We start from the raw sequence: 72,089 nt of genomic DNA on the forward strand, positions 1-72,089 counted from the left end.
CTCTGGGACTTCTATATGTGTCTGGAGCCACCCAGATCATGGAGAAAATCTAGCACATATAGGGATTAGTTTTTCCTTTAATCTTAAGGTTGTAGGTTATAAATTTTTTTGGATTTCTTCAATCTTCCTCCACAAGTATTTGGATATACATCCATATAAAATACCAATAGTGACTAGAGTTTCAAAGAGAAACTTTTTTAATCCTAAATCCTAATATTTATCTACTTATAATTATTTTCAAGTCTATACTATCTTTTTTTTTAAAGCTTCGTAGGACTACATCTTCATCATGTCCAATATTTTCACCTCGATCGGGGTGGGGAATTGAACCAATGATTTCACATCAAGCAGTGCCTTAACATAGTAGTGATCGCCATCTATCCAAGAACTCGTGACCAAGTCTCTACCTATTGAAATAGATATGTTTATATAAAAAATATTATTTTTATTAAAATATAAAATAAACTAAAATGAATTACAATGTTAAAATATATATATATATATATATATATATATATATATATTACAAGGATGTAAGAGAAATGAAGAATAGTATTGTTTTCTACCCTAATTTGATTTGATTAGAATAGAATATAAATGTTAATAAATAGGTGAAAATGGATAATATTTAGTATAATAATTGAATATTTTAATAGTAGTTATATGTAAATTTAATTTAAAATTTATATATATGAAAATGTAAAGGTATCATTAATAATTTTGTGAAAATCTGATTAAATTAATGAGCTCCTCATTAACACATTTATATTATTAATTATTTTATGATTTAAAAAAAAACAAACTTTAAAATTTCAGCTATTTCCAATATGTTTTAGAATGTAAATTTTGTTATCTTCAAAATATTTTAATTTAATTAAATTTTAAGCTTTTGAAATTAAAATTCAAAAAAATAAATGTTAATATTTCCATTCATGATAAGGTGTTTTGTTAAGGTACTTTGGGATGTAAAGGTTACTAGTTGGAAACTCAGTGGATAAACATCCAATCATGCTAAGGGATGATGTGGAGAGGACCCCCTCATGATTTTGACAACTTAAAGGTCCCTTAATAATGGCTACTCAAAACCAAATTAAACATGTTAATCATCTCAAGACTCATATAAGTTAAAAAACTATACATATAAATATATAATATTTCAATTTAATATTTATAAAAAAAATTGTTATAGACTTGAAAAAAATTAGATTACACAATTATTAAAATTTTAAAAATTAAATATTTCTAATAAGTTTTTATTTGGATTAAGTTTTTATTATTAATGATTTATTTTCAAATTTAATATAAGGTATGGTATACCCTTCTTACATTTGTGAGATGAAAATCTGTAAATCCAATTTCCATATTTCAAGAAAGGATCAAGGATATTTAGCAAAAATGATGTTCGATGATTCGGAAGGATATTTAACAAGAAATGACATTTGTGTATCCCATTGTTGATTTTACTAATATATCAATCTTGATTTTACTCATATATCCATCCTCTGTATGTTTATATTTATATATGACTTATATATATCCATAATAAGTCAAGTTAGCTTGGATTTTTAATAATGACTGATGACTCTGTATCCATTGCCTTGTATCTCATTGTATGTCCAGATTTATATATGATTGTCTCTAGCCCCTTCAGACCCATGATTCTTCTGTTGCAAAGCCAAAAAAAATGGAAATGACTGTTATTATCACTGGAGTGGCAGCCAATACCGTCAGTAGCGCTTTTTCTGCACTCATCACACAAATAGACGATGTTGTTTAGTTGGATGAGAAACATCGGCTTCTGGAAGGGCAGCTAAATCATATGAAGACTCTCTTACTCTAATGTTAGCTATCAATTTCAAGATCGGTAAAAGACACCCCCTCAATCTCTGCAAAATTATATGCTAAGGATGCAAGACACAGTTCGAAGAGAAAGACAGTTGATCGATTTCTCTCGAAGGCAGCAACAGTATATCAATTGCCTCCTTTGCAAGCCTGAACTCTCTACAAAAAGCCAAAAGTGGAACACAACTTTTGATGAAGGCAAATCTACTACTTCAAGACGAGCCAGACACCGGACTGGTAGGGTTGGAAATTAGACCTACTGAGATACGACTTGAGAGGTGGCTTACAGAGGCTCCCCATGATCAAATATTTGTTGTATATGGGATGGGTGGCATTGGAGAAATAACATTGCTAAGAAAAGTCTACAACAACTACAAGGTAAGTGGTGTTTTTTATCATGTGATTTAGGTCGCAGTTGCTCACTTTTCCATTCTAGAGTTGCAGAGACGTATGGCTTCCGCAATCAATTTAGACCTTAGTACCTATTCTTATGATGATGTTGATTCATGGAAGATGGAGTTGTCTACACATCTCAAGACAAAGAATTTTTTCTAAATATTAGATGATTTGTGGAGCACAGTCACTGCAAAAGAATTGATCGTGGAATTTGGCAAGAAGAAAGGGGGAAAAGTTGTATTCTCTACTCAAAATAGAGGCTTGCTTCCATAAATGAATACAAATTAGTCCATGAAAATACAGCCATTGTCGAGAAAGGAAGCCTGGGAATTGTTTTGCAAAATAGATTTCAAAGATGGGTATGTGCCTGAGGAGATAGAGCATATTTCCAAAGTCGTCGCAGAGGAATGTAAAGGGTTTCCCTTGGATATAAATGTCATAGCCTCAACAATGGTTGGCAATAGGGTTGTAAATGAGTGGAACCTTGTTTTAAGGAAAATTCAGACAGTGGAATCAAATTTTCCAATTACTCATCCTCGAATTGATCGAGATCTGTATCAACGATTGAGATTGAGCTATGATAGTTTACCCCATGCTCATTTGAAAACCTATTTTCTGTATTGTGTGGTTGTTCTGGAGGACTGCTACACTCCGATGCACATTATATCGCACAAGTGGATTGCAGAAGGTATAGTAAAGAGCAAATATGTGGACACCTTAATGGATACTGCACACAACTATGTAAAGTTACTTGCAGATCATTCCTTATTACAGTTGCAAGCAGTTGGTGGATATAGTTATTGGGGCTTCACATTTCGATTTCATGATGATGTTGCATGTGACATGGAAATTTATGTGGCAAAGACGGAGGAAAATTTTGTAACCATGTCAGCTCATCATTTCCCCAACATCGACGCCCTTTTCTCGGACATTGAGACTCGCAATAATTGTAGGAGGCTCTACCCTTTTTGTTGCAATATTACATCTCTACCAAACAAGGAATTGAGATGTCCAATAGTTCTAACACTCAATCTTGAATTAAAAGAGATTATGGAAGCTCGTTTAACCTCCTCTCTCTAAGGTGTTATTGTTGGAGATTCAAATTACAACTACTTGTTAGGTGTCAAAATTGTCCCTCCAAGTGTCCTAGTTCAGTTTCACTTAGTCTAGTTTAAGTTGAGTTTAACTTCAGTCATTTATTACTGATGTTTCCTACTTAATCTTATTTAACTGATTCGTAATACTAAGAAGACCAGTCCTTTGCTCCACGTTTTGTTCTATTCAATTTTTATCATGGTATGAGAGATTAGCCTACGTGAGACTCCTAAGAGTAGTAGAGGAGAAGATATGCTAGTTTGAATAAGACTCCCTGTGAGAGCAGCATCACGAGTGAAGTGAGAGAAGAAGAGGCGAGCTTGTATAACTCTTTGAGAGAGCAATATAAGTTTGAGGAAACCTGCAAAGAAGCAATAGGAGAATGAAGAAGTCGGCTATGGCTAAGCCAGTGAAGGCAAGGACAACACAGATTGAAGAAATTTAAGCTCAAATTCATATATATTTTTATAAATTTTGGGTAGTTGTATTAATGCACCCTACAACCTTGAAGGCCACATTATCAACGTCCACAGAGGGCACCAGAATCACGTTAGTGTTACTAACACTTAACGACATTGCAAGAACATGCCTTAGTTTCATTCACTACATTGTTCTACCTCCAAAGCGGCCTCTGTTAATTACATAGAGCGTTAAGAAAAGAGAAAATAATGGAATTCGATTGGGAGCACGAGTCACAAAAACTCATTTAGAGCACGAGTCACACACAGAATTCAATTGGGAGCACAAGTCACAAAGAACACATGAAGTTTGGTTGGAAGCATGGTCAAAGGCAAAAAAAAAAAATTCAATTACATTGAAAGCACGAGGATATTATTGGGTTTCCTCGTTTATTAAAACATGAATCTCACTTTTTCAAAAAGGGCTTATTAAAAATGAATTTCATTTCGAAAATTTTTAAAGACCCACGAGTCATTCATTATATTAAAATAAAGTTGAGCTCCACTTTGGTCAAGTTTTTGAGAGGCATTATGTGGTACACAACTAAATATGCTTCGTATAAATTTTAAAAAGATTTTTTAAAAAGCACATGTAATCTTTTACAAAAGGAGAAGGTGAAGCATTTAAGTGAAAGTAAAAAAAAAAATTGGTGAAATTGAAAATTTATTGCTCAAAGAAGGAATTTTTTAAGAAAATAAAAAGTTGGAAGTGACAACAGATTAAAGAGAGTTGGACTTGGAGTGTTCACCTATGTGTGAAGACCGTAAAAAAATGTGAAAAACCAAGACGCTTCCCTTGATTTCAAATACCAAGATAGCCAAGGAGGCCTGGGATACCCTTGAGAGAAATTTTGGTGTAAGGTGGTGATCCGAACTTAAACAGGAACGCAACAAATTACAGATATAACCATAAATAAAGAGATGCAGTAGAAATAACACTTCCTTTCATTAATATCAAATAATGAGATATGCTTACAAATAGAATGGAAATGAGACTAGCTCGGGCGATGGTAGCTTATCTCTGAGAAGAGATGTGGTAGCTACATGCCTCTAAACTGAGTTACAATGAGTCTCAAAAGCCTATTAATTATTGAGAAACAATGGAAAATCCTAAACATCCAAAATCCTAACGCTAGGAGATGAAGCACCAAAATTGTGGGCCCCGTTTGGGTAAATTGGTACATCAACTTCCAGTGCCTCGCAAATTTGGTATACGATCTCCATTTGGCTATCATAATACCTCGTTTCGAAGATCTCAAAGAGAAGGTTGAAAAAAATGGCCATGCCAATTTGGAAGACTTTTAGTCTCTCCATTTTCCCTAAAAACATCGTTTAGGGCCTCAAAATGGCTCTAGGAAGTTTAGGACCCGAAAAACTGCCAAAAATAGTAAACTCTGCTACAATTAAGGAAACTGAAAAAATAAAAGAGACAATGTTGGGGGTCCAAGTGGAATGGGTGGGTGGCCACCAATATCCACTTGGATCATTCGTCCCCCCCTTAGGAAGCAATGGTCCCCATTGCGTTGAGTGCCTCCATGAGATGGGGAAACTTCTGCTGAACTTGGTCCCTAGTGAGCCACTTGCCTTCGTGAAGGAGTTGGCCATCTTTGACAACCCGATATAGTTGGATCTTCTGCTGGGGAGTGCTCTTGATCTGTGTGTCCAGGATCCGATTAGTGGTGGCATGTTCCATCCAGTCTGGGTTTATCTCTATTGGTGTGAGTTGTTCTGCAATGTCGGATGTGTCCAGCAATGGTGGGAAGCATGGTCAAGGGCGATCCACATTGAACACTCAGTGCAAGCCAAGGAATGGAGGAATGCTATGCTCTAAAGCATTGTTTCCCACAACCTTGGTAATGGTGTAAGGACCATATCAGTGTGGTCTCAGTTTCCGATGGGCTCTTGTAAGGCATTTTTTCTGCAAATGTAACCAGACTTTGTCGCCCACTTGAAACTTATGTGGCACCTGATGTTGATCATGTCATGTCTTGTACTTGTCATTTTCCATAATGGAGTGGCAATATATCGACCCGTTGGGTAGAGGTGCTCCGGGAGTCAGATCGAACAAATTCTTGATGTGACAGTGCAACGATACCCTTGTGGGTGAGAAGAAGATGTCCTTGTATCCTTTCATGACCGTATCCACCTGATTCTACTGCATGGAGGAACCCTTCCTAAGGGCCATGGATGTGGCTACGATCTTCCCCTTACTTTGAGAGTGAACCAAAAAGAAGATAAATTTCCTAGTCTGGGAGATGATCTTATTGCATTTCTTGGCAGAGATCAAAGAGGTGGTGGTAGGAGGGGCTACCTCTTGTATCCTGTATAACGTATCACCCAAATAAATAATCACAGAGCGAGGTCTAGACTCATATATAGCATGTCACTTCCACAAGTATGGTTTTCCTAATAGTACATCACAAACATCGAGAGGGAAAACATCACACAATACCTCATCTGTGAAGGGCTTGATGCTGTAGGGAAGGCAACACTGCTCGCTGACTTGGAGATCTCGTCCTTGGTGAAGCCACCCAATGTTGTACGGCTGCGGGTGTGGTATTGTGAGTAGAAGCAACCACCTCACGACCTCTGCTAAAATGAGGTTCTTTTGGCTGCCACTATCGATAATGAATTGCAACGGCGAACCGTTCACCCACATTTGCGAGTGGAAAAGAGGCTCCCCGTCCTCTAGATCGTCAGGCTCATTATTCTGGATCTTAGCGGTGGCAACAGTGTCACTGGGATTCACATCAATAATCTGCTTCCCTTTGTCATTCCTCTTGTCGGGTTCTGACTCAGGGTCGGAACATGCATCTGATTCTGAAGCCTTCAACTCGGCCACTAGCGACTACTTGGTCCAACACTCACTTGTGTTGTGAGTGGGGATTTAATGGAAATCACACCACTTTCATGTGTCCTTATTTGACTTCGTGGTGGTGTTATTTTCTTGCAGCTTCAATGGGTTGTCTTCGATAACCCCACCTTGGCTTTGTCCTTTGTTCCTTGGATTCGTAGATCCAAAGTCTCACTTCTTTCGATTAAACTTTTCTCAGTCTTAATAGCTTATCAGTACGTCGTGCCAAGCGAGGAGATGTCCAGGAACTCCATCTCGTCCTGGATGTACTTGTGTAGGAAGCTGCAATATTTGAGTGCCAAATGCCTTTTTGAATCCTTGATACCCAACTTTGTACGAAGGGTATGAAAAATATTGGTAAACTTTGGCATGTCTTGGTCCCTTCCCTGCCGCAGCGTGGTCCACTTTACGTATTTATCCTCATAGCTTCCGACAGGGTAGTACTGCTCCTTGATGGCATCCCGGAATGAATTCGAAGTGGTTGCGACTAAAAGCAATGAGGCCGTACTTTCATCCTTCTCCTTGCAGTAGGTTTCCCACTAGTCGTTGATGTTGGGGGCAGCTTTGAGAAGTGCAAAAGTGATCTTTTCCTGGCTTGAAAAATCATGAACAAAACAATATATTTCTAGCAGATTTAACCATTTATCTACGACATCCACATCTATCTGACCCTCAAATATCGGAATTTCAAAATTAACTTGTACCTTAAAGGGTATGGCGCTTCCAGAGTAGCTGTTGGAAGTAGATTTATTGCCCCTGGGTAGTCGCTAAAGGATATGGGAAAAGTTGTCCATCATCGCATTCCATTGTTGCTCAAGGGCTTCTTCGAGCAAGATTTTGATAGGATCTCCTGCCTCCTCATCTTTCTTTTCATCCGCCATGGGAGGCTGTTGGGATTTGCAAGTCTGATCAAGAAAAGGTTCAACTAGATCGAGCCCTAACTCCTTATATCCCTACCTCGTTGGGGACATGCAAAGAAAAATAGAGAAAGAGCAGACCGCTCTGATACCACTGATCCGAACTTAAACATGAACGTAATAAATTACAGATATAACCATAAATACAGAGATACAACAGAAATAACACTTCCTTTCATTAATATCAAATAATGAGATATGCTTACAAACAGAATGGAAATGAGACTAGCTCGGGCGATGGTAGCTTATCTCTGAGAAGAGATGTGGAAACTACATGTCCCTGAACTGAGTTACAATGAGGCTCAAAGGCCTATTTATTATTGAGAAACAATGAAAAACCCTAAACATCCAAAAAACTAACCCTAGGAGATGAAGCGCCAAAACTATGGGCCCTGTTTGGGTAAATTGGTAGATCAACTTCCTGGGCTCGTAAATTTGGAATACGATCTCTGTTTGGCTATTATAATACCTCGTTTCGAAGATCTCGAAGAGAAGGCCAAAAACAAATGGCCAAGCTAATTTGAAATGATTTTGGTCTCTCTTGTTTCCCTAAAAGCTTCATTTAGGGCCTCAAAACGACTCTGGAAGTTCGAGACCCGAAAAACTGCCAAAAATAATAAACTGTGCTATAATTAAGGAAACCAAAAAACTAAAAGAGACAATGTTGGGTGTCCAATTGGAATAGACGGTGGCCACCAATATCCACTTGGATCATTCGTCCCCCTTAGGAAGCAATGGTCCCCATTGCATTGAGTGCCTCCATGAGATGGGGAAACATTTGCTGAACTTGGTCCCTGGTGAGCCACTTTCCTTTGTGAAGGAGTTGGCCAGCTTTGACAACCCGATATAGTTGGATTTTCTGCTAGGGAGTGCTCTTGATCTGTGTTTCCATGATCCAATCAGTGGTGGCATGTCCCATGTAGTCTGGGTTTATCTCTGTTGGTGTGAGGTGTTCTGCAACGTCTGATTTGTCCACCAATGGTGGAAAGCATGGTTGAGGGCAGTCCACATTGAACACTCGGTGCAAGCCAAGGAATGGAGGAATGTTGTGCTCCAAAGCATTGTTTCCCACAACCTTGGTAATGGTGTAAGGACCATATCGGAGTGGTCTAAGTTTCTGATTGGCTCTTGTAAGGTATTTTTTCTGCAAATGTAACCAGACTTTGTCACCCACCTGAAACTTGTGTGGCACCCGATGTTGATCATGTTGCTGCTTGTACTTGGAATTTTCCACAATGGATTGGCAATATATCGACCCGTTGGGTAGAGGTGCTCTGAGAGTCAGATCGAACGAATGCTTGACCTAACATTGCAATGGTACCCCTATGGGTGAGGAGAAGATGTCCTTGTATCCTTTCATGACCGTATCCACCTACTTCTTCTACGTGGAGGAACCCTTCCTGGGGGCCATGGATGTGGCTATGATCTTCCCCTTACTTTGAGAGTGAACTAGAAAGAAAATAAATTTCCTATTCTGGGATATGATTTTACTGCATTTCTTGACAGAGATCAAATAGGTGGTGGTAGGTGGGGCTACCTCTGGTATCCTGTGTAACGTATCACCTAAATAAATAATCATAGAGCGATGTCTAGACTCATATACAACATGTCACTTCCACAAGTATGGTTGTCCTAATAATACATCACAAACATCGAGAGGAGCAACATCACACAATACCTCATTTGTGAAGCGCTTGATGTTGTAGGGAAGGCGGCACTGCTGTCTGACTCGGAGGTCTCGTCCTTGGTGAAGCCACCCGATGTCATATAGCTGCGGGTGTGGTATAGTTAGTAGGCCCAACTGCTTTAGGACCTCTGCTGAAATGAGGTTCTTTTAGCTGCCACTATTGAGAATAAATTGCAGCGGTGGACCCTTCACCCACATTTGTGAGTGGAAAAGACGCTCCCCCTCCTCTGGATCATCGGACTCATTCTTCTAGATCTTAGCGGTGGCAACATTAGCACTGGGATCCAAATAAATAATTTGCTTCCCTTTGTCATTCCTCTTGTGGGATTCTGAGTCAGGGTCGGAACATGCATCTAATTTTGAAGACTTCAACTTAGCCACGAGCGACTGCTTGGTCCGACACTGACTTGTGTTGTGAGTGGGGCTCTTATGGAACTCACACCACTTTCCTGTGTCCTTCTTTGACTTCGTGGCAGTGTTTTTTTCTTGTAGCTTCGACAGGTTGTCTTCGGCCACCCCGCCTTGGCTTTGTCCTTTATTCTTCAAATTCACAGATCCAAAGTCTCGCTTCATTTGTTTAAACTTTTGCTCGATCTTAATAGCGTATCAGTACGCCATGACAAGTGAGCAGATGTCTAGGAACTCCATCTCGTCCTGGATGTACCTGTGTAGGCAACTGCGGTATTTGAGTGCGAAATTCCGCTCTGAATCCTTGATACTAAACTTTGTGCGAAGGGTATAAAAATTATTGGTAAACTTCGGCATGTCTTGGTCCCTTCCTTGCCTCAGCGTGGTCCACTTTATGTATTTATCCTTATAGCTTCCGACAGGGTAGTACTGCTCCTTGATGGCATCCCGGAATGAATTCCAAGTGGGTGTGGCTAAAAACAGTGAGGTCGTACTTTCATCCTTCTACTCGTAGTAGGTTTCCCATCAGTCCTTGACATGGAGGGTAGTTTTGGGAAGTGCAAAAGTGATCTTTTCCCGGCTGGAAAAATCATGAATAGAAAAATATATTTCTAGCAGATTTAACCATTTATCTACCACATCTGCATCTATCTGACCCTCAAATATGAGAATGTCAAAATTAACTTGTTCCTTAAAGGGCATGGAGCTTCCAGAGTAGCTGCTAGAAGTAGACGCGTTGCCCCTGGGTAGTCGCTAAAGGATCTAGGCAAAGTTGTCCATCATCACGTTCCTTTGTCGCTCGAGGGCTTCTTCAAGCAAGATTTTGATAGGATCTCCTTCCATCTCATCTTTCTTTTCATCCGCCATGGGAGGCCATCGGGATTTTCGAGGCTGATCTTGCAAAGTTTCAACCAAATCGAGCCCTAACTCCTTATATCCTGACCTCATTGGGGACATGCAAAGAAAAACAAAGAAATAACAGACCACTCTGATACCACTGATTCAAACTTAAACATGAACACAACAAATTACAAATATAACCATAAATACAAATATGCAACAAAAATAACACTTCCTTTCATTAATATCAAATAATGAGATATGCTTACAAACATAATGGAAATGAGACTATCTCAAGCGATAGTAGCTTATCTTTTAGAAGAGATGTGGCAGCTACATGCCTTTGAACTGAGTTACATTGAGGCTCAAAGGCCTATTTATTATTGAGAAACAATGGAAAACCCTAAACATCCAAAAACCTAACCTTAGGAGATGAAGCACCAAAACTGTGGGCCCTGTTTGGGTAAATTGGTACATCAATTTCCCGAGCTTGTAACTTTGGCATACGATCTCCGTTTGGCTATCATAATACCTTTTTTCAAAGATCTCAAAGAGAAGGGAGAAATCAAACCTACAAAGTGGTTTGGGATGTTTCAATCTCTCAGTTTTCCATAAAAACATCATTTAGGGAATCAAAACGACTCTGGAAGTTCATGTCCTGAAAAAATTCCAAAAATAGTAAATTGTGCTACAATTAAGGAAACAAAAAAACTGAAAGAGATAGTGTTGGGGGTCCAAGTGGAATAGGTGGGTGGCCACCAATATCCACCTAGATCAGGGGGAGCACTAAAGTTGAAGATGAAGGTGGATCTATAAAATCAGATCTACAACAAGATGAAAAGTTTGTTGAATCCCACTGTGCTCATCCACAAGTGGATGATGTCTGTGAAGAAGTTGCAAAATCAAGAGAGAAAGAGGACATAGATGCTCGTGAACCCCACTATTCACAACCACAAATGGATGAAAGTTTGGTAAATCTAGCAACAAAGCTTGCTGATGAAGATTTGGTAAAACCAGCAACAGAGCTTGCTAATGAAAGTTTGGTAAATCCAACAAGAGAGCTTGTTGATGAAGATTTGGTAAAACAAGAAACAGAGCTTGCTGATTAAAGTTTGGTGAATCTAGCAACAGAGCTTGTTGATGACAATGAAATTTCCATTGGAGCAGTCTATGCTATGGTGAATCGAGCAATTAATATTGTTGATGTAAATTTTGATGAAGAATTATTGGCTAAAGATGAAAGGTTGCAGATGATGCAAAAAAAATCATATTGACATGATGCTATTTGGTGAGAAAATCCCACTTAAATCTGAAAATCAAGTGGAAGAGACAGATATAAATAGAGACAAAGATAAATGCAGAGGCAAAGAAGGAAGCCCACAAAGAGAAAACAGAGACAGAAGAAGAGGCAGAGAAGAAGGAACATAACCAATGTGGTTATGTAAATACTTTTAATTCTAATGTTGATTTTCAATGTGCAAGTACACATAATGATTATGAAGAAGAGTTAAATTTCCTTGAAGCATGGCTTGCAACACCATGTGTAGATGAGGTCTGCATAAAAGCTATAGAAATGAATGTTGAAGACAACATGCATGCTAAAAAAATTAATGAAATTTTCAGGTATTGGAGTCCTAAAGAGATGAAATTTTATTATGGTCTTATGTTGCAACAAATTGATGGTGAAAAGCGCACTACAAAAGATAATATGTGGCAGCAACCCACATACAAGTTGTGTTTTGAAGAAGTCCAGGATATTCTTAGACAACCTGGAAGAATGGAAAATGGGACATCAACAAATGAAGAAACTGAGGTTTGAAGGATGCAACGAAGAGAAAAATTTGAAACAATTTAGAGGCTACAAGATTTGAAAGAAGAGAATAAGAAAAGTAAATGTACTTGAAGTCAATTTTTTTTAATTGTAAGTCTAGCTGAGACATAGACCAACATACATCTTAATTGAATTTTCATGTGGTTGTAATTAAGGGGGAGTGTTGGAAATTCTAATTCCAAACACGTGTTAAGTGTCAAAACTATCCCTCCAAGTGTCATAGTTCAATTTCACTTAGTCTACATTAAATCGAGTTTAGCTCCACTGACTGATTACCGATGTTTCCTATGTAATCTTATTTAACTGATTCGTAATACTGAGAAGAGCAGTCGTTTGCTCCACATTTTGTTCTATTCAATTTTTGTTAGTTATGGTATTTCCAAAATCATTGGGGCAATTGAAACAACTTGAATTTCTTGGTCTGAACTATACTCAAATTGAATATGTGCATTCAGGCATTGGCAATCTTTCAAACCTTCAATTTTTACATCTCAGTGGATTTAAAAGGTTAAATAATTGCCATGTGAAATGAAAGAACTTAGGAATCTGAAATTTCTGGATCTCAGGGGATGTCGTCATTTAGAATCATTGCCATCTGAAATCGCACAACACAAAGCTCTCAAATATCTAAATCTTAAGGGTTGTTGTTTGCAAGTGATTCCTTTTCAGATCAAGATACTTTCAAATTGTATAATAGAAAAATCTAGTCTTTTTTGTGTACGATGAAAATTTCAATATAACGATCATTATTTTTTTCATAAAAATTTACTATGTGAAATAAATTTTCAAAATAATAAAAATTTTCACTCAAATATTTTAATAATTTAATTTAATATAAATTATATTTATTTTTTATTAGTAATTTAGATGGTGTTATATTTATTTAATATACAACGATAGCCCAGACAGGAGGAGAGAGTTGTAATGAAAATCTTTTCCATTGAGGCTATGAAGATCCGAGAAGCAACAAGGCTATTAGATAAACTCTCACGAGAATGTTAGCATAACGTTTTATTGTGAGATACTTGATTCGTAAGTGATGCTACTGTATATATATCGGATCTGTAATTAATGACGGTAGCGAACTTTGCGAAATCATTGTGCGGTATTTATCCATATCTAATTTCATATATATTCTTACATTTTTATTGGTTCACATATAATCTTCCATACATAGAATTTGATACTATTATCTTCAACACATATTATACCCTTTTACTAAAAATAAATTCATATCATAGTTCAAATCTAGGTCTTATAAGGTATTGTGTTATTATTTACAATTTTGATTGTGATATTCATGTATTAACAATATTTTCAATTATAACATGTGATGAATGCTAAAATAAGTTAATTACTTTTGTATGAGAAATTGGATAAAATTAGAGAGTGAGTTTATTGAGCCTTGAGTCAAGTCATGTGATAGATGAATTTAGTGTGGTTGCATGTCAAGTTACTTTAAGCGAGTAAAAAGTTTCATTGTAATAATCAAGTTTTTGTGTGATAAATAGAAGAGTCACTTTTCATTTGTTTTGTGTGTAAAATTTGTATTTATGCTCTTTCGCATTTCTACTAGTATCAGAGCTGAAGATAGATCCCAAAATTCGTGGAGCCCGCAAAAACAATAAATAAAATGAGTAAGTAAAAAAAAAACAGTGATTTTTTTAATTTACAAAATTGTTAAATCATTAGTCAGTAACAAAATAATTACATAATTAAATTTTTTTAATCAACGCCCTTCTCCAACTCTAATAACTTGCGTTGAAGAATGCAAACTTAACAACGAGTTTTTGCAATGCAACGCTTCCGATAGGTGCAGTAGTTGGGTTATTTTGACCCAAGTCGAATAAGGCATATACTATTTATTAAAGTACTTGACTTCAAAAAAATACTCTTCAAGCTCCGCAGATCAAAATCGTTGCAAAGCTTCATTGGGGGACATGTTTTTTTAGGGTCACGTGGGGACCCGTTTAAAAGTCTTTGTTCCAAACCTTTTATGAAACCACGTGGACCACTGATGCAGGGTTACCCCTACTCTACCCACAGTATGCATGTAGACCTAGGCATAAATCGTTTTCCCAGGAATAGATATGATCTACCAGGTCAAAACTTCACTAATAGTGATGGTTAAGGCCCCTTTCTTTAGAATCGATGCGGAAACATATAAATAGACTAACCAAAGTCTAAACCTTCATTATCGAGAATCTAATCACCCCTTAATCTTCATGTATGACTTTATTAAAGCCTTTCCTTCATCCCCTTCCTATCGGGACTGGTTAACCCTTATAAACCTTTATAAATCCTTGTGGCCGCACATATATACAAACCCCCTTTTTAACTTTGGGATATAATTGGAAACCCATTAAAACCCTTTTATCATGCTTTAATCCATTATACCCCCTTTATAATAGATAACACACAAACAATGTAAACCATACCTTTTCCCCGATCCTCGGCATTTGCACAGTTATCAAGAATTTCCTTTATCGCAATCACTCATCGCAGTTACCACGGTCTTACCACATATGTGCCCGTATCGCCCCTCCGACTCTGATATGTGACTATCGGAACAATTAAACCACCCTCTTATATTAAAAGACTCGGCACGATACTTTACCGAATACAAAGGATATACATTAAAATTCCACTGTGCACCATATAAGCCGGACTTCAAAATTTATATAACCGCAACCATAATATTCGTCGGGTCCGTTAATACCAAGCCCTTCTGCCTTGTTGCTCCGATCTCCGAAACACCCGACTTCCAATTAGCGATTATCGCTATCGGCCATCGCACCATCCTTCACCTCCTAACCTTGTGATATGAGATTACATCTCAACTATCTGTTGTATCCTCCGATCCAACGGTTGGGATTACTTCCGATCAATGAAATTAATCGTTCATCCTCCACCGTCCATTTACTTGTGCCAGATCTAATGACTCACAAAGATTTCAGTCGGGCAACGTGCACGAGAATTAACTTCCCAATTAGCATTTTCCTCTCTTCTCCTTGTTGCCACGTGTCAATCGCTTAATAGGATCGGCGGTTCCGCGCTCAATACCACTTACAGTTTTGAGGCTGCCCAAAATCTGCTTTCATTGTTTAAAAAAATCTGTCGATGCAATATTCCTCTGTCTCCTCTGCAATTGGATCCTGGCCATTGATCTTCAAGATCCAACGGTCGTTGGTCATCATTTCTTCACTTCTCGTTTCCCCCTTTATTTATTTTTTACACTATTTCTCAGTGTTTTCTGTGAGTTTTAGTTTTCTTCTGGGATCTTTGACATTCCACTCTGTGACTCCTGAACTTAGCTCTGCAAGTTTCTTTAGTTCATCTTCCTCAAAAACATTAATTGGCTCTTCAAATGGATTCAACGATCCATTCCCTTCCACTGTACTTTTTCTCCTCTGTACATTCGCTTCGACCCCACCTGCATACATATATTATGCAGAATCTCTGATAGACATAATTTATCAATCAACACTCAAATCACACATCTATGCACTCATAATCGAATTCTCTGTGTATAAATACCTAAAAACATTATTACATATTGAGACTCTATCTCTCCTCGACCTGATCTTCTAATAAATGGCCTTTGTTCATCATCTTCCCATAGGCTTACAAACACAACTAAATATCTCTCTCTCTCTCTCTCTCTCTCTCTCTCTCTCTCTAACCTTTGATCATGCCTTTTAGGTTTACATTTATACAAAGGATTTCTAAAACCAATTTCTGGTTTTAGATCCATAAACTCCTCAACAAAATCCTAAAATCTCTTTCTCATCCCTAAGGATTCTCTCAATCCACAAATCATGAACTAATTCCTAATCTAAGGCTTACAATCAATTCTCAAATCCTTCAATTTTCTCAACTATCCTAAATCACTCATATTCTCCTACATTCAAGAATATTTACAATTATGCTTCACCATATTCAATTAAATCCTATTCTAGTTTCTCTCATTAAAATCACTCAAAACCCTTAATAATTACATTAATTCAATACTTAGGAAACCAATTTCCTTGAAACACAAGACCCCCAATGTCTACTAAAATACAATGATAATTTTGAGTTGAATGCTCCTACATCAGACTCCCCAAGTAAGAAAATTTATGACCACCTGGTCATAAGTTTGGATAATTGTTTCCTCCTGGATCCCAGAATTTATTTTGTAACCTGTATTTGCTTGTCAATTGTTCTATTGTTGATGTTGTTTGCTGTTGTTCTCTTGGTCTCCATACCTTATGCTGTAATGCTCCACTTGCCCTACTTTCATAGTCTGTTGCTGTCTTCCTTTTGTTGTTACTCCTCTCTTTTCTTGTTGTTGTCTTTCTCTGAAACACCTTCATCATTAACCTTATTATTAGTTCAATTTCTTTGTCCACTATATCCTCAGTCTGCAGACTATTTTCATCTCTTGATTGCTGAACTCTCATTATTGCTTGTTCTTCACTTATTTTGATCGCCTCCTTTTCATCTTTACCCTCTTCTTTACTGTTATTTTGTACCCTTCCTGCTACTACTATATTGTCTTTCAGAACAATTTCCTACTTCTGTTTCGTGCACCTGTTAACTTCTTCTTGATTATTATTTATGACAACTTATTTTTCATCCTTCATCAGCAATCTGTCCTAAACATTTATCCTCTACTCTTCTAACTTTCTTCTTTGAAAGACTAATTCTCTATATGATTCAATGATTTTATTTGGAGTGAACTTTGGAAATTTTACACAATCTCCCATGTCTTCATTTGTTATAGATCCATCATCGCATGGTCCTTATTCCTCTGCTAAACCTTTCTTAACATCCTTCAGTAGATGTTCTTCCTCTTCTTCTTCCATTTGGCTGTCCACCTCTTCTTTCTTTGGCAACACTATAGTATGTTGCTCTGGTCTCTCTTCTTCTGTTAGCATATCAGTATGCTGATTCAAACTCAAAGAACTCTTGAGACTGTCAGCTAGTCTCTCCTTCTCATCATATGTTTCAATGATGTCTTTCAACACTTGTCCACTGTAGTGAACTATTTCTTTTTCAGTCTCCTTGTCATATTCTGCTTCAAAACTTTTATCTTCTGGAAGGTATTCTTTCATGTTTTTGACAACTTTAAAAGACTACCTATCTTCTTTCGAACCTGCAATCATACACAACTCATTAGTTTTAAAATCACAAGACCTTATGGTCTCATTTGATGCTTCAGTAATCAAGTCTTCCAGCTGTTTTGAATCATTCATATGATCCAACTCCTCTGGCTCTTCATCACTTTCAAAAAGTAATGGTCCACGTTCTGGTTGACATATCGAAACTTTAACATATTCTTCAGCATCTCGCTTTTTCTGTAGCTCCACTCTTTCAAGCTTCTTTGTCTCCAATTTAACATCTTAAATCTGTACAAGTTCCCTGAGCTCCTTTATCAACTGCATATTCACCTGTTGTTTCCTTTGCTCTTGTAGCCTCTGCCACTTCACTTTATTTCTCATGACATAACCATATTTCTGGTCCATCTCATTTCTCTGCAACATTTCCATTAATACTTCAAGCTGAACTGCTATCTTAGCCTTCTCCCTCTCATATTCTTCTTTACTTAACAAACTATGTACACCATTTTCCTTGGCATCTCTCTTCTTCTATCCTTGGCTGTGGTTTCCTTCAGAACCTCTGTTATGGTTGTCACTAGTCATCATCCCCTTCATCTCTATGAGTTCCTCACTCACTCACTATGAGCTGCACTAAAGCCTTTACAATAGCAAGTCTGCCCTGCTGCCACTTACGTCACCAAGATCTCCTCACTAAGTCTTTTGGTAAGCAATTGGTTCTCTCTCTCTGGAACCTCCTTTGAGAAATTTTCTTTGCTCCTTCTAGGCTTCAACTCATCTGCACTTTCAAAGAACACAACTATCCTATTTATCCAATCTCTATTGGAATTCCTCAAGGTTCTACCACATTCTACTTTCACTTAAAAACTCTGACCAGCTTCCTTTATCTCTTAGCAATTTTACCCACATCCTCTGTGGAATTGCCTTTTGCAAGTTACGACATACTTTTACAACATACTTTTTCATTAATGCAATGACTACAAATTTTCAATATTCAAATCCAACGAAAATAAAACCATATCATCTTACCTTCAAGATCTTTGTTTGATCTTGTCTCCCCATTCACATGCACCTTTGAATGGACTGTCCTTTTCACTAGCTTTCAGTTGTATCTTCAAACTCTGTTACTTCAAGAACTTACAAAGTCCCTCTTACAGTTTAATTACTATAATCTTGCTCTAAATATCATTCATTCAATATCTGCTAATCATTAGACAAATTTGCATGCCTTCACCTACCTTCAAGATCTCACCATTCCTGCAAATCTGTTTCAGCAGATATTTATACTTCCACTGCACAAATTCTCAACATTTAGCTATTATCAATCATATTTAGAATCTGATTCTTTTTTTCAGTCTTCCCACTTTAGCTTGGCAAGCGTAACTATTGGAAACAATTTCTCCTTTGCTGAGCTTTCTTCACTCAGAAATCCTTACCAGTTTCTTCATTACTTCTTCTTAAGACTTGATCTCCTTTTGCCGATATACTTCATTAGTTGCACTATCAATCTTCAAAACATCTCTGTAGATTCTGTAATCTCTCCTTAATTCTTAATCATCTGCCTCTAAGAACTTAATTGTTATTCTCCAATCCCAATTTCAAACATTTCACAATTCCAATTATACAGACTCATTGGCCATAAATCACTTGCTCTACTTTCTTAAAATCTGAACATTCTATCAAAATGCAAGAATATCAAGATTAGTATTCCTCTTACCAATCTCCCAGCTTTACTCTGGTTGCTTCACTGTCAGATTAGAATCTAATCTCCCTTGCCTGCATACACAACTTTCCACATATCTATGTTCTGAATTCTTTCAAAAAACTTTCACACATAATATCTTTGTTCAACTCTGATACCAAAATGACGCAGGGTTACCCCTGCTTTACCCACAGTATGCATGTAGACCTAGGCATAAATCATTTTCCCAGGAATAGATATGACCTACCAGGTCAAAAATTCACTAATAGTGATGGTTAAGGCCCCTTTCTTTAGAACTCATATGGAAACATATAAATAGACTAAGCAAAGTCTAAACCTTCATTATTGGGAATCTAATCACCCCTTAATATTCATGTATGACTTTATTAAAGCCTTCCCTTCATCCCCTTCCTATCGGGACTGGTTAACCCTTATAAACCTTTATAAATCCTCGTGGCCGCACATATATACAAACCCCCTTTTTAACTTTGGGATATAATTGGAAACCCATTAAAACCCTTTTATCATTCTTTAATCCATTATACCCCCTTTAAAATAGATAACACACAAACAACGTAAACCACAACTTTTCCCCGATCCTCAGCATTTGCATAGTTATCAAGAATTTCCTTTATCGCAATTGATCATCGCAGTTACCACGGTCTTACCACATATGTGGCCGTATCGCCCATCCAACTCTGATATGCGAATATCGGAACAATTAAACCACCCCCTTATATTAAAAGACTCAGCACAATACTTCACCGAATACAAAGGATATACATTAAAATTCCACTGCGCACCATATAAGCCAAACTTCAAAATTTATATAACCGCAACCATAATATTTGTTCGGTCAGTTAATACCAAGCCCTTCCGCCTTGTTGCTCCGTTCTCCGAAACACCCGACCTCCGATTAGAAATTATCGCTATCGGCCATCGCACCATCCTTCACCTCCTAACCTTGTGATAGGCAATTACATCTCAATCGTCTGTTGTATCCTCCGATCCAACGGCTAGGATTACTTCCGATCAACGAAATTAATTGCTGATCCTCACTGTCCATTTACTCGCACTAGATCTAACGGCTCACAAATATTTCGACCGGGCAACGTGCACGAGGATTAACTGCCCGATAAGCGGTTTCCTCTCTCCTCCTCGCTGCCACGTGTCGATCACTTAATGGGATCGGGGGTTCCACACTCAATACCACTTACGGTTTTGAGGCTTCCCAAAATCTACTTTCACTGTTTAAAAAAAACTGTCGATGCGATATTCCTCCGTCTCCTCGGTGATTGGACCTTGGCCATTGATCTTAAAGATCCAATGGTCGTTGTTCATCATTTCTTCACTTCTCGTTTCTCCCTTTACTTAGTTTTTACACTATTTCTTAGTGTTTTGTGTGGGTTTCAGTTTTCTTCTGGGATCTTCGACATTCCACTCCGCGACTCCTCCTAAACTTAGCTCTGCGAGTTTCTTTAGTTCATGTTCCTCCAAAACATTAATTGGCTCTTCGAATGGATTCAATGATCCATTCCCTTCCACTGTACTTTTTCTCCTCTGTACATTCGCTTCAACCCCGCCTGTATACATATATTATGTAGAATCTCTGATAAACATATAATTGTTGAATTGAGACTTTTGTGATCCATAACAGTTATAAGAAGAGCTTCAGCGTAAATCACATATAGAAAGACCTTAGTCGACGCGTTTCGAACCAACAAGTGTGGCTCATCGTCAGGACAAGTTGAAGAAACAGATCCAGCTTGGCATGTTAAATAGTCTGAGCAGGGCCTCCAACAGCTATCTAGATCAACGGCTAGCTTTGACTAAGGGACAGTCAAAAAGTCAAATTGACTATTTAAAGGAAGATAGTTAATGACCATACCTATATATAAATATATAATTATATAAATGAAATAATTTTATAAGGAGTTTTAGTTAAAAATGTATAATTTAATAATTAAAAAATTTTGTTAAATGGGAATTAGTTAAATTGATTATTTTTATTTTTATTTTCATTTTTTTTTTTTATTTATTTTATCAATTTAACTAATTCCCATTTAACGAAATTTTTTAATTATTAAATTATACATTTTTAACTAAAACTCCTTATAAAATTATTTCATTTATATAATTATATATTTATATATAGATATGGTCATTAACTATCTTCCTTTAAATAGTCAATTTGACTTTTTGACTGTCCCTTAGTCAAAGCTAGCCGTTGATCTAGATAGCCGTTGGAGGCCCTACTCAGACTATTTAACATGCCAAGCTGGATCTGTTTCTTCAACTTGTCCTGACGATGAGCCACACTTGTTGGTTCGAAACGCGTCGACTAAGGTCTTTCTATATGTGATTTACGCCGAAACTCTTCTTATAAACATATAATTTATCAATCAACACTCGAATCACACATCTACGCACTCAGAATCGAATTCTTTGTATATAAATACCTAAACAAATTATTACATATTGAGAATTTGTCTCTCCTCAGCCTGATCTTCTAATTAATGGCCTCTGTTCATCATTTGCCCATATGCTTACAAACACAACTAAATGTCTCTCTCTCTCTCTCTCTCTTTCTATGTCTCTAACCTTTGATCATGCCTTTTAGTCTTACATTTATACAAAGGATTTCTAAAACCAATTTCTGGTTTTATATCCATAAACTCCTCAACAAAATCCTAAAATCTCTTTCTCATCCCTAAGAATTCTCTCAATCCACAAAATCATGAACTAATTCCTAATCTAAGGCTTACAATCAATTCTCAAATCCCTTAGTTTTCTCAACTATCCTAAATCACTCGTATTCTCCTACATTCGAGAATATTTACAATTATGCCTCACCATATTCAATTAAATCCTATTCTAGTTTCTCTCATTAAAACCACTCAAAACATTTAATAATTACATTAATTCAATACTTAGGAAACCAATTTCCTTGAAACACAAGACCCCTTATGTCTACTAAAATACAATGATAATGTTGAGCTGAATGCTCTTGCATCAACCACCTTTTCCTTTTAAGTTATATCAAAACACTCTTATATCCTCACGTCGATTTTTCAAAGGATTGGTATAAATGGATTTCTTGAAAAAATGGATATATAATATAAAAAGTATTTTTAAAAGGGCTTATATGAAGTTTTTTTATATATAATTTTTTTTTATAAAAAAATAATTATATTAAAAAAAATTAATTAAGGGTTTTAGTTCGGTGTGTTTTTTTATAAAGAAATTTTTATAAGGGTTTTTATAAAATTAGAGTTTTGTCAAGTTTTTAAAAGGAGATTTTTGAAGAAAGATGGCTTTCTCAAATTTCAAGCCCCAATTCCCAATATTTACGGGGAAGGATTATGATGTGTGGGGCACTAAGATGGTGACCATGTTGTACGCTCATGATGTTTGGGATTATGTATAGTTTGGGTTTTGAGAACCTGTAGATGAATAAAAAAAACAAGCTCTCACTGATGTAGTGGGATCTATGGAAGAAAGACAAGAATAAGAAAGCACAAGCATTGTAGTTTATTCAGCAAGGAGTGGACCCAGCAGTATTTGAGAAGATTATGATCACATCTTCAGAAAATGAAGCATGGGATGCCTTGGCGACAAGCTATAAAGGTATGGCCAAAGTCAATATTGTTAAGTTGCATAATACTAGGAGAGATTTTGAAAGTCTCTAGATGAAGGAGATAGAGGACATCGATTCTTTCATGAATCGGGTCATGGATGTTGTAAAATAGTTAAAACTTTATGGTGAGGAAATTAAAGATTAAACAGTGCTTGACAAGGTCCTTAGATCTTTGTCTACCAAATTTGTTGTTGTGGTAGCAGCGACATAAGAAGCCAAGGATTTGGCATCACTGACAATTGATGAGTTGATGGGATCAATTCTATCACATGAGGAAATCATAGACAGAAATAAGAATTCCACTTTAGAGACCACTTTCAAAAGTCAGGTTTCTATTTCAAGAGATAGAGGTTGAGGAAGAAGTAGGTCGAGAGGCAGAGGACGAGGCAAAAGACATGGTGGTCAGAGAGATGGTCGAGGAAAGAATGAACATGAAAGTGGAAGCAACTGCAAAAGCTTCAACAATAATGAAAGAGTTGAAAACTCAAAGGTGAAATGTTATTATTGCAATAAATTTAGTCGTTATTCCCGTGATTGCAGGAAGAGGTTAGCCGATTAAGGGAATCAGAGATCTAATGTCACCACAGAGAGTACTAACTCCATGTTCCTAGCTTGCCATACCATGCATGAACCTTCTGATAATGTGTGGCTATTAGATAGTGGTTGGAGTAACCACATGACAAACAACAAGAATTTGGTTGCAAATTTGGATCAATCTATGAAGAAAGAGGTAAAGTTGGGGACTGACAAGGTTGTGGATGTAGATGGCAAAGGAGTGGTCAACATTCTGACCAAGCAGGCAGAGCCGAACACAATCTCAAAGGTATATTATGTCTCTGGTCTCAAACATAATTTGATAAGTGTTGGGCAATTAACACAGAATGGATACCGAGTTATCTTTCAAGGACAAGAACGTGTTATATATGACAAGCCCGAATGTAAGCAATGGAAAACAAAGTTGCATATGACGAGAAACAACCTCTTTCCTATAGTTATGAATAACAATGCTCAAGTCAGTTCTTTTACGGTTGCAAGTTATATTGAGTATTGGTTATGGCACTTTTGATTTGGACACTTGCACTTTTCTGGCTTAATATTGTTGCAACATAAATAGATGGTCAGAGGATTACCTCCCATCAAAGAACCTGCTAGTACTTGTGAGTGTCGCATCTTGGGAAAGAAACACAGTGAAAGTTTTCAAAAGGGAGTTGCATAAAGAGAAAAGAAACCTCTTAAGCTAGTGCATACAGACTTGTGTGGAACGATGATGACACAATCGATTGGTGGAAGTTGTTAGTTCCTCACTTTCATTGATGATTATAGAAGAAAGACTTGGGTTTACTTCTTGAATCAGAACTCTAAAACTTTTGGAAAGTTCAAATAATTCAAAGCCTTAGAAAAGAACCAAAGTGATCGATTGATTAAGGTATTGAGTTCAGATCGTGGTGGAGAATATGATTCAAAGGAATTCCATGAGTACTGCAAACAACATGGAATGAGAAAATAGTTTACAACTAGATACATACCACAACATAATGGTGTAGCAAAGAGAAAGAACAAAACCATTATGAATATGGCAGGGAGCATGTTGAAAGGAATAAAATTTTCTAATGAGTATTAGGTAGAAGCGGTTGCATGTGTTGTTTATGTGATAAACATATATCCTACAAAGAGTGTGATGAACATAATACCAGAATATGCATGATCATGTATGTATTGTAGAATGTCTTATCTCATAGTTTTTGGATGTGTAGCTTATGCAGATGTGCCTAAGAAGTGAAGAACCAAATTAGATGATAAAAGTTAAAAAATCATATTTATAGGTTATAGTGAGCAATCAAAATCTTACAAATTTTATAACCTTGTCACCAAGAATACCATAATTAGCAGAGGTGTTGTGTTCAAAGAATAAGAGTCATGGAATGGTAGTATAGACAAAACAATTGATGCACAAGTTCCACTGATGGAAGTAGACGATATAGCAAAAAAGGAGTAACAAGAATCACAGATGAAGGCACCAAACATAGACACACCAATAAGGACTCCAAGATTTTCTGAGCAGCATGGATATTCAAGCATATCAACAGATCGATATTCTCCTATTAATTAATCAAGTGATGATTCAAGAAATGGTATGAGAAAGATGATAAGTTTGAAAGATATTTATGATGATTTGGATGTTAGTTCGAATTTTTCATTGTTGTCATTCCAACCATCTTCGATTGAAGAAGCAATCGGAGATGAAAATAGGGTGCAAGCCATGGATGAGGAAATTGAAGGTATTGAAAAGAATGATACATGTGATTTGGTTTCTTTACCAAAGGAAAAAAATCTCATTAGTGTGAAGTGGGTGTACAAGAAAAATTTGAATGTGAAAGGTGAAATTGACAGATTTAAAACAATTATAAGAGCAGTTCTGGCCACAACAGCTCAAAACAAGTGGAAAGCATATCAAATGGATGTGAAATCAACCTTCTTGAATGGAATTCTAGAAGAAGAAATTTATGTGTAGCAGCCCCCAGGATATGAAGTTGAAGGTAAAGAAGATAAAGATTACAGGTTGAAGAAAGCACTCTATGGACTGAAGCAAGCGCTTAGAGCTTGGTATAGCAGAATTGATATCTACATGATTAAGAGTGGATTTTGCATACGAAACATTGAGCCTACCTTGTACACAAAGGTAAATGAGTATGGAAATATTTTTATTGTTTACTTATATGTTGATGACATGATTTATACAAGTGACTTTTAATTGGATGAATTTAAAGTAGCCATGATGAAATAGTTTGAGATGACAGATCTTGGTCTCATGAAATATTTTCTTGGCATAGAAGTTGAGCAATCTGAGAAGGGAATTTTTATTTTTCAAAATAAATATGCCAAAGATTTGCTGAAAAGGTTTAGGATAGATAATTGCAAAAGTGTCCCTACACCAATTGCAACATGTGGAAAGTTAAGCAAGGATGATGAAGGATTAGATGTCAATCCAACTATATTGAAAATATTGCTTGGCAACCTCATGTATCTCACATCTACAAGACCAGATATTATGCAAGGAGTGATTTTTATTTCTAGATTTATGGAGACTCCAAACAACACACATTGGAGAGAAGGAAAAATAATTTTGTGATACATAACAGGAACTAGAGATTGTCGCATAATGTATGCAAGTACAAAGAAGAAGGATTTGATTGGATACACAAATAGCGATTTCACAGGTAGTTTGGATGATAGAAAGAGTGCTTATGGTTATGTGTTCCATCTTGGTTTAGGCGTGATATCATGGGCATCTAAGAAGGAGCCTATTGTGACACTTTCGTCAACAGAAGTTGAATATGTAGCAGCAACATCAGCAACATATCGAGCAGTATGGTTAAGAAGAGTATTTGATGGATTCAAGCAGAAACAACAAGGATCAACAACAATATATTGTGACAACACCTTAGTGATTGCATTATCCAAGAATAGTATGTTTCATCAGAAGAGTAAGCATATTGATACTAGATATCACTCTATTAGATAACTTGTGATCAATGGAGAAGTTCACTTGAAACCTTGTAAATCTAGTGATCAACTGGCTGATATATTTACTAAGTCATTAGCAAAGGATGTGTTTGAATTTCATAGAATAAACTTGGGTGTTGTAACCCTAGCTGAGACATAGACCAACAGGCATTTTTGAGTTGTCATGATTCATGTTAGTTTAGTAGTCATAATTAAGGGGGAGCATTAAAATAAGCTAATTATTTCTGCATGAGGAGTTGGATAAAATTAGAGAGTTAGTTAACTGAGTGTTGAGTAAAGTCAATTTAAGTGATATACGAAATTAGTGTGTGGTTGCATGTCAAGTTATTTTAGGTAAGTTTCTAGTCGAAAAGGTTTAAATACCCTTCATCGAGTTCATTGTAATAATCAAGTTTTTGGGTGATCAATAGAATAGCTGCAACTTTTGTGTTTTGTGTGTGAATTTTGTGTTTAAGCTCCTCTGCCTTTCCAAATTTGTGTTTAAGCTCTTCAATTTGATGTTGAAGGATGACGATTTGGGTTTTAGTCATTGAGATCAAATCCATCATGCACGGTATAAATGCTACTAGAGTGAATATAGACCTTCTTTTCATGGTCTTCATTATGGTCCTCTACTGTACATATTATCTCTACCTTGAATCCTTGCATGCTAGTGACCGATTCAAGTCTAACACATTTTACTTATTGGTGGAAAGAGTTGCAAAACATAATAAAATGTTTGGAAAGAAGAAGACAACATCACAACACACTAGAAAACGTGTGTGCATTTCTCAAAAAGATAAGAATCAATCACATGATCCTCCTAAAGAAAATGGAAATAAAAGATGGTGGGGAAAAAGAATTCTGGAGATAGGGGTAAAACAAAATCAAGGAGAAAAACCTGATCTTCATTGTATTTGTTGCAACATAAATGGATATGATACAAAAACATGTGGAATCCTTTAGGGGAAAATTAAAGAGAAACAAAATAAGAAACAAGGCAAAGGTAAAACACTAATCAAACAAAATGTAAAGCACCTAGATTTACTTATGACATAGTTTTTCATTGCAATGTCGAAATAACTGAAGATTTGTTTCATACTTCATTTGATTCTTGGATAGATGAGTGGCTTCTTGACATAGGTGTAACATGTCACAACCTTCCAAAGACACTTTTTTTCATAATTTAGTGACAATATAGATGGTGTAGTGTATTTTGTGAAGTCTTAAACCTTTAGGATTAACACCATCATGCTTAACTTTCCTAGGTTCTTATATTTTCTTCTACATGATGTGCTTTATCTTCCAAAGTTGTGAAGGAACTTGTTGTCCCTTATAAAAATTTAACAACAAGGCCACTCAATTCATATATTTGATGGAAATTTTCAAATAAAAAAGGTTTTTAACAACATGGTTGCCATGACTAGAGTGGAGGATGAAACATTGTTGAAGTTGAAAGTGACATCTACTCATGCACAAAGTTCTGCATATCACTCTCATCAAAATGAATGTACATTGTCATATAATCTTCTATGGCATGATAGATTTGAATATATTAAGTATGACAAACTTTGTTTATTGAAAAATAATAGTGTTTATATTTTGTCTACTATTCTTAGGAAACCAAAGTAATGTAATGTTTCTATCCTTGGAAAGCATACCAAACAACCCTTCAATGAGTCCACTTCCAAAGCACATAGAAAAATTGAACTAATACATTCTAATTTATGTGGCCCCATCCCTATTCCATTTTTTAATGGAAATAAATAGTATCATGTATTTTGTTGATGATTATACCAAGATGTCTTGAGTGTACTTATTGAAATATAAATCTCAATATTTTGAAACTTTTAAAAATTTCCATGTATTGATTCAAAATGAAGGACAATCACATATTTTCTCTCGTCACACTAATAATTGAGGAGAATATACATCTAATGAATTTGAAAACTATGTTTCGCAACATGGGAATCAAAATCAAACCATAATACCATACAATTCTCAACACAATGGTGTAGCTAAAATAATGAACAAGACTATCTTAAATATAGTTTTTTCCATGATGTTTTTCAAAAATGTAAAGTTGATGTTTTTGGATGATGTGGTTCTATGTAAAATATTTATGAAAAAAAGTTTTCCATCTCAAGCTCTTAGAAATAATACTCCATAAGGAATGTGGTATGGCCACATTCCTTCAGTGAGACATCTCAGTGTCTTTGATTTCACTTGTTATGCCTTGATTTTTGAGGAGCAAAGATGTAGGATTTAACCCCATAAAATTAATCATTGCAAAAAAAATATTACAAAGATAAACATATACAATGAAAAACACAAACATAAACACAAACATTTTACCCTAGAAATCGAAGCTAGGAAAAATATAAATATTTTTTAGTATATTCATCTTTATAGTATTACAATACTATATATATATATATATATATATATATATATACAGACATATACATATACATATCGTGGAATCCATAAACTGCCAATCACTTTACCATGGATTAGATGATAGCCATAGTTAATTAAAAAAACTACAAAGTCATGGGCTAAACCTCCATGCACCACAAAATTGTTTAACGTAAAAATTGTGTGCCAAAAACTAAAAAAAAATAGATGCAAAAAACCACCTAAAAAAATCAGGCACATTGCCTCTAAACACCCGCACAAGGTGACTTTTCCACTATTTCACCTGGAACAACATACAAAACATGCAAGTAGTCATGTAAGAAATATAACACATACCCAACATTCTCTCACTTATCATTTTCTTTGCACATAAGGGGTCGTGGGAGTACATGATCAATAATCCATGTCAATAATTCCCATTGTTTCTCTACAGAAAGAGAACTTCTCTATGATCACATATTTTGTTAATGAATATGCAACATTCTTCAAAGTGTCCACATTTTCCAGTAGCACCTTCTTGTCTTCAATCATATCTTACATAAAGTGATATTGAATATCAATATTTTTTGTCTTCGTTGATAATTTGGCCTCTTCAACAGGGAAAATACATTATGAATATCACAATCTATCCTTTCAACTTGTTGCACAAATCCAATACCTAAAAACAATATTTATAGCCATATTTATTCCTTTCTCATCCAATTGATTCCTCCTCCCAACATGATAAATGCATACTCACTTATAGATCTTTTATGATCCATATTTCTAGCCCACTCTTCATAAAAACATATATGCATGTACAACACTTAGTCCAATCCAAGTCTTCCTTGATAGTAAAATCGATTGCCAACAATGCCACACAAATACCTGAAAACCCTCTTTATTGATGTCTAATTCTCCTTCCCTACCTTTGATATATACCTACTTAATACTCCCATTGCATGTGCAATATCCAATCTAGTATAGACCATCACATATATCAAACTTCCAATTGCACTAGCATATGAAACACAAGACATGTTCTCTTCCTTGTAGTATGTCTTGGGACACTAATTTGCAAGTAAATTTAAACCTACATAAATAGAGACATTTATCAGTTTACATTCCTTCGTATTAAAATATTTTCTCAACATACTTTGATTTAAGAAAAGTTTCTTGTTGGATCAATCTCTTTTAATTTCCTTTCCTAAAATTAAATTTGCAGCACCAAGATCCTTCATCTCAAATTTAGAGGACAACTGAGTAAATTCACTTCCTTGATGGATTCCTTGTCATTTCCAATCAACAACATATCATCCACATACAATACCAAATCAATAAAATGATCACCAACTAATTTTAAATATATACAATGATATGCTTTGCTCCTTGTGAAGCCAAGTCCCAATATATAAGTGTCAAATTTTTGATACCACATCGTTAGCGATTCCTTTAACCTATAGAGGGAATTTTTCATCGTGCATATGAACTCTTTCTTTTCCTTCACCACAAGGCGTTCTTACTAATTCATGTATATTTTTTATTATAGATCCCCATGAAGGAATGTTGTCTTCACATCCATATTTTCTACTTCAAAATAAAAAGCAACAACAACAAATAAAATCAATATAATGGAATTTAACATGGAAATAAGAGAAAAAATTTCACCAAAGTCAATTCCCTTTACTTGGGATTAACTGTTTTCCATTTACCAGGATTTTTATTTCTCCACCTTTCATTCCTCATTAAAATTCTTCTTAAACGCCCATTTGCTAGCAATTGGCTTTCTTCTAACTGGAAACTTCACTAGATCTCAAACCTCATTTTTGCCTAATGTTGTCATTTCTTCAACCATGGCATTTTTCTGGAGTTTTCCATCATCCAAATACACCACCTCCCTAATATTTCTAGGATCATCATTAGTAATAATAAAAATAAATTTTGAACAAAAACAAGGTGGAGTATACCTTTATATATTCCTTATTTCCTGAATTTATCTCCTCAATAATGGAGTATGCGGTTCTTATTCTTTCGATTCTTGTTCTTTTTGTAGAGTTTGATTCATCATCCTTAAATTCAAACTCCCTCTTCTTTGATTATTTCTCCCTTGGTAAGACTTATTATTTGAAAATATCTTTTATTTTTCTAAATACCACATCTCTACTATACATAAACGTCATATATTTTGGGTTCCAAAGATTATAACCTTTCAGACCATCTTTACATCCAATAAAGATATGGTTTTGAGCTTCTTATCTAGCTTTCTCTTATTCTCATTTAGAATGTGTACATAAGCATCATATAAAAATACCCTAATATGTTTAAGAGAGGGTTTCTTACTAGTCCATACCTCATATGGAGTCTTTCATCCAATTCTCATGAGGGTGATCTATTTACTAGGTAACACACAATGTCTTTTGCCTCTTTCCCAAAATTCCTAACCTGACTTGGTACCACTAAACATGCTCCTTGCTTTCTCCATTAATGGTATATTCAACTTTTCTACGACTCCATTCCATTAAGGTGTGTATGGAGTAGTATTCTACCTTTCTATACCACACTTCTTACAAAATTATTCGAATTCATTCCCACATAGTTCACCACCATTATCTATCCTCTAAAACTTGATTTTCTTCTTTTTATGATTTTCCACAAGAGCCTTAAATTCTTTGAATTTGACAAAAACTTCAAATTTATTCTAGAGAATATACATCCATGTGCTCCTCAAGAAGTCATCTATAAATGGGACATAGTACGCAAATTTACCTAGTGATGGAACCAACACAAGTCCAAACACATAACTATTCACCAACTGTAATATTCCTAACACTATAGGAGAATCTTACCTAATTCTACTTCCCATATAAACAATGTTTGCAGAAATCAAAATCTAGAGACCAATTATACATACCTTCTACCATACCATTAGTATGCAGTATTCAAACACCCTTTTCTTTGATATTAACCAATATTTGATGCCATTGCGTAGCCTTTTCTATGGACACTATGGGAGTTTCTCCTTCTTTTGGTCCATTTTTATGAACATCAAGTTGTTGCACCCATCACTAATGGTTATTCCTAGTAGCTTATATAGAGTCCCAATCCAAACTCCTCTTAGCAATACTATAGCTCTTGAACCATCTTATAGATATCATTTTCAAACATTGTCTTCACAACTAGATTGATCAAATTTCTTATAGAAATCAAAATTTTTTCCAATATTGGGATGTCAAAAACATTAGGGTGTGTTCTAATCCTTCCACCCATGACCTTCAACTTAAATTTTCCATGTCCTATGATTTTTTCTATCGAGTCATCCCCTAGGAAATTATTACCAACAATATCTCCTTCATACTCGGAAAGCCACTTCTTGGGAAGAATCGTATGAAAGGGTGCCCCTAAATCGATTAATCATGCCTCATGATCTACATGTGCACTTAAATAATCCAAGTACACATCCCTCCTTCATATAAAGAGGCTTTCATCTTATGTAGGAGTATCATTAAATCCCTTTCCTTTCTTCATGATTTTAGATTTATAATCTTTCTTGTAACTCCATTGTTTTCCACATCTCCAACGTACCTTTACAATTTTTTATCGAGATTTAGATATCCCATTTGAGGAATTATTTTTATTTCTATTATGGGAACATCCTCTTATAAACAAGGAATTTGTGTTTTCTTATTTTCCATATTTTTCTATATCATCTCCTTTGATAAGAAGGATGATATTGTGATTCCAAAACTTAAAGTAGTTACATGTTTATGTTTGTATATCAAATAGGTGCTTCTACATATGCCTGAGTGTCTATCATGTAGAAATCACCCAAAATATCCTTACGATACTTGCAAATGTACTGAGCAAGTTTCTATTATAACTTTGCTTAAGTCTAACTTACGTAAAACACATAATTAATTATATTGGTTACTGAACAAAATAAAATTAGAAAAAGTAAAGTATTCGCTTTAGTGATCATATTTTAATCTCAATCGTTGATCTCAAGAAAAGTGAGATCTAATTTTGGCTATCCATACCCTGGGAGATTATGTTAAGGGATTTAACTCAATGAAAAGCTAAAAAAGTAAGATTAGGGAGAGGAGGACACATCCTATAGTGGAATAAGCCATTAAGAAACATTTTTTGTCAAGTGAGGAGTGAGATACTTTAGTTTCCCAAGTCTGAGGAAGGTGCATGAGTATAATATTGAAAATCTAGATCAACCACGTAGATCAAGGATAGATCTAGGACCCAATCATCTATATCAGATCCATGGTATGTTTTATTTGTATATTCCTTAATTGGGCCATTATCTTAAAACACAAACCCAAGCAGGTTCATATTATTCATTTAATGAAGAACTATGTGCCACATGTGATTGAGATTGGTTGAAAATTGTGCTTCCTCTGAATAATCATGTTAACAACATAGTTGTATTTTTGTTTAATTAATCTATAATAATTTTCTAGGAGAAAATTATTATGTTTTAGGTTTAGAATTTAACATGGTATTAGGGCCAAAACTCTAAGAAATTGATCTCAGGGTGCCAAGTTTGTACAATCATAGTTGGATTCAAGTTTGGATCATACGAGGTGCATATTTAAAAAACAATTAGGCCATATGAAGGTCTCATCATATATGGTGGCCAAGGAAAATTATTTTGCAAGAAAAAGATCATGTTGTAAAATGGTTAAGAAAAAAAAGTAATGAAATTAGAAAAATTGAGATAGTTGAGTGGGCCATGAATAGGCCCATCCAAGGTTTTTCAATGGCCCGAGGTTGTCAGGCCTACCACTAGGGCTAATTGGCGTACACAGTTTGTGTGTGAATGGTGGTGCAAGGTTATGTAGTAGGAAAAATTTAGGAAAATAATGCACAAGTAATTTGTGTAGCATGGGATCACATAAATAATGATAAATATATAATAAAATGACTATGAGCATAGACAAAGAATGAAGGGATTCAGGACTAGATGGCGAGAGCATGCATAACGGGAGGTGTTAGCAATAATTAAAAGGTGCAGGGGACATGTCTGGTCAACATCCTGTGGGGCTAAGGATAGATATTAGCTACAAAGAATATATTGAGTATGTTGTTAAGAGAAGATAATAGGCCATTTTGTCTTACATTATAGGAAAATACCATTGAAATGTTTTCAACATGCAAAGGGAGCAATGGGGTATAGTGTAGGTGATGTTGCGGACTAGAGATTGCTATAGAGCTAGTGAAGCCATGTGGGGAGTTGACCATTAGGAGATGCTATGAATGTATTCTCAAAATATTGGGTTGAATAAATCATAGGTAAAGAATAGGGTTAGGATCCGAGGAAACTCAAGAAGGGAAGCCTATTGGGTGGAGAACAAAACCTTGAGTATTGAGTCATTGACAAGATTAATTTGCAAGGGTTGAGAAGCGACACAACAAGATACTAGAAATGAGAGGGTGAAAATTGATGAGAGGAATGAACTATAAGTATACAATAGAGATGGTAGCAGTCGAGAGGAACATCCAATTGAGCTTGTATGGGAGTTATGGGTGCCTAAAGGACTAGGCATATTTTTTTCAATTAAGAATGATAGAAGGACTTAACACATATCTTCAAAAATATCTAATCAAGATGACTATAATAGGTCTTCAATTTGGAGACATGACAGATGCAACCTCAATTTCTCTACCTTGGAAGGGTAGGGTTACCATGGTTCTCAAGGAAAATGATCTCTGAGAGATTATTGAGAATGTGATCTTGGGATTGGAAGATGAAAAGGAGAAAGTTTTCCTATCTAAGAGGGAGATAAGGGCACAAAGGGTACTACTGGATACAATGAAGGACCATTTGATGCCTCACTTCTCTAAGAATAAGTCATCCAAGGAGATATTCAATGCTTTGGTGGGTGTATAGTAGTGAAAGACTGTTAACGAGAAAATGATGTTGAGGGACAAGCTCTGGTCTATGCAAATGAGTAGATATGACATAGTGAAAAGTTACTTGATAAAAATCACAAATATTTATGATCAGATTGCAAGAATGGAGGAAGAGGTGAACGATGTAGAGTTAGTGAATGTGGCAGTGAATGGTTTCCCAGTGATGTTGATCCATTCATCTAAGGAATTTGTGATATAGAGAACTAACACTCATTTGTTAGGATATGGGATGACTTAATCTAGGAGGAAATGAGGGAGAAGCCAAAGGAGAAGGCCAAAAACTAGTATTACATGTCATTTTTTCACATCCAATCAAATGGCCTTGAAACTAAATCAATCAACATCCATTGACACTTTGTATTCATCCCCTGTAAATCCAAGAGCATCCTCTCTCCAAAAGTTAAAAGAATTCTAGATTAAACAACTCAAAACCAAAAATTTTAGCCCCATCACACATAACCTTCATGCAAACTGCATTGTTGAAACTTGTACATAGAGAAACTGCACTAAACAATGCATGTTTCTTTCACTACAAGTGCGATGGCCTCTAGAATTTTGTAAAATAAAAAATAATTTTGAATCTTCTCTTTATAGAAGCTTCCCAAGTGGTTTTAACCATTTACTGTTGGATTAGATCTTGAACTCCTACTGTTGAGGTCTTATCTCTTATCCATATAAATATCCTCCCTCTAATGTGGATCTAAGTCCTAAAATGGTAAATCCCAAACCACCTCTTTTACCCTATAAATTCATTGCTTCCCATAGAGTTTGGGTTGGATTTTGGAGATTCTTTGTTATTCCCTCATGTTGTTGCTTTCTTCCTAGGGATCCATTATCCATCCATGCACTTTAGTTGTGATTAAAGGATTGATTTGTGGCAAAGCAAGGACAATATAGTTGGGAGACATCTAGAAGATCAAGATCTAAAAGGTTTGTATCTTCTCCTACATTCATTAATACAAAAAGTTCTTTTTTTCCTATACTTATGTCTCATTTAATGTGTATGTATAAAAATTCCTTCTTGACTCAATGTTTAGAGATGTTAGTATATGTTATTTTTATATTTTGGTTCTCTTTCTTGTTTTAGTTGTTTTGCAGGTTCCACCTTTAGCATTTGGAGTTGGAGTTGGAGTTTACAAGCAAGGAAAAGAGGAGAGATTGCGTTGGATTCTAGGTAAGTCTTTCTTCCATACTCTAAAATTCTGAGGAAATCATATTCCTTTTTTCTATGTTGTTGTCACTAGATATAGGGATTTTTCTTCTATCCATGGAAGGATCAGTCAAAAAACTTGGCAACTCTGTTGGGGAGTGTGATGTTCCTTTAGTGGTTTCCTTTTCCTAGTATTTTAGGACCCTTGAAAATGAATCAATTTGACTTGTCCAGATAGTTATTAGTCTTAGGAAAGTATAATTATGAGCTTAGTAAGGTTTATTTTTTTATTTTTCGAGCAAATTCAACCCCAACACACTTTCTATTTTGGGGTAGAGTGACTCAACACACTAGTATCTCTCTATAAGTGCGATGAATCAAACTGTTTGTCATATATAGCCATGGGGGCTTCACTCAATGAACCTATGACCTATCACGTGTGTTCATGGCATATTAAAAAATACCCTTAATTTTACTACATATTGGAAAATACCCCTAAAAGTCACATTTTTTAACCCCCTACCAATACAAACCCAATACACCTTCCCAATTTAAAAAACCCATACTTCCACTAGATATTATAGGTATCCATTATTTCATTAAATTTTTTTATACCCCTTTATATTTTTTCATTAACTTTAAGGTCCATTTTTTATACCTACCAATATAAAAATCCTTTACCCCCTATATATCCCCTAATATATGATGCCATATTTTCCTCAATAGATATCCCCCAATATGAACCCACGTGGTATGGTATTGCTCCCCGAATGACACCCCCATGTATGTAGCCTACATTAGTTCTTGTAGAATGAATTTTTTTTCATTTTTATGCCTTGCTCTAAATTATGTTTTCATTGCAATGATTTTTCTTGAGTCTTTGAACTGGTCAATGTATTTGTAAAGCCAACAATTTGTTTAAATTTGAGTGTGAGTGCCTTTTGATGAGAGTTTTCTTGTTTTTGTTTCTTCTTGTCAATTAGGGTTTTTTATCACTTGGCTTGATATTTGATTTGATAAAATAATTTCATATTAAAGTTTTAGTCTGTGTGAATGATTTTGATTTAATAATCTAGTCGCATTTCATTTTTCATTGAATTTGAAAATTGAAAAGGAAAAGAAAAGAAAAGTTTTCATTTTATTCATACTTTAGGGCTTTGAATTAAATTGGAGTAGTACATTTGAAGATCTTAATTAGGAATTTCATATTTATTGCATCATTGTTTATTGCATCATTGATTGCAAATCCTTCCTTCCCTTAGATGTATCTTCATTGAATAGAAAGAATTATTTTAATCATGTTAGTTGCATCATAGGAGTTCAGGGGAATTCGTTTTGTGAGCCTTGAAATTGAATCTTAAATCAAGATAAACTTTAAAATTTATTCAATTAACTTAAGGAGAATTTGGAACATTAATTGTGCACATAATTGTCTAGGCTAGAAGGCATGTTTCGACTTGTTAAACTAGTAGCTACTATTACTTGTTAGCATTACATCACACTGATGGTTGGTTTTCCACATACATTGAAGTATATCGGAACATTTTTCCACGTAGATTTGGGTATATAGGATGATTCTCCACATATATTTGAGTATATCGGAATGCCCCCATCATACGACTATGCATTAGACAACACTACTACGGACTGTGCTTCCACATACCTCCAAGTATATTTTGGAAGTCCCCACTAGGTTACAATCTTGCCATAGGTAACTGAGTCAATCACCTTGTTAATTTTGATACAACAAACACAACATTCCGGGAGATTTCCTGGACATACCGGAAACAATATATTGTAGTTAACAGTGACTTGGTAAACCCTTTTTCCTAGTTACCCATTTTTATTTTATTTGTGTTTTTAATTTCTAAAATTAATTAATCCATTGTGGAAGAACACCTTGAACAACCCCTTCGTTTACGTAGAATGCATAGATTTCGTCCTCTACCTCCATAAACAACACTTGGTCATCGTAAGAACAATAAAACATAACCTATTAAACCTGGTACATCAGAAGTTAGCCCTTCTGGAACCACATTCGAATTTAATCAACCAAAATAATCACTTCCCATTAGTACTGAACTTCAAGTTATCTCTTTGGAAACAGGTGGGTTTGAAGCAGCTGAAACTAGAACTCTTGAAACATTAGAACCTAAAGTCATAGGACTTGAATTTATAGATTCAGACACTTTAAAACCTATGGAACCACATAATAACTGAACCGAATACTACAAGAACTTATTATTCTTTTTCTCTTCCTTTATCTCAACCACAATCTGTGTTTTTGTGTCTTGACGGAGAACAAGTTCCACTTGGTATTTTGAACATAGAAGACATTACTGAAGAGGGTTATCCTAGCCCTAAAACTCCTATTTCAATACCATTATAATAGGATTTTTCTCCTTTGTACCAATTTTCCTCTAATACTCAAATACAAGCTCCTTTACATCAAACTCCTCGTTTTAATTAACCTTTGAAATTTCCTCGACAAATTCCTTTGATATTTATAACCATGCCTGAGTTAGCAAAGATTTCTCAACATGCATATGCTATCATGAGTGAATTGACCGAAGTTACGACATCCTCTATGTTTACAACATCACCAGAAACTCACTTGTATGGTGGTCCATTAGTGCCATTTAGCTACCATTCATTATCTGCAACTTTTTTTATGCGTAGACTAGTCCTTGGGCTTCTCATTTACAATATTCATCTGGAACAACATCTGGCCCCTCCTTAACAAGTACATCACAAATTTTTCAACCTATTGTGCCCCAACCTCCTTTGGAGCAGCAATATGGTGCGTTTCTAAGTGGATTAGGGAACCTACAAAAACCTACTCCATCATATACTAGGTACCCTCCTCCTAGGGTGAAGTTTCCTCCATTCACTCATTATCCTTTAGTAGGGGCAAACTCGTTGCTAGAATTTTCCCATCTACTAATCAAATTCTACATGTTGGTGCTCTGCTTTATTCGAGTCCTCTTCCTACGGGTGCTCCATTTTCAGGATTGGTTGCTACTCCTTCAAATCCTACCTTACCTGTTCAACCTAGTTTGGAATTAACTCAAATACTGACCTCTCAACCTGCTCTGACTATGCCTTAGGTTCCCACTTGTCAATCTGTTCAATCCATACATAAACCTTCCCAAGTTACACTTCAAATGAATCAACTTTTTCAACTTGTATCCCAACTAAACAATAGTCAAAAGGTACCGAGGATTTCTCAAATCCTGTCTATCTAGCCTATTCAAGGTGTATTACAAACTCCATTTAACCCACTTGGCCAGAATATTCCACAGATGCAAGTTTACCAACTTGTTCAAAGCATGCCACAGGTGAGAACTAATCATCCTAGTATTGGAATGATACAAATTCCATCTGGTTAACCATTCCAAGGTATCTGACAAATTCCCGTTGGCCAAACAACTATACCAAAAATACCTTATCAAAGAAAACATATCCAAGGTCAGTTTTTCACATATTACCAAGGTTTCATGGAACTTGGAAACCTGATCTCTATCATCCTGTTTATAAAACTCCTCCTTATCTGGGTGGAATGCAAGTTCTCATAGCTCAACCAATTCCATTGTATCCAGGATACCCTCCACTTCTAGTTAACCTTTATCTATAAGGTCAACCTCCTCCATCAGATTTTAATAGGAAATTATCATTCATTGAAGCGCTAGAGTTACCAGATCTCTCCTAGCTAAGGAATGATCTGATTTTCCATTCTCCTTAGTGGTGGTCTATTCCATCCAAATTATTGAGTGACGTTATAAATTTTAATGGAAATTTTGGAGAAGATTCATTAAATTATGTCATGAACTATCATTTGTGGTGTTCATTGAACTCCTTAAATGATGACACCATTCGTTTATGACTTTTTGAGTGAACTATTATTGGCTCGGTAGCTAAGTAGTATGTTAAATTACCCATAGCTTCATTTAACAACTTTAGTGCATTGGAAACCATGTCGCTAACCCATTTCCAATTATCCATCCATTATGAAACTAGTATTGAGATTTTGGCCTCTTTAAATAAATTTGATTCGACTCATATATTTAATCATAGATATGAGTGGAGGCGTCAATGTTGTCTAGTCAAAAATTATATTTCTGATTAGTTGTTAGCATAATGGTTCATTAAATCCCTATTGTTTACTATAACTAAGGACGTTTCCAAAGGCGGAGTTGTTATTGAAGAGCAAGTCATTTCTCATGCTCAATGTTTGGATTTGATTTATACCCAATCTAGCATGCTCTATGACAAGTTACTTTATTCTCCGTGAACTTCACATAATATTCCACCTGATCCCTCAAAGGAATCACATGCTACTAATGGTGTGATTGGTTCTTTTGGTCAACAATCAATGTTCAAATCTCTAATCAAACTAATTCGAAATCTACTCCAATTTTGATAAATCAAAGCCCTTTTAATCCTTCTCCTATGAGTTCTTCCGAGGTTAACATCATTTAATATATGAAAGGAAAATATTAGCAACGTGGAAGTAAGAAAAATGGTAAAGGTAAGAACAAACAGGAAAACCCTCCATAGGATAAGAAGAAGAATTAGTGCCCTGACGAGAACTATAATCCTTGTTACCCTTGTCTTATCAGTAATGATAATAATTTTAATAATTATTGTCCACATCGAGGGTAAATCAATCGATTTTTGAAAGTTACATCCACTGCACTTGCCATGTTGACAAACCCCTTCCCAAACTAGGAGGAAAAAATGGTTGCACAAAATCCATCTTCCTCTTCTCAAAACACTATTTTTAAATGTTAGAAAGATGTCTTAATGGCCACTAGAAAAAATATTATGGTAATCTAAATCCTTCAACTGGAAAGGCTATTGATCAACCTTGCAATTCTACTTCACCCACATCTAGTCCTCTCCAAATTGAGAAACCTTCTCTTGATCTTACCATTAGACCTCCCAAAGGAGTGATTCATAAATAATCATTTAACCCCCATGTGAGAGATGCAAAAAATTATAATATAGTTGAATATTTAGCTCAAGATCCTTCAGTTACGTCTACTCTCAAAGTTTTGTAGAATTGTCTCTCTTAGAAGAAGTTTCTATTAGAAGTCATTGGAGGCGTATATTCCTGAGGTTTGGGTCTCCTTATGTTCAATCATGAGAATTATACAACTAAACTTTGAATCTAACTTGCATTTATTATTAAGGTTGTTGTTAGAGGAAAAAACATCTTCCACACCATTGTGGGTGAAGGTGCCTCTACTTGCATCATGTCATTGTCATGTTGGAAAGCTTTAGGTTCCCCTTCTCTTACTCAGTCACAGACGACACTCAAAGCCTTTGATGGAAGAGGATTTAAGCCTTATGAAATTATCAATTCCTTGCCAATAGATTTAGCTGGTAAACCAATCTCGATAGAATTTGAGGTAATTGATGAAAAATTATATTACAACCTCTTAATGGGACATACATGGATTTATGCTATGGCAATTGTAGTCTCATACTATTTTCATATTATTTCTTTCCCCCGCCACGGGGGTGTCATGGCCATTGATAAACTTGTCTTTTTTGTTGTTGATTCTTAGACTACTAGAAACAACCTCTTTTGGGAAAGACCCCACTACCTTCTAAAAACGTTGGAGTAGGTTTATTAAAATACTCATCCTTAATGGGAACATTCACACTTCCTCCTCTCGACATTCCCTCTATGGTTGCTCCGATCAACATGATTTCATCCAGTAATATTCCATATGATCCCTAGATAGTACCTAAGGGTGCCAACATTAAATATTTTGGAAACCATATGCCACTGAGCCCCCTTGAGTCATATTATGCGGGTATTCACCTAGCTTGTTCCGAAAATTTTGAAAGAGATAACTTAGGAAACTAGGTTGATTATTCCTCTTAAGATTCAAGATTAGTTTTGCAATCTAATCCTTTCGATGACACCTTTCCCACTGATAAAAGTGCCATGGATATCATGATTTCAGATGAGAAACCTTGGGACAATAGTCATCATCGTTCATATTTATTTCCTCAACCCAACACTCTTGAGAGTAATTTTGAAGACATTTTCTTCCCCAAAGTTATTGAAGATTCTCAAAACTACATCTCCATTTGTGAGGTGAATTCTGAAAAAAACTGGCAAATATTGAGGAAACTACTCCCCTCAACATTTCAGTTAAGTCCAGGATTGTTGAACATTTCCATATAGGTGCCTCTTTCCCTCGAGATGAGATTAAGATTTACAAGAACCTTTTTCAAGAATTTTGTGACATGTTTTCTTGGAAATATAAAGATATGGCAAACATTGATCCAAATATTTTGGTGCATGAAATTAAAACATATCTGGATTCCAAGCCAGTTAGATAACATTTGCATTTGGTTCACCCTAAGAAATATATTGTGGTTAAGGCAGAAGTTGAAAACGTCTTGTGGGTTGGTTTCATTTATCCTATTCCTTTAACTAATTGGGTCTCAAACATTGTTCGTGTGATAAATAAATAGGATATGATCTGAGTATGTGTCGATTATTGAGATATTAATAGAGCTTGTCACAAGGACAAATACCCAATCCCTTTCATCGACCAAAATGTTGATGATTGCACCGGTTGAGAAATTTTCCCATTTATGGATGGCTTCTCTGGCTACAATCAAATCAAAATAATTCCATTTGGCCAGCATAAGACTGCATTCATTTTTCCATGGGGTATGTTTTCTTATCACAAACTTCCTTTTGGCCTTAAGAATTAAGGAGCAACTTTCGAACAAGCAATGAATTATGCTTTTCACGATATTAAGAATATCATGCAACAATGCCTTAATGATTTTATTGCCCACTCTAAGAGTTGTCAAGACCATCCACTGCATCTTAGAGAAATCTTCTTACGATGTCGACACCATAATATATGATTAAGCCTGCATTAATGTGTCTTTTGTGTTCAATCTGGTCGACTTCTAGGATTCATTGTGTCCAAATAAGGAATCCAAATTGATCCCCTGAAAGTCCAGGCAATCCTTGATTTTCTAGCTCCTATTTCTCTTCTTTAGTTACAATGTCTACAAGGGAAGTCTAACTTTCTATGAAGTTTCATTCATAATTATGTAGAAATTTCCAAATGATTTACTCGTTCCTTAAAAAGGGGGGTTCCCTTTCATTGGGATGATACACTCAAAAGGATTTTGATGCCTTGGAAGGTGTATTATCCCAAGCATCGTTACTATATCCCCCTAATTATCATTCATGTATCTTGTAATGATTGTTACCACTATCTCTATGTTATTGGTACAAGAAGATGATTTAGGAGATGAACACCCTATCTACTTCTTACACGTCATTTTGTCACATTAGGAAAATGACCGTCAGTTTGGATCTTTCACTATCCATCAAAGTCTTCCAAAGCATCCCCCACAAGGCTAGAACCCAAAATTTCCTAAAGAGAATTAAATTCCTAAATCCAAAGGCTCAAAAACCTATTTTTGGCTTCCTACGTAGTTCCCTAGTTCATTTTTGTGTGTACGCAGAAAAGTCCATTAGAAACTACGCATAAGTACGCTCTATCTGACACTATGGCTTGAGCACATGAATCAACACAAGTAAAAATAAAGATTAGAGTCTAGAAGAATTGTTACTCAAATATTTCCAAAATAACAAGCTTCAAATGGATACCTATTCAACCTTGATCCCTCTCATCATGGAGCTACTTCCCTCTCTTTGTGGAACCCCTATCCCACCATTTGTGGATCTCATCCTTTAGGAATTTGATCCCAAACCTCCTCCTCTTGTCCTATAAAGAAAACAAAAGCCAAAGGATTGAAAAATACTATTGAAGGTAGGATTTTTCTACAGAAATAAGGCTAGGAGGCTATTCATACAAGGAGAGGGTTGGAGATTGTGAGAAGATCCTTGTAGCATAAAGGATTTGGGGTTGTAAGTTTGTTCTCCATTTTATTAATATAAAAAGAAATGTTATTTACTAATTATGTCTTCTCTGATATCATTTGTCGGATTCCTTGATCACTCACATAGGTTATGATTGGTTATCTATTCAATTTATGATATATGTTGAGTTAAATATTTCATTTATCTCTTGTCCTATATACTAGATGCTTTGATCATTTCTGTGTTTTTGTCTATGTAGATATCCTTCGAAACATCATGGACAAGCTATGGAAAGTGTTGTAATGGTATCTAAAGAATCAAGGAGAATCTAATTGTCAAAGGCACTAAAATGGATTTCAAAAGGCATTTCAATAAATAGTGAGTGATCTCTCTCATATTGTTTGTTTTACTCAATCATAAGCTAAGGAAAGGTAGCGGTTATTTCTTGTTTGCTACTAGATTTATTTGAGGTCTAGGTATATATGTCTTGTCTGCAAGAGGTATTAGTCCGCCTAACACTTCTACTTAAGCCGTAATTTGACTAATACTGAAGCCAAGTATTCCCATGTTGAAAAGTTAGCTTTGGCACTTGTCTAAGCTGTTCAGAGGTTTTGCCACTATATTATGCTTCACAAGACTATTGTAGTTTCTAATTGCAACCCTATGGCCAATATCCTGTCACGTTAATTGCTAGGGGGGAAATACTCAAATTGGATTGTTATCCTCCAAGAGTTTGATTTGGAATTCTTCAAATCAAAGTCTAAGAAATCTCTAGTCTTTGCCAAACTAATTTGCGAACTTCCCTGATCTTTTGCGTCAGAATCAACAATTGGAGATTTTATCCCCAATGAAACATTGTTTCTTATTGACTCTTTTGATCCTTGGTATGTATATATCATCATTTATCTCCAAATCCAAAATTTCCGGCCTGAAACCGCTCATTCTGATCAGCGTTGCATTAAATACAAAGCTCGTCATTATATCATAATTGGAGACACCCTTTATTAGCGTGGTATTGATATGATATTTTGATGGTTCCTCACTCAAGAGGAGGCCAAGAAAGCTTTGAATGATTGTCATGCTCGAGCATGCGACAAACATATGTATGGTTATGCTACTGCGTAATGTTTTTTACTTGCTAGTTAATTTTGGTTGACTATGTTCAAAGATTGCATTCTAACATTTCCAAAAGTGTCATGCATACCAGATCCATACTCGAAAAGCCCATGCTCCACCAACTCTTTTGCACCTATTCATCATTGTTGTACCCTTTGACAAATGGGGTATGGCCTTTATGACCCGTAACCCTCGTTTGGCTCGGGGGAATGGTTACATAATTTTTGCAGTAGATTATTCTACTAAATGGGCCGAAGCGATGCGTACATATGAAAATAGTGGAAAAATTGCTTCATTGTTCCTCTTTAATCACTTTATCACAGGATTTGGTGTGCCACACGCTATTGCTACGGACCATGGTAAACATTTTCATAGTTACATGATGTGTGAACTGACTGCCAAGTTGGGCTTACGACATGATAGATCAAATCCCTACTACCCATAGGCCAACGATCAGGTAGAAGCCATTAATAAGGTTTTGAAAACAATGATTCAATGCATGGTAGGGATTCATAAAACGAATTGGCCTTCTATTCTTTTTTTAGCTTTGTGGGCATACCACACTTCCTTCTGAATTGCGACTAGATTAAAACCGTTTCATCTAGTGTATGGTTTGGAATAAGTTCTTCCAATTGAATGTGAAATTTCGTTGTTGAAACTTATCTTCAAAATTATTGTCACTACCTCTACCGAAGAAGAAAGTTGTTTACACCTATCTTGTCTAGATGAGACTTGACATGATTCCACAATGGCCAATGAATATTACAAAAAATGTATCAAAGCATAATATGACCAAAATGTTAAACCTCATGCCTTCTTGGAGGGTGATCTTGTCCTTTTGTATGACCAAGAGGCAGATAAATTAGGAGCTGGGAAGCTCGAACAAATGTGGTTGGGTCTTATTGAAGGCGCGAAGTGTCTGCCTTAACATTGGGGAAAACCACCCAAACAGGACCTTAGAGAAAATCCCTTTTCGTTTAGGTTGGTGGGTTGGACTAGAAATTATGGGACCAATTTCCCTTAAAATAAATTATAAAAATGGATGGAGTATATAAGTATGATGCTATGATATAGTTAAGACTGAAAAAAAAAAAAAAAGAGTACTTAAACTAAATATCTATCCCGGGAAATCTTATTTGTATATGCGATTACAAAAATATGACAATATAGATTTTTTTGTTATTATGAGGCTAAAGCAGATAACGATAACTAATTTAACTAAATAGTTAATTAAATTAGTTGATAAATTCATCACACATATAAGATTTCATTGTTTATACATATAATATATGATTTCAATCACACATATCAGTAGTGAAAATGTATGATAGCTTACAACACATATGATAAACGTAATCAAATAACCATTCAACTCTTAAGAAAATTAAGAATAAACAAATAGTAGTACCTGATATATCATAACTCTGCTCATGAAAAATAGTAGTCGTTCAAATTTGTATTAAGAGGAACTTAAGTTACAATAGTGCGAACAAAAGCCTCCTTTCAAAAATTCAAAACGCCTTCTCCTTACAAATGGAGGGGATCTATAGTCTCAAAATGAAATAAAATTATAGAAAAGTAGAGTAAAAGCATGAGGCAGTTTTAACAAACAATGTTGAAAATAAGTGAATGAGGCATTTTTAGAATTCGTTATAACAACTTGAATAGGCCTGTGAAGAGGATTGTCCTCCCATTCATTGTTGAAGTTCTTAAATATCCGTCATGGGCTTCAATTCAAGTGGAGTCTTCGGTTGAATCCACATTTGACTAATAAATATGGCATCTCTTAACGTCAGAAACATGTGGGTGGTGGTGTTGGATAGGCATCTGAGCATTAACCACTAGTTGCGAGGCTTGACTAAGAACTACCAATGAAATTCTAAGAAAATTTTAGATAGCTGATCTATTATTTCGGCCTGATTTTTGGATGATTACAACTATGTTTTGCGAGCAGTTTGATATCTGTAAGAGCTCCCTCAAGGCAGTTTGAAATGAGATTCTCCTTAAACAAGTTATCATTGACGGTTTCAATGAGGTTATTAGATATATCCTTTACATTGAACAATGTTGTGTCTACATGCTTAAGGCGACTCTCCCATCCTATGAAGAATATTTCCTTGTGTGACTCTTCTATCCAAGGGAGATCAACTAATCTCCCATCAACACTATCCTACCACATTATGAAACCTACAATATTTTCTTCAATATAAAAAAAACACGTTTTGAGGTGTGATAATTGGTCCACCAGGTAACTGGCTATGTGACACAAATAATGAATAATTGCCAAATTCTGACAAAATACAATTTGTTGTTGAGCAAGGAGAGTATTTAACTCTCTTGCTTCTTTTTTGAACTTTGTTAATTCAGGATTAAATTTAAGTTGTTCAATCTTGTTCTGTAATTCCTAAATATGAGTTTCTCGGGCCTGCAAATCGGAGTCATGTTGGAATTTAAGGGAATTAAAACTATTCTAGAGCTCAATAAGTTGTCCCTACCATTGATCAGTGATATTTTGTTTCTCGATCTCGAGACTCTGTTCTAACTGCACAATTATGTCTTCCTTTTCCTTAAATAAATGTAATACTTCCATGGCTTTGTCCATAGTTGCGGAAGCATAATCTCTCATGAACTGATTGAGTCTTCCCAGTTCCTCTAGCGGAGTGGACAAAGAACCCTTCCATACTACTTAGAAAGAAGTGTTTCCAAGAACTAAATCCTGAGACTACATAATTTTCCTTTTCTTTCTTCGCCTTTTAACAATGGCCTTATGTTCAAGACTGTACAATATATCAAGGGGAGGAATATCTTCAACCGTTAATACAACCTCAAAGGCTGGGAAGGCAGGTATAACCTTAATGTCTTCAGTTTCCAAAGGCTTATCAAAGGCCTTTATTGTAATTAAAGTCTGTTCTAAAATTTCAGAAGTATTTGGGACCTTCTCTTGTGAGGGAGTCTTCAAAGATTGGGATTCCTTTTCCTTCATAACCTTCTGTTGTGGCCACCAACAACCCCCCTCTTCATTTAGTATTAGCAATGACATTAGATAAGAGGGGACCCTTAGTTAAAATTTAGAAAAAGCAAGAGTAGTGTTTAAATTCCTTTCCGCAAATAAAGTTGCCAGCATAAGCTTAGAAAACTCCTTTGAATAATTAAAATCTAAGTTTATGATGAGGAGAAATATTTATTAATCGCATCGCGAAAGATAACGGGATGCCACCGCTCAAGTACAACCCCGGCATTTGCAAGATCATCACAAAGAACAAATATCGCGTCGCATTCAACAAAACTTATATGAAATACTTCAAAATTTATCGATTTGCAATGACGCTGATCACAAGATCGCATATCACAGGAAACGGGTTAACAAAATTTATCATATATAGACCTCCTGTGATATGCGATATTGCGATGTCGCGTTCTCGCAATAAAGCAATGATCACAATGTCCGGTCAGAACAAAACAACGACCTTGTGTTTGTGCGATATGCGATGGTGCGATCTGCGATGTTGTGGAGAAAATCGCAAAATCGCACCATCACATACCTTTCGGGCACGATATTCAAGAAAAGCTTTCCATAAACTGACACATGGTTATGCGCTTTAAATGCTAATAAAGGAGTTAGTTGTCAGTTATTAATAGAATATGAACGCATGCTTTTCGAAGGATCACTTCACGTAAGGTGGCATATTTGGTATGTCTGCGGCATTTAAAACTCTCCCATCACCCTTCCTAGTCATTCATTCTTACCTCACTCATGAATTGCAGGAACAGAGAACGAAGGATGATACAAAGCAATATGCAGGCAGAAATGGGGAAGAAGAATAAAGCCCCGAGCTTTGAAGAAAAAGAAATGGCACCTTTGTATACAGACACGGCTTGTAATTGAGACACAGGGATAGCTATGTGGGAAGGAATGTATAGGCTGCTCGAAGAGGAGAACCCCAGAGTAATGGAAGTTACTGCTATTGCGAGCTCACAAAGTTCCTTTGGCGCAACCCTAGCAGAGTTAGCTTGCTCATTCCTACATCGGATAGCAGCAAGGCCAAAAATCCTCCCATAAACAGATATGGTCAAATGGATGCTTGATAGCGCAGAAATAAAAAACAGTCAGTTCAAGGTCCAGGGTCAAGGACTCATCATTTCATTCGCCACGCAGGATTTAAAGCTCATGTATCATCTGCCTGAGCCACAGGCAACTTACAACACGAAATTCATAGAGAAGTTTGTGAAGGAAAATCAGGACCTAGAAGAAACCACCAAAGACTGGTCTAGAAGAGATGAGCCATACCTCCCCATATTGCTTTGATGCTGCCATGCTCTGTAGAATATTTGGAATGCCAGATATCAATAAGTTTTCATCCGAGTGGTTACCATTTCTAGATGCTGCCACAAATGCCACTATTGTAGATTGGGCCAAAAAATTGTATCTGATAACCTAGCCTTGGCTATTGTCACTTACCGGTCCAAAAGAGCTGCCACCCAGAGGATTTATCCTCCTTTTTACCTGTCTGCATATATTATGGATTCAATTTGTTATGTTTCTAAGTTTCCTATTATGGGTTGGAAGTGGACAACCCAAGACCCCTTGCCCATCCATGTCTATCATAAGGAATTGTGGGACTCTCAGTTCACTCCATACTTTTACCAAATTTGTCATGGAATTATGCTGCCCTTGTATAGAATGTTGTATGATAAAGACCCCCCAAGGTGCTCACCTGAAGCACAGGTAGACATCCTCCCCATCGCAAGATGGTTCGGAGAGGAATTGTTCACTTATGTTAGGGTATTTGGAAGTACTGCACCCCGTCATGTTCTACCATTGTATATTCCTGATAAACTCCTAGCTCGAGAGATTGCATATCAAACCTATGGAGAAGGTGGCCTACCTAAAGACTTAAAGGATAAAAAGAAGGCTATATGGCCACAATTTCCTATAGCTTGTGGGGCCTTTTCACTACTTGATGTAGGTCATGCGCTCACTGAAGTACAGAATATGACGTGTTTACAACTGTTCAAATTCTCGGGAAGACCATTCGACCCGAACGATGTTGCCCAGAATTTCACAACTACAGTCAAGATAAAAGTGTTCGTTGGGAAAAAGGATTTATTTGATGATATATTCCAACATAAAAGCACACTTCAAGAGATTTTGCGCGAAGCCCAATTGCAATTGTCTCCAGAATATTTTCAAAATTTCATGGTATACAAAGAAAGAAGACTGGCCAGTATTCCTCTAGAGAAACTACGACTACCAGCAAGAGAACCAACTCCAAGCGTTAGTCTCAGTGGTAGCTCAAGCACTAACGGATCTAAATCCAAATCTGAACTAGAAATGCCTGAACACTCTAAAAGATCTGGAAATGACCAGGATAAGAGTGAAGAGTCAGCTAGAGATACTGCTCAGTCAATGGAACTTCTACAACAACAGGTCATTGCCTCCCCGCAAAGAGATCCTCCTCCTCTCATCATTGAAGCACCACCAGTCACAACCGAATTAGATAAGGAATGGGAAACCTTCAACGAACTGATCAATCTTGAAGGACAAGCCCTAAAAACACCTGTGAGCAATACACAGGTAGCACAAGAAGTAGTCACAACAATAGTCAGTGATGTCTCAGAAACGGAGCATATTCTTGTTGCCCCATCTTCTGAGATTATACTCAACATAGAAGAAATTCCCCCTCTGGATATCTTTTATAGCCCACAACATAAAGCAGTGGTAAGAAGACAGAGAAAGAAAAGGAAATTGGAATATACACTCTCTCAAGATGTTGAACAATTAGACGTCTTGTGGAAAGATCCCACTAGCAATCCTACTGAAAACCTCACCAAACTATCTCAGATCGCAGGAGCATATGCCTCTGCGACTATTGATAAAGCATCTGAAGTTCAACAGTTGTTAAAAGAATGGGAAAATTAGATACAAGTACTGCAACAACAATTACAACAAGCCAACACCAATAATGAAGCACAGAAAGAGCTTGAATGGTTGCAGCAAGACTTCCAACAAATGCAAATTGGATATCAGAAAAGTTTGGATGAGAAAGGAAAGTAGTTACAGGATTTACAACAGATGCACAAAGACGACCCTAAGCTCACAGAGTTTATTTCGGAATCTATTTCCTTAAATGAACAATTACTACAGCAGCAAGAAGTGTTGGGCCAAAAGATATCACAGTGGAGTTATTATTGTGAAATTAGTGATAAGATCACTAATCAAGTGGTCGATTTACGAAGTGACTATGATCTAATTGATAAACGGTTGACTACGTACTTGACTTGGTAGGATGAAGACGAGGGGAAAAGAGCAGGCACGCCAAAGTTAAATGAGAACCATAAAGAACTGCTCTTTAGCAAATGGGACGATCAAATCAGAGAGGCAGAACAAGCAGCAGAAACAGCAGCAGCGGCGGCAACCAGTCTTATTGATTGCATAAATGAGAATTTGCAGAGGGCCAATTTAATCGTAGAAACCACCCCAGGATATTTACCAAACAAACTACAACTAGATGCGGAGTGGAAACAGAAAGCTCAAGAAAAGGCAAAAACAATTCAAGGGCTGGACAGCTTATATTGGGAATGTTACTGGGCATACTTGGTAAAGCCGCATAGCCAGTGGATGACTGGGAAGTGCATCATAAATGCGGCCGAAAAGATAGCACCAGCTCTCATCGATTCCGTTTTCTTAGCCCAGCTAAAAGCAGAAGTCAGCTAGCCAACTCTCCTTAAACTGATGCTGCATACATGCAATTTTAAAGACCAAATACATAAATAGTTTAATTCTACATTCAACTTTTGTTTTAATTTTTTCTTAGAAAAAGGGCGGTCATTTGAACCGCATCCTGAATTTTCGTAAATAAGTTATTATTAGATTTAGTAAGTAGTATTTAAACCCTTCTCATGATTTAGAGAAGGGTCCAGAAATTTATCAAAAACTTGTCCTCAGAACATGAACTTTTGCACCCTCAGAGGAGGTTTTGGTGAATGAATGGATCAAGATTTATTGATGTTTGCATTTGATATCTGCTACTGATGTTGCACTTCTGTACTCTTAGTGGATGTTAGAGCAAGGAGAGATAAATCATTGTCACTTGAAGCTTATGAGTAGGACTAGTCATAAATGGTACTTTTATCTCTTGACCATTTTTGCTTATATGTTAAAGTGATATACAGTTTTTTGTTGTTTATGTATTACTGCATGAATGCCTGAGTTATCATTTGGCACTTTTGTACGGTGGTAGCTATTTATTTGTGCTTAGTATATGAACAGCTCAGTATGCAATATGTTTTTCACAACTGTTTTGTATAGCTTTTTATGCAAAGTGGTTCATCTTTACTGATTTCCTTTCTTATAATCGCTGAATGATCTTTATTACCAGTTTTTGTTTGAAATCTCTTTATATCGCATAATAGCAGAATCTCATCCCGGGTTAGTATAGACTTAGATGTTACTGTTTATTAGATTACAATAGGATAGAATTAGATTAAAGTTTGAATTAGAATATCTTAAATAGGAATTGTTAGATCAACAACATCAAATTCTACACACACACACACTCACAGATTGGGAAACTGGTCCCATTATCCCCAGTCGGACCCACTATACCAAACGGATAAGGAGCTGCCAACCAAGGTCCGTTCCGGGCGGGTATCCCCCTTGTTGTCGACCTGATTTTCGGGGCTTCAACATATTTGGCGCTAGAAGGAGGGCCTGAAACATGTTGTCTGTTGGGCTTTATTTTCAATTGTAACATTCGAATCAGGATAGCCTCTCTTAAACTTCCCATTTGGAGTTGTATCCATGTTCGTGCCTCTTCCAACACTCCACCCGAAGTGGTAAGATTCTTGTCTCAGGTAAAATTCAATGGTAAGAGAAATTCTTCTGCTTTTAATCGTGCCCTTAAATTTATTCAGAATGTTTCAAATTCAAATTTTCAAGGAATTGATGAAGGCATTCTATGCAGAATTTTTACTCTCACATTTGTAGCGGAGGATAGAAACTGGTGTAGAACCCTTCTGGTTGCCTCAATTCACAGCTGGGATCAATTTGTCATGATTTTCGTTTGTAAATTTGATTGCTATGATTATGATCAGGTATATGATGAAATTGAATATCTACGCAAAGAAGATGAGCCTGTTAGAGATTTTAATATTTGATTTCATATTAATTGTTTAAAATATGATGTTGAAAATGAACCCATAAGTGAAGAATCACTAGATTGTGTTGATTATAATTATTCTCTGCCTCCTATTCCTGATCCAATGGAAATTAGTCCAAGCTTTGTTCAATTTCCTTCTAATATAAATGAGAAATCCAATTCGAGTGTCTGAATGAATTATGATGAAGAAGTTTCCCAAAGCTTAGAGCATATATTTGATCCAATACAAGAAGACAAAAGCGGCGATTTTGGAAGAAAAGCTGCCTTCGAATTGGAAAACAATTTGGGGATAAATTCAGAAAATAAGATCGCAACTCGGCAAATGCAAATGCGAAGGTTAGAGCAACAAAGTAATCTTCTTCCAAAAAATATGAGCACACAAAGGTATGATGTAAAACCTGAAATCCACGATGAATGTAATGCACAAGAGCTCTCATAGGGAGATAGTTTTAAATGCATTATTTCAGAGTCACATTTTTCTCTTTATCCTTATATTTTTAATGATGATATTTTTTCTCCCCTCAATATTAATGATATTGAAAATACAGAGGCTGATCTAAATGAATCACCATTAGATTTCCAAGATAGAGAAGTAGCTATAGAACACCCTTTTGCCCTTGACAAACATGAACGGCTTGTCCCTACTTGTTTGAATATACTGGATGAAAAAGAGGAATATAGAGAATCCTGTGAGGTCATTTATGATAATTACTTTTATATTGAAGATGTTGATTTATCTCGAGAGAATCATCAAGAACTTCAAATAACTTCTGAGAATGAGAGGTATTTTAAATCAAAAATCATTTCAACCGATCCTCATTCTAAAGCCGCAAATCATCTGCATGATTTCACTATACAAGAGAGTATTCTGGTCTATGATTCACGTCACCATCAAACCTTCACGCCTGTTCACAATCATAATCTGTTTTCTAATTCACAAGATGCAGTTTGAAACCACTCGAATCCCATAATTCTAGCCAATCCTTGTGAAAAAGAAAAAATTTCAAAACGATCCCAATTCTGCTATAACACTAGTTGTACAAATAGTCATTGCATTCTTTTTCGTTTGTACTCATTCTGTATAAAACCGGATTTTGCTTTAGATTTTAATCTTCCGACTCTTGACATATTACTCTGGCATACTAAGCATGAAAATATTAAACATTCAAGTGATGTTTCACCCTTTTGGAAAACTGAAGTTTTTCGAAAAAATGTAGAACTATTTCAATTTCAATTTCAATTCCAATCAATATCAACGTTTTTTGAGAAACTTCTATCTTATCCAAAACAATATCAACAAAAAAATGTATTTTTAGAAAATTGCCAGCAATTCAATGTAATTGATATTTTTCCTTTGAGAAATTTCCATTCATTCTTCATTAATCCATTCAGAGAGATATATTCAGGAATTTTTCTTTCACTAGAAATTTTCAAAAGCCTAACTCTCACGCATAACATTAATAATACGTTACAGGCTATTAAAGCCAAAAATCCATGTTCTCAACCTGGCCTGTTCTTTCTCCAATTAAACGCTTACCAATTCATCATGGAAACCCATCCTGATTTTTATGATCCAATAGGTGTTCAATTGGAAAGGAAATTTCATAAAAAGGACATTTCGAGTAAAATTCGAACAATAGTTGCGCGGTCTAACTTCACATTTAATGTTCCCAGTTCAGAAGAGGTTTCATTGCTAGTACTAATATTTTAAATGTATATACATGTAGGAATAAAAATGAAAAAATGGTTACACTGGAAATATCATTACACCTAGTAAATTTTATGTGGATAGTTAGAATAGGAGTAGGATTAGTTTAGTTAGTTAGTTAGGTTGATAGTTTATTTTAATAGTTTGTAGACAAGATAAAAGAACTAATTAGCCCTCTTCCTATCATATAAATAATCCAAGGGAATAGTTACCTCTCATTTTCCTAAATATGTTTTTCTATAATAAAAACTGTTGTTGATAACTGCATTTGACATTTATCGAAAAGACACCAATTCTCTTTCAGATTTTGAACTTTTCGCTTGTATAAATAGTAAGTCTTTTGCAAAACTGATCTTTATTATTGATAGATACAGTTAAAGACTCTAGGCTGGATATAATAGTAGTTTCAACTTCAAAAAGTTTGATGAAAACAACCTTTAGTGAAGAAATTGTTTTATCTCAGTACAATGAAAGGTATCAATAACAAAATGAATATTCTCTGTAGAACATCTGTTTCCAAAAACTCTATGATTGTCGTCCAGAACTATCTTAAGGAAACAATGACTTCCTCCCTGCTAAGGAAATCACAACTTTCAGAGAAATAACCCAAGGATACACTTTATCTTGAAGAATAAGAGGTCTCATCACGAGCCGGCTTATCATGATCACAGATATTATAACTTGCTAACTTTGCCAATACTGTACACCACAACAGGACAATGACTCAAGATTGTTGCAATCAAAAAGACAAGGGGTCTCATCATGAGCCATCTTGTTCAGCAAAGTTATAAATCAAGTGAATGACTGTCATAATTTGGCTACCAAACCAAGACATTGTTCTTTAAGAATAAAAATAATAATCAAAGCAATAAGTGTGGATATGGATTTTTCCTTGAAAGATGTAGGCTGCCTTAAGTAGGACACAGGATCATTGCTGGGTAACAGGTAACCCTGTCGAGGCTATAAACGCCTGCTGGTAGCAGAGGCTCTACCTACGACAAATGAGCATATTTAAAAACTGCTTTACAGAGGAGGCTTTGTTTTATCTTCATAAGACCAAGTAATGACTGATGTAAATACAAGGACTAGCCAGAGGAAGCAAATAATCAAAGTGGAAAATGATTGAAACAAAATATCATTAACAGTTTAGAGCATAATGTACTTTATCTTTCCATATTAAAGTTTAATTTTCTGAAAAATTTTCTGTTTTGGAAGTTTAGAAAATTTCAATAGGAAAAACATAGATAACTTGTTCTTCAAAGTGAATCGCCAATTGTTGTGGCCACCGAAAACCCCCCTCTTCATTTAGTATTAGCAATGAAACTAGATAAGAGGGGACCCTTAGTTAAAATTTAGAAAAAGCAAGAGTAGTGCTTAAATTCCTTTCCTCAAATAGAGTTGCCAACATAAGCTTAGAAAACTCCTTTGAATAATTAAAATCTAAGTTTATGATGAGGAGAAATCTTTATTAATCGCATCGCGAAAGATAACGGGATGCCACCGCTCAAGTACAACCCCGGCATTTGCAAGATCATCATAAAGAACAAATATCACATCGCATTCAGAAAAACTTATATGAAATACTTCAGAATTTACCGATTTGCGATGACGCTGATCGCAAGATCGCATATCGTAGGAAAGAGGTTAACAAAATTTATCATATATAGAAATCCTGTGATATGTGATATTGCGATGCCGCGTTCTCAGAATAAAGCAATGATCGCAATGTCCGGTCAGAACAAAACAACGACCTTGTGTTTGTGCGATCTGCGATGGTGCGATATGCGATGGTGTGATATGTGATGGTGCGATCTACGATGTTGCAGAGAAAATCGCAAAATCGCACCATCACAGATCTTTCAGGCACGATATTCAAGAAAAGATTTCCATAAACTGACACATGGTTATGCGTTTTAAATGCTAATAAAGGAGTTAGTTGTCAGTTATTAATAGAATATGAACGCATGCTTTTTGAAGAATCACTTCACGTAAGGTGGCGTATTTGGTATGTCTATGGCATTTAAAACTCTCCCATCACCCTTCCTAGTAATTCATTCTTACTTCACTCGTGAATTGCAGGAACGAAGAACGAAGGACGATACAAAGTAATACGCAGGCAGAAATGGGGAAGAAGAATAAAGCCCCAAGCTCTGAAGAAAAATAAATGGCACCTTTGTATACAGAAACGGCTTGTAATAGAGATGCGGGGATAGCTACGTGCGAAGGAATGTATAGGCTGCTCGAAGAGGAGAACCCCAGAGTAATGGAAGTTACTGCTATTACGGGCTCACAAAATTCCTCTGACGCAACCCTAGCAGAGTTAGCTTGCTCATTCCTACATCGGATAGCAGCAAGGCCAAAAATCCTCCCATACACAGATATGGTCAAATGGATACTTGATAGAGCAGAAATAAAAAACAGACAGTTCAAGGTCCAGGGTCAAGGACTCATCGGTTCATTCACCGCACAGGATTTAAAGCTCATGTATCATCTGCCTGAGCCCCAGGCAACTTACAACACACAATTCATAGAGAAGTTTGTGAAGGAAAATCAGGACCTGGCAGAAACCACCAAAGACTGGTCTAGAAGAGACGAGCCATTGAAGAAAGATAGACATGGTATGTACAGTAGTGGTTCCCTTACCTCCCCATATTGCTTTGCTGCTGCCATGCTCTGTAGAATATTTGGAATGCCAAATATCAATAAGTTTTCATCCGAGTGGTTACCATTGTTAGATGCTGCCACAAATGCCACTATTGTAGATTGGGCCAAAATTGTATCTGATAACCTAGCCTCAGCTATTGTCACTTACCAGTCCAAAAGAGCTGCCACCCAGAGGATTTATCCTCCTTTTTACCTGTCTGCATATATCATGGATTCAATTTGTTATGTTTCTAAGTTTCTTGTTATGGGTTGGAAGTGGACAACCCAAGACCCCTTCCCCATCCATGTATATCATAAGGAATTGTGGGACTCTTAGTTCACTCCATACTTTTACCAAAATTTTCATGGAATTATGCTGCCCTTGTATAGAATTTTGTATGATAAAGACCCCCCGAGGTGCTCACCGGAAGCACAGGTAGACATCCTCCCCGTCGCAAGATGGTTCGGAGAGGAATTGTTCACTTATGTTAGGGTATTTGGAAGTACTGCACCCCCTCATGTTCTACCATTGTATATTCCTGATAAACTCCTAGCTCGAGAGATTGCATATCAAACCTGTGGAGAAGGTGGCCTAACTAAAGACTTAAAGGATAAAAAGAAGGCTATATGGCCACAATTTCCTGTAGCCTGTGGGGCCTTTTCACTATTTGATGTAGGTCACGTGCTCACTGAAGTAGAGAATATGATGTGTTTACAACTGTTCAAATTCTCGAGAAGACCATTCGACCTGAACGACGTTGCCCAGAATTTCTCAACTACAGTCAAGATAAAAGTGTTCGTTGGGAAAAAGGATTTATTTGATGATCTATTCCTACAGAAAATCACACTTCAAGAGATTTTGTGCGAAGCCCAATTGCAATTGTCTCCAGAAGATTTTCAAAAGTTCATGGTATACAGAGAAAGAAGACTGGCCAGTATTCCTCTAGAGAAACTACGACTACCAGCAAGAGAACCAACTCCAAGCATTAGTCTCAGTGGTAGCTCAAGCACTAACGGATCTAAATCCAAATCTGAACTAGAAATGTCTGAACACTCTAAAAGATCCGGAAATGACTAGGATAAGAGCGAAGAGTCAGCGAGAGATACTGCTCAGTCAATGGAACTTCTACAACAGCAGGTCATTGCCTCCCCGCAAAGAGATCCTCCTCCTCTCATCATTGAAGCACCACCAGTCACAACCTAATTAGATAAGGAATGGGAAACCTTCAACGAACTGATCAATATTGAAGGACAAGCCCTAAAAACACCTGTGAGCAATACACAGGTAGCACAAGAAGTAGTCACAACAATAGTCAGTGATGTCTCAGAAATGGAGCATATTCTTGTTGCCCCATCTTCTGAGCTTATACTCAACTTATAAGAAATTCCCCCTTTGGATATATTTTATAGCCCACAACATAAAGCAGTGGTAAGAAGACAGAGAAAGAAAAGGAAATTGGAAAATACACTCTCTCAAGACACTGAACAATTAGACGTCTTGTGGAAAGATCCCACTAGCAATCCTACTTAAAACCTCACCAAACTATCTCAGATCACAGGAGCATACGCCTCTGCGACTATTGATAAAGCATCCGAAGTTCAAAAGTTGTTAAAAGAATGAGAAAATCAAGTACAAGTACTGCAACAACAATTACAACAAGCCAACACCAATAATGAAGCACAAAAACAGCTTGAACGGTTGCAGCAGGACTTCCAGCAAATGCAAATTGGATATCAGAAAAGTTTGGATGAGAAAGGAAAGCAGTTACAGGATTTACAAGAGATGCACAAAGACGACCATAAGCTCATAGAGTTTATTTCAGAATCTATTTCCTTAAATGAACAATTACTACAACAGCAAGAAGTGTTGGGCCACAAGATATCACAGTGGAGTTCTTATTGTGAAATTAGTGACAAGATCACTAATCAAGTGGTCAATTTACGAAGTGACTATGATCTGATTGATGAATGGGTGACTGAGTAATTGACTTGGCAGGATGAAGATGAGGGGAAAGAGCAGGTGCACCAAAGTTAAATGAGAACCATAAATAACTGCTCTTTAGCAAATGGGGCGATCAAATCAGAGAGGCAGAACAAGCGGCAGAAACAGTAGCTGCGGCGGCAACCAGTCTTATTCATCGTGTAAATGAGAATTTGCACAGGGCCAATTTAATCGCAGAAACCACCCCATGATATTTACCAAACAAACTACAACTAGAAGTGGAGTGGAAACAGAAAGCTCAAGAAAAGGCAAAAACAATTCAAGGGCTGGACAAGTTAAATTGGGAATGTTATTGGGCATACTTGGTAAAGCCGCATAGCCAGTGGATGACTATGAAGTGCATCATAAATGCAGCCAAAAAGATTGCACCAGCTCTCATCGATTCTATTTTCTCAGCCCAGCTAAAAGCAGAAGTCAGCCAACCGACTCTCCTTAAACCGATGTTGCATACATGCAATTTTAGAGACCAAATACAGAAATAGTTTAATTTTGCATTCAACTTTCGTTTTAATTTTTTCTTAGAAAAAGGGCGGTCATTTAAACCGCATCCTGAATTTTTGTAAATAATTTATTATTAGATTTAGTAAGTAGTATTTAAACCCTTCTCATGCATTTAGAGAAGGGTCCAGAAATTTATCAAAAACTTGTCCTCAGAACATGCACTTTTGCACCCTCAGAGGAGGTTTTGGTGAATGAATGGATCAAGATTTATTGATGTTTGCATTTGATATCTGCTATTGATGTTTCACTTCTGTACTCTTAGTGGATGTTAGATCAAGGAGAGATAAATCATTGTCGCTTGAAGCTTATGAGTAGGACTAGTCATAAATGGTACTTTTATCTCTTGACCATTTCTGCTTATATGCTAAAGTGATATATAGTTTTTAGTTGTTTATGTATTACTGCATGAATGCCTGAGTTATCATTTGGCACTATTGTACAGTGGTATCTATTTATATATGCTTAGTATATGAACAACTCAGTATGTGATATGTTTTTCACAACCATTTTGTATAACTTTTTATGCAAAGTGGTTCATCTTTACTGATTTCCTTTCTTATAATCGCTGAATGATCTTTATTACCAGTTGTTATTTGAAATCTCTTTATATCGCATAATAGCAGAATCTCATCCCAGGTTATTATAGACTTAGATGTTACTGTTTATTAGATTACAATAGCATAGAATTAGATTAAATTTTGAATTAGAATATCTTAAATAGGAACTGTTAGATCAAGAACATCAAATTCTACACACACACACTCACAGATTGGGAAACTGGTCCCATTATCCCTAGTCGAACCCGCTATACCAAACAGATAAGGAGCTGCCAACCAAGGTCCGGACCCGGCAGGTATCCCCCTTGTTTTCGACCTGATTTTCGGGGCTTCAACACCTTCCTATCATGTTCCCATATCTTCTAAATCTTGGAATTTGTAAAAATACCTTCAGTCTGAGAAGAAAAAGAAGTCGTTGTCTCTTTTGCTTGAGGCGTATCAGTAACCTGTGTGGAATGAACAACTATAACCTCATCTTGACCCGTGCTTTCTTGAGGAAGCTTTAAATAACCTATAGGTAAATGGGATGGTCATGTTGCATGGTATTGAGTGAATTGAGTAAATTCCTATGGAATCAACTGCTCTGATGCTTTTCTGGTAACCATTGAATAGGTGGAATATTTTTCAAATAAGTCATCAAACTTGTCTAGTTCATGAAAGAACTACCTGATGCTTGACTATGCAGTAACCTTCTTAACAGTTTGATGGGGGTTATACTATCTGTCCATGATAGTAGGAAAGTCGAATTCTAAGATAGAATAATCTCAATGGCTGCATGTTTAAAATTCTCCAAAGTATATATATTGCAATGAAGATGAAAAACATGACACACTTTCTTATTGCACTCTTTTAAGACTCTTGAAATGCCACTGCCTATGGTCTTGTATGTTATCTCTCGAGCTAGGAGTTTGTATGGGACATATAGAGGCAAGAAATGGGGATTAGAAAGACTACCAAATACCAAAATGTAAGTAAATAACTCCTCACCAAACTAGTTTCCAACTGGGAGCAAGTCTGTTTCAGCTTCTAGGGAAATCATAAGAGTTTCCTTGTCAAAGATAATTTGATAAATAGGTAGCATAACTCTATGCAAGGTTTTATAAAAGTGAGGATGATACTTGGAGTCCCAAAGGATATCATGATATATATGGATAGGGGCTGGGTCCTCTAAGTTCCATTTCCATCCCATAGAGATGAAATCCATAATGAAGCATAGGGAATCCATTACATAGGAACTCATGTAGAAAGGGGAGATTATGTTTTCTAAAACTCTATTCTTACTTCTAAAATTCAGAATATGACTGGCTAGGTTATCAGATAGTATATTTCCCTAATCTAAAACATATCCTTCTGAGGCAGCATTAATTAGTGGTGTCCATTGATCGAAGAAATTTTGTGTGTTGGAATAAGAAAAGAGCCTACTATTTGACAATAAGGACCAGTGAGAGAGTCAACTACATACATACCCTTTTCCTCATGCTCATTCTTGTTGGGATATCTTCTCCATTCCCTAATGGCTTCTGATGCATGATCAATGTTTCTCATGAATTTATCCACAAACTATTTGTTATATTTGCACTGAGGCAGTGGAAAATGGTACAATGCACTAAAATCGCTTTCGTTGAATGAGATGATAATTGTGTGCTCATGTGCCATGAAATTCCTTTTTGCAATTATTAAGTTTTCAATTACCCATCGAACCATGTCTGTACAGGGAAGTATTTTGCGTCAGGCCGCAAATCTATGCAAGAATGAATTCACCACATGACTGTAAGTGGTATTAGAGATTGGTATTGAATCCATGGCTGTGATGGTTCCTTCATTCTCAAATATTTTATAGATATATTTCCAAGAGGCATTTCCAACATCTAGAGAACGGACTGTGTCAGAAAACAATCCTGGCATATTGGCGGTCTAGTTGGGGGACCGGTCAATTTCTATTGAGCAACAAGATTCTTCTTTCCTCTGGTCGCTTTAGACATTTCTTCAGAGTTGTGCTTGTCAAGACTAGCCTATAATGAAAAACACAAAACTAAGTGATAACTTCTTCACCTGAAAGACTTAGCGCAAAAAACAAGTTTCACATAACAATTTTTGTCTTAAAGGGAGGATTATGAAAGAATCAAACTATAATGAATGAGACTGATTATAATCTCAAAAGCCATAAGTTCAGCACTTTCATATATTAAATGTCAAAACGTGAATTCACGTGGGTTTTCACACATCAGCATATCGGAAGAAATATATCGGAGAAATCAATTGGTTGCACATTAGAAAATTATGATATAGGAAACTCCCGATAAATCATATTTAAAGAAATAACAGATTTAAGCAGAGGTGGGAAGTGATATCAAAACTTATATATTGGTGATAGCATATCGGGGATTTAAAGAGAAAGTACCGATATGAAATTCATGATATGGGTTGTAGACGGGAATATTAGACGTTTCATGATATCAGAGGGGACTAGTATCAGATATATCAGATATCAGGGCTGGGAAGTATCATAAATATTGAGTATCAGGGATAGTGGATATCAGAGGAGACATGTATCAGAGGTTTTGATATATCGGGAGTTTTGAACATGGCACACTTTAAAAGTTATGATATTTGCCAAGGGACAATATGCCAAGTGGTAGTTATATGGCTAGCGTCTCTTAAAGTATTTAATTAAAAAGGAAGCAGACAACTTATCTTTGCCTTTTAGAAAAATCCTCTTTAATAAATAAATTAACTATCGGGAAATTCTTTATCGAGGAATGGCTTTATTGTAACTTCCTTAAAAGGAAAGTTACAATATTATAAGAATCCGATATAAATCTTCTGATAATACATCAATTTTATAATAAAAGGGCCAATCGGGATTGTCATTTATCGTAACATTATTAAGGCTGGGCCTCCGATACTTGGGTTTCGATAAGAGAAATGTTAAAGTCCTTAGAGATTTTATAACAAATTAAAGAATTCCCTATCTTTATTGAACACTAAAGAGTTTTATTAATATGAAATAAGGGTCCCCATTAATTATTATATAACTAAAATAAAAATAAATGGGGGGGGGGGGGGTTGTTGAGTACTACAATAGGTCCATATATAGTTAAACCTATACTTGCAAAAGGTTCCTATGAGCTTGTATACTTTGACAAAATTCCCTTGGCCCAAGCTTGCAATGGGTTGTACCTCAAAAGATACTATGCTTAGAATTTTTCTACATAGTCATTGTGTACATACTGTATAGGTTTGTTGTTGTGTTTGTAGTGTGTTTTCTTCAGATTTTTATACCACCTCTACTTATCTTGGATTAATTTTGATTTACATATATCGATGTTCCCTCGACCATATGTCAGTCATGTTGATGGTGCTAGTCATAGTACCCAAAACCTTTCTTCCGTACCATGGGAAATCTACGCCCATAATGACGAGTTAGTTAGTTTGCAAGGAATTTTCATTAGTTGCTTCACTAATAATATCGTTGAGTATAACACAATGATCAAAATTTTATTTGATTCCTTTTCATCTGGTATTTTTCATTTTGTCATCAAAATTGATTCACAACTCATGGTGTTACATATAAGTAATGTTTATTCAGTAAGAAGTCCAACTATGTTACACATGTTTTTGAGAGTTCGCCATTTAGATAGACATTTTGGCTACATTTCATATCAACATGTCCCTAGAAGTCTAAATGCATTAACAGATGCATTAGATAATCATGTTTTAGAAAAACATTTGCAACACTTGTAACTATACAATCGTCATCACATATTGTACAAAATAGTCGAATAAAGTAGAAAACATCCATAGATTAGAAAATTGTATATAGTGTTTGAGTTTTACAAAAATTGTGTGTGAGACACATATAGTTCATGGCCTACAATATCCAAATACATGTAAAATACAAAATGTGGCTCTAAATCCCTAGGTGAATAATCCTGGTCGTGATCACGGTAACACACAACTGCATGGGAAACCTTGCGCAATAGTGGGTTGATCAAAGTTAGAACCCCTATAGTGCATCTCTATAAATTGATTGGGATATAATCAACCACAGTATATGGAACGAGGAGGGTCAAGCTCTCCACATGCTTCTTAAACTCAGCTAATGTATCTTCCAAGTTTGGATCTCCTAACTCCTCCATCTCTAACTCATCGACTCTAGCCTATCCCAGCTATGGCTATGCTCATCGATGGAGTCGAGACATTCCGACAAGTCTCATTTGTCCAATATCTACATGTAAAATCGATAGTTAGTCTCAGATACATTAAAATAAAAATAAAAAAATTGTAAAACTTAAAAAACCATAAATATCCAAAATGACATTTCTTTTACCTGCATTGCTCCATTGCTCGTCTTTAGGTAAAATGAGCTGTGGGTCTGCACAAAAATCAACTCCAACATACGGGTAGTCCTTGATCATAATCAGTTGCTCTAGCATCGATCTAAAGAAAGTAGGAGTGAATGTCATTATAGGCCCTCTTCTGTGTTGAGCCATTAATTCTACCCACTACCTCGTGCAAGGCTCTTTAGGCTCAGGTGAGTGATAGGATATCCACGGGGCTCGTAGCAATGGTACCCTCTATAAATAAAATGACACTATGTTAGAACCATAGCCAAAGTTATTCAATCATTTGGTCTTTTCTCTACTGAGTTGTTCCTTCAGATTGACCAAGACCCCTTCACACGAGTTGAATATTGTAGGTGCCAAAAATTATAAGGCATACTACATTTGGGTCTCAATAGCTAAATGTAGAGCAACACTACTGACCAACCGAGTAATGGTAAATAAGATTGTCTTCAGCGAAAGTTTAATAACATAATTTATCTCAATTTTCCCATCCTTAATTTCTTCAGACCAAGGTCGACAATGAATGGATATGTAATCCCTCATTGTCTCTCCACCTCTCCTGTATCCAAATAATGAAACCAGACTACCTCTATGTGATAGCTCTATCAAAAAGTAGAGGTCTTCAACATCTATAGTGACAACGTGCTCTCCAATAATGAAGTATTATCCCTATACATCCCAGGCCCTTACCAAATACTCCAACAAATCTAATTAGGCCCTCATGGTTGGAATCACAAAGAACTTTAGTAGAGACCCACAATTCTTAACGCTTTCATTGTTTCTAGATCATTTGCAACAATCATATCTTGAGCCTCATGCTCCCTTTCTCGCCATCTTAAAACCATTTTCACTCTGGTAGATATCTGCAAAATTATAATGAAAAAAAACATGGAATTAGAAGTGAGAAAAAATTCGGTAGAAAAATAACTCAAAACTCATTTTTTGGAAGCCTTACTACGTCCATCGCATTGTTCATTCCTTAACAGAGTGACCGAGTGCACTTAGCCTCCCTTGTAAGTGCATTGGTTCACACTCATCAGTACTTAGTTGACCCATCATACCTCTCAATATAAGAAGAGGGCAATGGGCCTAGGGAAAATTATAAGTGCCAAAACTTCAAAAATATTCCAAAAAAATGAATCAAGCAAAAAAACAAAACTGTGAAAATGAAGAGAAAGAATAGAACTCTTATCTAGGACTCGCGATATTGGAAATTGTTCATTGGATTGGCTGCAATCACCTACTGAAGATTAAAGGTAAAAGACACTCAAAACTCTCTCAAATTGGTAAAATGACAATGGTAAGAAATACAATTACTTTTTTCACTTTTATGGTCAAAATAAGTCATTATTTTAATAGTTTTTAATGTTTTTGACCTAATTTTACCATATATTATGTATTTTTGACGTTTTTGTGGTGTTATGAGTAGGTTGAATGTTAAATGAATGATGTAATTCAGGTTACATTTAAAATGAAGGTCATTTTTTTGAATGAGTATACTTTTATCACTTTTATGATCTCGTTAAACTTACGAAAAGGAACCCACTGGAGTAATATTTGAGTTCTTTGCAAACTCCCAAAACATGAAAATATTGTCGAGCACTTGTCTTTTCAAACTCGTTAAAGTAAATGAAAATATGTATACACAATATAAGTTTATCCCTTTTCCAGACTGGATGGACTATTTATGAAAAATGAATACTTTAGTAGAACATGGCTAAAAGGTTCTCCTGGGTATTGTTTTACGCCTTTTTAGGCCCAAGGGACAAATTTATGAGAAGGAACATATTGAAGTTTTATTTTTTGTCTCTTTTTGAAAATATCTAAAAATGGAAAAGAAGTTGAGTTATGCCTTTGCTAGGCTCGTGAACTATTAAACAACGTTGGAATCGTTAAGTATGACAAGACTGAACCAATCCTTCTCAGGGTTCATTAAAAATACTCAGAAGGATTCATTTGAAGGATGAACTTATAGATAAAGCATATGTTATCCTCATAAAGCTTATAAAAAATAAAGAGGTACTGACTAGAAATGGTTAGGAATTTGGGAAAACATGGCATCAAACCTATTAATGGTAGCGAGTTTCTCTTAAACATGACACTCTTGCACTTCATCTCTATGACTTCTTTGAGTTGGGGAATCCACTTGCCTCTCTATCAATCACACCTTATTGAAAGTCTTTATGATGGGTCTTTGAGTCAATGCTGCCAACTCCATAAAGTGTCGCCAATATGTTCAAGTGAAATTCCACCCTTAGTTGACATCTGCTACAATACCCTTAAGCCTTACTTCATGTTTTCCATTCCTAAAACAACTCTACATCATCACATTTTATCTCAAATCTTGATACTTGTTTCGTGTCGTGGATGGGGGATACATTAAGGCCCTCCTGCGATGGGTCGCTTCTTGTTGACATCAAAAGATTATCCAGGAAGTTGAATTAGAAACTCCCTTTAGTGCCTTGGACCTTTCATACCTCAATGGAAATTTTCCTCGCTTTTGGTGATAGGTTCTCATCATTGACCTTCAAACGAAATATTCCATGTGGTGTTCTACTTCAGCTCATTTATTCAAACCACATAGATTGTATTGTAGTACCTTGAGGGTCATTTTCATTATCGGTGTTTCCTCTCACATATATTAATAGCTTACATTATTGGTTGGTAATCAGATTATGTCTACCATGTTTGAATTCAACACATTTATTCACATGGTTAGACTCATACTATCGAGTAACAAGGTAGAATACCCTGAATCTAGTTTCATCCATCTGGGCTATGATTTCAGGATTCATACAAGATTACAAAGTATGATGTCTATGATCATTCATAAATCTATCTAAAAATATGTCCACAATCTGTCATCGATGGATGTAATTATGATTATTGTACATGTACATGTAAATTGGCTTATATGATGAGTATGGGTATGTTTACCTCAACCATGATATCACGATGATTATGTATTGGAACAAATGATTGATGATCTCGACCAATCTATTGTTGATCTTGACTTGTCACATGGTAAATCACTTGAGTCCTCAGCCACTACTTCTAATTTTGTACTTTAGGAGGCAATATATTACAAGTTGTTTTGTCACATCCAATTAAAAGGCCTTGAAACTGGATCAATCAAATTCCATTGACACTTTGCATTCATCCCCTATAAAGAAAAGAACATCCTCTCTCCAAAATTTCCAAGAATTCTAGGTTAAACAACTCAAAACCATAATTTTTAGCCCCATCACGCTTAGCCTTCATGCAAATTTCATTGTTTTAAGTTGTACACAGAGAACCTACACTGAACATCGGATGTTGCTTTCGGTAAAAAAAAAAATAAAAAAATTGAATGTTCTCTTTCTAGAAGCTTCCAGAGAGGTTTTAACCATTTACTGTTGGATTATATCTATAAATCCTACACTTTAGGTCTTATCTCTTATCCATAAAACTCATCCTCCCTCTAACGTGGATTTAAGTCCCAGAATGATAAATCCCAAATGCCCTCTTTTACCTTATAAATTCACTACCTCCCATAGAGTCTGGGTTGGATTTTGGAGACTCTTAGTTATGCCCTTGTGTTGTTGCTTTGTGCTTAGGGATCCATTATCCATCTATGGACTTGAGTTGTGATTGAAGACTTTCTTTGCGGAAAAGGAACGACAAGATAGCTGGGAGACATCTACAAAGTTAAGCTATGACAAGGTTGTATCTTCTCCTACATTCATTAATACAAAAAGTGCTTTGCTTTCCTACACTTATGTCTCATTTAATGTGTATGTAGAACAATGCCCTATTCACTCATTTTTTAGATATGTTAGTATATTCTATTTGTATATTTTGGTTCTCTTTCTTGTTTTAGTTATTTTGCAAGTTCCACTTTTAGCATTTGGACTTGGAGCTAGAGTTTACAAACAAGGAGAAGAGGAGATCTTGCATTAGATTCTAGGTAACTCTTTCTTTCATAGTCTAAAATTCTCTAAGGAAATAATATTCCTTTTGTCTCTATTGTTTCTAGATAAGGCCACTAGATTTAGGGAGTTTTCTTCTATCCACAAAAGGAAATTATGTTGAGGGACAAACTCTAGTCTATGCAAATGACTAGATATCACATAGTGATAAGTTACTTGATAAAAATCACTCAGATATGTGATCAAATTGCAGTAATGGAGGAAGGGGTGAATGATGTTGAGTTATTGAATGTGGCATTGGATGGTTTCCCAGTGATGTGGATCCATTCATCTAATGAATTTGTGCTAGAGAGAACTATCACTCATTTGTTAGGATATGGGATGCCTAAATCTAGGAGGAGATGAGGGAGCAACCAAAGGCTAACCCCAACAACTAGGAAGAATGAGAGTTATTTGACAACATGGAAAAGTGGGACTCGATGTTGCATGTGGAGTTTGAAGCCAATACCAAACATGTAACAAAGGGATTTTGGATAATTTCATTTGAACTTGAGTAAGGAGGTGCGTTGAAAGTGAAGGACAAACTATGCATGCTAAAACTTAGGAGAATTATTCTCTCATTCTTACGATAGAGAAGAAGGGATTTGATGTAGCATTCTAGGATGGAAAAACATTGATTAGGCCAAAGGGATCTAACTTAGATGATCACCATGTCATTAGGGTTAGAGAGGGAAACATGTATAGGATAAAGGCATAACCTATTTGAGTAATCGAAAGAAGTAAATAGTATTGGAGAAAAAGGAGTGGGAAGCTCCAAACATTGAGCAATTTAGAGGGTGTTATCCATTAGGCTAAAGTGGGGAGGAGCAATCAACATATCTTTCCAAGTATATGAAGAAGGTCTCTTGGTATGATATGACATTACATGATGTTCAATAGTAATAGGCTTCTAGGAACAATTCCAAAGGTAGCCAATATTTAAGAATGATTCCAAACCGGATGGAAATGAAGGCTTATTGTTTAGAGGGAGTAGCCATTGAATCCTCCCTCACCAAGAAGAAGTGTTGATATTTGTAGATTGGGTAGGTATTTATACACAATCCTAAGTATCAGAGGATGTAGAAGTCACCCAAATTCTCCTTAAGAGACTTTCTCAAGTATTGAGTAAGTTGTTTTTGTAACATAGCATAATTCTAACTTAGGAAAAGAACATAATTAATTATGGTGTCTTTTCAGCTAAGGAAGTAGGAAAACTAAACTATTTAAATTAGTGATCATGTTTTCACTTCAACTATTGAATTTAAGTGTAGAAGGATCTAATATCATCCATCCATCACTTTGGAGATTGGAGTTATGGATTTATCTCAATGAAAAGTTATAAATTCAAGTCTAAGGAGATGAGAAAAACACACCATATAGTGACACAATCCATTCTGAAAGAAATTTTCTCAAGTGAGGAGTGAGATACTCGAGTGTGTTGGGTTTGAGGAACGTGCAGGGGTACAACATTGGAGATCCAAATAATCCAAGTAGATTAAAAACAAATCTAGGTCATGTTTTAATGGATAAGATACAATCTATTTTGTATTTGTAAATTTCTATGTTAAGCCATTATCTCAATTTGGAAGCCCAAGTAGGTATGGATTATTAATTTATGAAGAATTGTTGGTTGGGAAGAATTTGTATGTGTCACATGTGATTGATATTGGTTGTGTAAATGTGTTTCCACTTAATAATTGTGTTAAGGACCTAGTTGTATTTTATTAAGTAGATAAATAATAATATGGTAAGAAATAATTTTTGGTTGCTAGGTTCATAATTTAACATCTCATTACAACATATGGTAACAACTAAACTATACCATAAGTCTAGTAAAGAATATGAGAAATTGATACACTAATTTTCATCTGAAATATTAATATCAATAGACAATAGCTAACTTACAAGATTATTGAATATGTTTAGATGCTCTATCATTGAGTCTTTTTCCTTTATTCTCAAGTTATACAACTTTTTCCATAAGAAAATTTTGCTCGTCAGGGACTTAGAGGGGTATAAAGTCCCTAAATTTTTCCATAATGCCTTCTATGTATCTTATCCTAATATATTTATAATAATAAATCTAAGAAACAAAAATGAATTATTCTCTTTTATTTCTATCTAATATATTCTAGTCTTTTGTCGACATCCTCATCGATGCAATACCTATATCCATAGTGATTCAATGATCTCTGTCCAACATCATATCTTCCAATTTGAGCTTCAACAACTCAAAACTCTACCCCTTGAATTTATCGATCCATATCTTTGAAATACTCACAATTTCCTTCCACCACAAGAATTTATTTCATAGAACTCCCACTATAATAGGGCCTACCATAAGTCTTGTTGGAATTTTAGTGTTGGCATTGATGTCAACAAGCTCTTGGTGTTGTCGTTCATATGCATGTGTGATGAGTTCTTGGTGTTGGATGTTTTGTAATGGTCTTGTTAATTGGAATTGATTTCAAAATACCTATGACTAGACCAAGTGGCGATGATGTTGTGGCTGCTGAGGAGATGCTACTATTGCAGGAGGTTGGAGAGGTTCTCCTGGTGCCGCATATGTCTTTACATGTCTTGGATACATTGCATTTGTTGCTACATGTGTGATATGTAATTTCTTGCATTGGAGGTGCTTCTACAAGTGATGGAGGAATTTGTATGCCTTGATGTTTCTACTGCAAGAGTTGGTGATGCTACTACATGTATTGGAAATGTTTCTATAGGTGCTAGATATGTTATGTTTGCTTCTTGAGGACCTGGAGGTGTTGGTATTGGTGTTTAGATTTGAAGAATAGGTCTTGCATGTCCCTAAATTGTTCTTGGCCTATTTCAACAGTTATAGACCTGTTGCAAAGGCTTGGACGAGTGTCAACGTGATGCAGAAGATGATAGAGAATATGGAAGAGGTTTAGAGCTAAGAGGTTGATCGCACGCACATAGGCCTATCAGAGCAGTTGAAATGATCCAGTCGCATGGAGGCCAACTCAAGGGAGCGTTTATTGCCCCAATCGACTTTAGACTATGTCAAGGGTGTGGATGGAGGATTTCTTGATATTTAATCTGCATTTCTTGTGTTGTTGAGATAATTTTTGGTTCATGGAGACATACTTGATTGGAACATTGTGATTTCTGGTCCAGAAGTTGATCAAAGTTGAAAAGATCAAAAGGAAAGTGGAGTTAGTGGCTTCATAGAGCAAATGGGTTGAATACGGATCTAATATAGGATATGAACAGAGTTGTGATGCCTAATAGTTCTGAGTAATTATTCAATTGAGCACTCGAGTTCATCTACATATTAGAGAAAGCTCATTGTGAGTTGATTTCTTGTCTAGTTGATTTGTGTAAGTTTTCTTGTGGAGAAGAGTCTATAAGATGCATGTTTCTCTAGTGCAGAATTTATGAAGCAGTTTGCAGATGTAGCAACAATTCGCTAAACTTTATTTCATCCATTACATTATGTAGTGAGTGAGGTGTTGATGAGTGATTTGGAGTAATGTTTTT

The sequence above is a fragment of the Pinus tabuliformis genome, chromosome 9 (genome assembly GCF_031772625.1).
Source record: "Pinus tabuliformis cultivar Carrire ecotype Pingquan chromosome 9, CPIR1, whole genome shotgun sequence".
Classification (NCBI taxonomy): Eukaryota; Viridiplantae; Streptophyta; class Pinopsida; order Pinales; family Pinaceae; genus Pinus; species Pinus tabuliformis.